A 72089-nucleotide genomic window follows, 5' to 3' on the forward strand; every position below is an offset into this window, starting at 1 on the left:
TGCTGGCAACCCCATGAGATACAAAGCCAGGATTGTGGTGAAGGGGTTCCAGCAGAAGAAGGGCGTGGACTTCGACGAGATATTTGCCCCGGTAGTAAAGATGACCTCCATCCAAACAGTGCTGAGTATAGCGGCAAGCATGGACCTCGAGGTAGAGCAGCTAGACGTGAAGACAACATTCCTTCACGGTGACCTCGAAGAGGAGATCTACATGCAGCAACCGGAAGGATTCGTGGAGAAAGGGAAGGAGCACCTGGTATGCCGGCTGAAGAAGAGCATGTACGGACTAAAGCAGGCTCCCCGTCAATGGTACTGGAAATTCGACTCCTTCATGGCCGATCAAGGGTACCACAAGACGCAGGCCGATCACTGCGTGTTTGTGAAGAAGTTTGAAGGAGGCGACTTCTTGATACTCCTTCTGTACGTGGATGACATGTTGATCGTCGAACGAGACCAAGTCAAAATACGGATGCGGAAGAAGGCCCTCAACCGGACCTTCTCAATGAAAGACTTGGGTCCGGCAAGACAGATGTTGGGGATGCATATTATCCGGAACCGGTCAGTGAAGCAATTATGGCTGTCACAGGAAAAGTACGTGACAAAGGTGCTTCACCAGTTCAACATGTCAGATGCGAAACCGGTCGGATCGACACTTCCGGCAAACTGCAGGCTATCCGGTAAGCAAAGCCCGAAGACGAAAGCAGAGAAGGCGGATATGATGAAGATTCCATATGCCTCTGTCGTCGGGACCTTGATGTACGCAATGGTGTGTACCCGACCGGATATAGGATACGCAATCGGAGTGGTGAGCCGGTTTATGAGCAATCCCGGCAAGGAGCACTGGAACGCGGTCAAATGGATACTCCGGTATTTGAAGGGCACTTCAAATATGTGTCTCCGATTCGGCTCCGGAAAACCTCAACTTGACGGTTTCACCGATTCGGACATGTCGGCTGATGTGGATACCAGCCGGTCTACATCCGGGTATGTAATGACATATGCAGGGGGAGCTGTTTCGTGGTAGTCGAGGCTGCAGAAGACGGTTGCATTGTCAACCACGGAGGCGGAGTACATGGCAGCTGTGGAAGCTGGCAAGGAAATCTTATGGATGAAGGACTTCATCGGAGAGCTCGGTATCTGGCAAGATGAATACCGGCTCTATTGCGATAGTCAAAGTGCCATCCATCTTGCTAAGAATGCGGCCTACCATTCCCGGACAAAGCATCCCGGACAAAGCATATCCAGCGAAGATATCACTGGATCCGGGAAAGAGTAGATGACCAGGAGTTCGCACTGACGAAGATCCACACGGCCGAGAACGGGTCAGATATGCTGACCAAAGTTCTAATACCCGACAAGTTGGATGCATGCCAGAAGAGGATCGGACTAGTAAGACACCCCATGCTGGAGTGAAGGGGGAGTTTGTTGGGAGACAGGTTCCTCCGGATGGGAAGGGAGAAGACTAGTGATGATAAGCAAACCGGATGAGTACCCGGCTACGGAGAGCCGGATGGTGCAGACCCGGTGAGAACCGGATGAGGAGTACCCGGCTACGGAGAGCCGGATGGTTCAGACCCGGTGATAACCGGAGGAGGAGTACCTGGCTACGGAGAGCTGGATGGTGCAGACCCGGTGATAACCAAATGAGGAGTACCCGGCTATGGAGAGCTGGATGGTGCAGACCCGGTGAGAACCGGATGATGAGTGCCCGGCAAGATCCAAATGATGCAGGCCTGGTGAGGAGCGCTCTCAGGATGAAGAGACATATTCGTAAATATGTTTCTGAGAGTCCATCGAGGCTATATTTGTAAATAGCCGAAAAGTCATATTAGTATAAATATGACTTAGGGAAAACTTTTAGACAGAGTTGTTGTCATTCTCGTTGGTGCAAGGAGAGAGAGAGAGTGTGTAACTGTGTACAGAGAGAGAGAGAGAGAGAAAGAGGTCGTTGCCTCGGTTGTAACCGCTCCTGTGGCGAGGATCGTGAGCACGAGGTCGTTGCCTCCATGAACTCACAGTTGTACATTTTAACATAGTGATAGTTTGCAGCATGTGGGCTGCCGTGGTTTTTCCCCTTAGTTTGGGTTTTCCACGTAAACATCCTGCATACTCGTCTCTTCTTCGTGTCGTTCATTATTTCCCGTTTTATGTGTATGATTCTAAGCTCGGTTGTGGCCGAGCGTCGTGTAGAAGGAGCGTTTTAGTTCCCGTCATTTCCGGCCACAATATCAGCATTCTGTCTCAGCCTTCCCTTGCCGGTTTCCGGTGCTACCATGACTCCCCCTGCTTGTGGAGGCTTCGGAACTATTGTCAGCATGTCGATTATGCCTCTTATTCTACTTTTGTCGACCACCATCATTGCATGTAGCAATGGGCCCGGTTCGGTTTCGGTTTGGTTCGGTTTTTTGGCCTTGAAACCAAACCAAACCAACCCAAACCACTTATTAAGAAAAAAAACCCAACCAAACCGTTTGAACATTTTGAAGCCATTTAAACCAAACCATTTTGAACCGAACCGTTTAAACCAAACCATTTAAGAAGTATGAGAAACCAAACCATTTAAGCCAAACCGTTTAGGAACAATTTAGAACCAAACCAAAGCATTTACGAAAAACCAAAACCAAACCAAACCACTTTAAGAAAATGTAACGAAAGACATTGCAACATCTAAACCAAAACCAGAGATTCGTTAGACATAATAAAGAAAGTAGAGGTTAGATAAACATAAAAACAAAACCAAAGAAAAATAATAATAAACAAAACGAATTAGAGAAAGAAAAACAGAAATTTAGACATTTGAAATGTTTTTTGAAGAAGAATACCATAATAAACAGAAATTTTCTGATAATAAAGTTTTGTGGAGAATGTATAGATAATATACAAAAAACTAAAAGTTTTTTGGAATGAAATCCTAGAGCTTATGACCAACAATCGATCATATACAATTCACGTCAGCATTTAAGTTTATATCCACCATTTACAACAAAGTCAAAAAAATATAAGAAAAATGTGAAAAACCTCTACATAAACTAATGTTCCTCTTTTAGTTTCCAATGTTTATTTTCAGCTTGAATTACGGATTCCTGGAAGTATAAAATATGTAAAAGAAGTAATTAGTAATAAAATAATAAAATAAAATAATAAAAACAAATTCGTAAAAGTATGCACTAAGAAATTACAATGTCTTCGAGGATCTCCAATTGCAACTTGCATTTCATGGACTTGTGAAAAAGTATCATGATTCTTGTACCATGTACATATAAAAAACATCAAATAAGTAAAAAACTAGTAATGAAAAATAAACTTAAAGAATGAATAAAAAGGTATGCACACCTTATCTCCCATGATTATCACGTAACATGTAATCTATTACCTCGTCTTCACCAACAAGATCATCTAGATTAAATTTAAGTTCTTCATAAGCCATGTGAAAGTTATCTGTTATTTGAACATCCGATTCTCGCAAAACTTGCATCCATGATCGAATACACATTTCGGCCTTGAATGTGCATGAATGTAGTTTGATCCTATCATCAAAGGTCATTTTTGTTGCTGAATTTGCCTCTTCTGCAAGTACTAATGATGTTGGTATAGCAAGGTAATCACATGCCATCCTATACAATTGTGGCATTGCAGATTTATTATCATGCCACCATTGTAAAGGATCCTTGTCTGTGCTAGCTAAAGGAAGTCTTATGAACTGCTCAATTTCAGATCGTGAATCAGAAACAAGACTTTTATTGTGTACACCCATTAACCTCCAAATTTTACAGTTATTATCAATAGGTTGTATTGTGGTTGAAGGTGGCTCAACACCACTCGAGAATGAGTGGTAATGGGACTCAATCATGCCTTCAACCAGCTTAATATCTAACTCTCTTTCGATATGGTCATTTGGAATAGGCAATCTATAAAGGAATGAAAAATATTATTAAACTCAAATAAAATATTAGAAAGCATGAAGACAATTGTAAAACTTAAAGGAAAGTATTACCTGGGATCAAGAAACATTGCAATGCGCGATGGAATAGACTTTAACGATTCTTGATACTTAATTAAATATTGTAAGCAGTTCTCAAACGCTTTTTGAAGCACCTCTTGTGTGAATCTAGATGATCCCGGAAAGGAAGAATCTAAAAACTGATTACAATGATTAAGTAAACAATTATACACTTGTGATGCTAGTGATAATGTAGGATATCTTGATCCTCCTAGAAAGGTAGAAACCTCTACAGGTGTTTCTAACCATTCCTCCATAGCATGTATGTGACTCCAATCTTCTACGGTCAAGACATAACCATTGAAATCACTTGAGATTGTTAGATCTGAAATTGTAAGATTCAATATACCTCTATCCTTAATAGCTTGCCTAAACATCTCCAAAGTAGAATTCCATCTTGTAACGACATCAAGCCTTGGAGGTTCCTTTTCACGATGTTCAACCATCTTAGCATACTTCCTAAACACTTCCCTTCGAACCTTGCTAGATCTAATAGTTTGGAGCACTGTTCTCAACTTTTCCGTTGAGGGTGAGATAATCTCTAATGTTGACTTGATGCCCAATTGAAAAGTGTGCACCATACACCTTAACATGTGTGAGGGAGCTAAAATTTCCTTACCATGCTCATTTTGTAACAGCATGCTCAATTCCTTTGCAGCCATTGTGCATCACTAGCTCCATCAAAAATTGTAGCTAATAATCGACCTGAAATATTAAAAGATCCAAGTCGACAAAAGAAGGCATGTGCACAACGTTTCCTTGATCCAGCACCTGGAAATACATGCACAAAATCCAATAGCATGGACCTTGATCTTGTTGTCTCATGACATGCCCAATGAAGTGTCACTAAGTAGAAGCCCTTTAGACTACTATTTGACCAACCATCAAAAGTAATAGAAAATCTTGATTGACTTTTTGATAACAAATCTATCACTTGATGGCGCAACACCACATACATTTCTAAGATGGAACGTTTAATCGTGTGCCTTGTCTTCATCTGATATCTAGGTACAAGGTCGTGTACGAACTCTTTAAATGCATCTAATTCCACATGTGCATGGGGCAAAGTTCCCTTGACAATATACCTCGTGACGAAAAATCAATTTTCTTCTCTAAAACACGAGATACTTTAGTAGAATCTATAGAAGATTGAATAATCTTCGAAATACCTAAATTTTGATTTGGTTCGTCTGATAGATGATGTTTTTCCGTTAAATGCTTAGCTATAGTACCTGTGGATGTTTTTGAAGACCAACAAACATGACAATGATGGCATCGTCGTCGAGGTGTGCCATTATCCATATAAGATATGATGTGAGCATTTGTCCATGATGAACATTGCCTTTTTCTTGACATGCTTGTTTGCCCATGGCTAACATTAATTGATGATGAGTCCATCGCTGCATGAGTTTGAGAAGATGATTCCATTTAATATTGTCCCTATAAAACATAAAAAAAGAAAGCATAGTTATGTATATAATACACATATTTTGTCCATAAGATAGTAACTACTATGACTATGACTCATATATGCATGGTTGCATCCTCTTATTAATAACAATAGTAAATAGCATTGTATGTACTGAGCAAATACAATGCAAACAAGTTAAAAAGCTCACAAAAACGAGTGTGCATTCAAATGTTAAAGTTAAGCCTATGAACTCACTCACAAAAACGAGTGTGCGTTCAAATGTCAAATACCTCTAGAGTGGTAATGGGGTTGCTAACCTCTACAAAATTGGCCCAATACTGGAATTGATCTATTAACCTCCAAAATTCCCATCTATGGCTAGTCACGAACCGCTCGCTATCCGATGCCTTGCTTAAATGGTCCCAAAAAATGGATGTAGTTTAACTTCTAGAAGGTCATCTATGGTCTAGAATAAAACCCCTTAAATACCCCAAGAGACACAGAACTCAAGCAGACCAATTCGGCTCTAAAGCCCCATCTATGCCAAGTGTGTGGAATTGGGTTAACTCTAGAAATAAACTGGAATTGGGTTGAAAGATCTTTAAAAAACCATCTATGCCAGGTACACACCTTAAGATTCATTGGCAAAACACGAAATTCAAAATTGCATAAGGGTTGAAATCTTGACAATGTAACATGGTAGGCAAGGTAATCTGATATGTTAGAGTGGGTTCAACTAGAAAACCCCTGTTATAGCAGACGACAAAATTGAGTTGAGCTCTAGTAACCCATCGATGTTATGAATGCCTGAGGAGTCTTCGATCAGTCTAATGTTCCAATGAACGTGATTATCTAGGCAAATGATGCAACTTGATCTGTCTCTGGGACGCAACTGTAACCAAATTTGCCTAAAGGCCAGAGAGGAATGTGTCTATCCTCTTGGCCAAAACTGTGATGCCCTTCAACAACACCTAATCAGCTATAGCAGCCCATTTACACACATAGAACTAGGTAATCCTCTCCATGATGATCCAAATGGATTGTGAATGAATTGATTGCTTGATTAGAATTCACCTCAATTGATGATCCAAAGGATTGTGAATGAATTATTTGCTCAAATGTACTTGGTCTCGATGACAATCTAAAAAGATTGTGAACAAAGTTATTGGCCTCATTTACATTAAATTAATGCAACGAGGTACAGATATGGGACTCCGACTTATTCTAGGATGATGAATTTCTAGAGCTACTAAAAATGTCCTCCAATGGTGTTACACAAGCATCATCATCATTATGTAACACTTTTCGAGACTTACAGCAACTCTAGTTATTGCTGATGGAATGTATTCAATGAATAGTAGAAGAGTTTTGTTTAGATCGTTTAACATAACCAGTCATCATCCAACTGAGTCACTTGTAAGAAAAACATGTAAACCTAAACAGTTTTTGATACAAAGAGGTAAGGTAAACTCCATGACTAAAATCCTTAAGACATTGCCTTTTCTTCATATAAATAAGGACACCAGCACCATTCTAATTGTAGGGCTTTCTGAATGAGCTCAAAGAGTTCCTTGCTTTCGTATCTGTCTAAGAGAAACCTGTACATGAACTTATTTATTGTAGGGTGTTGAATGATGGATTGATCATCAGGCACCCATAAGGAACCCTGAGGACTAAATGCATTAAGTCCATCTAATGGATTAAAAAATCAAGTTCTCCTTGACAAAATTGCCAAATGGTTTGACTACAAGCTTTGGAAATAGAAATAATTATGACAAAACAAAATGAAGTTTTCTTCCATGGAGACTATCGCAGAAAGCATAGGATACTTGCAAGCGAAACATATGAATTATCCCTTAATTAATGACAACCATAGCAGTGGTCACCATTGCTGGATGATGATGGTAGCATCTATTTTCAATGACATTGTAACAAATCATTGGGTAAAATGCAGCAAACAATATGTAACGGAACTAGTTGTTGATCTTGAAAGTGGAAGAGAAGCCAATATATTTTCTACCAGTATCATCCTAGAAATTAAACTAATGATTAGTGCATTATTTAGTAATCATGCAACAAACATGAAATCATGTGATGCTCCTTGATATCATGTGATGTACATACCCATCCACAATGAATGCATGCATTCTGCTATACCAAAAACATTCAAAGGAAAGAGCATAGACATGTTCTGAGATATCATGGGAAGTATAGCAATACATACCTGTGTAACGTGTTATAGTAGATTGTAGACTGTAGTAGGAACTTTGAAGAGGACTAGGGAGTCAGGAGTCAGGAGTTAGGAGTTACGATGAGGACCGAGGTAGCGCAACAGAGAGTATACAGTCTGTGAAGGCGTGCAGAAAAGAGAGTCAAGAGGCAAGAGTCAATACTTAGAATTTAGGATTATTATTTTTAAATCTAAAAACCAAACCTTTAAACCGAAACCGATAAACTGATAAGCCTTTAAACCGCTAAACCGCTAACTCCAAAAACCGAACCAAACCAAAACCGAACCGAATCGTATACTATGAAACCAAGCCAAACTAATTATTTAACTTTAAACCGATAAACCATTAAGCCATGGCTTAGCAGTTCAGTTTCGGTTCAAGCTGAAACCGGGCCCATTGCTAATTGCATGCTGATTCACCTCGTCCTCCACAAGCACAGGGCCGATCCACCTCCGTGTACAACATCTGGCTGTCCAATTGTATGCTCCTTGACACATCCTTGTGGTTCTCTGTGACCAAAAGCATTGATTGCAAGTCGAAAAACGTTGATAGCCGTCTGGAATGGCCGGTACCTCTAAGCTAGACCACCGAGGAAAATCAGTACCATCTCGTCCTGATCCACCGTCAAATTGATGGATCCCGGGGCATCGCAGATCTCTTTGATCTTGGTGATGTAGTCAGTCACCGTCATATCCCTTTGTCAGATATTGTTGAGCTCTTGACAGAGCTGCAACTTCCTGGTCGTGGTATTCGTGGTGAAAATCTTTTTCAAATTTTCCTAGGCCTCCTTGGGCGTCGTTGCATCTCGATTGTAGCCCAACATCTAATCGTGCACATAGGACACAAGGCAATACAAGACTCTACTTGCTCCTAACCAACTTCTCCGTCAAAAGGTCACCACCCATTCCTCTGTCCATTGTCCTCTTGTCTATACTTGTCCGGGGATTAGGGTTTGTCTATGTTGAACGCTTATTGGCAGCAGAGGATTCTCAACCCTCGCGCTTTGATACCATGAAAAGATTAGCGTGCGGAAGCTAAAACAGACACAACCAGCTCAGGCGGATAGTAATAGAAAACATTGAGAAACAATGGAAGAACACACAGTACACGGAAGACACAAAGAGAGCAGAAGACTAAAAACTCAATTCACGAGAGAGACAGAGAGAACTTTTATACAAGTCCTTAAAGGACGGTCAAAAGTACTAACAAGTACATCAATGCTCATAACTGAGCTATTGACACTAACTCCCAAAAATATAACTACCTACTAAACTAGGATCGTAGGCCTCTAACGGCCTACTGGCTCCCTGCGGATCCAACTCTCTGATTTGATCCGGCTCACCGATCGGTCTTCATCCAATCCGGCTCTCGGCTTGTTCAGCCGATCCAGCCCATGTTGAGCTTGCTTCTCAACACCGGCAATCTAGTCGGAGTGGCCGATGCCAACAAAGCTTGTTCCACCCATTAGCATCCTCCCTAGTCCGAGACCCCGGTGGTCTCGCCCAAGCCGATCCGCAAGCTGCGGATTTCTGCAACAACGTGCTTGTGATAAATGATAGGTAAAGACTTCAACACTGGGACGTTTGAAACAGGTAATATGTCGCATTTTGAGAACTGTCCATCAAAAAATGACACAAATTAGGGTGATTCACAAAAAGGGGTGTCGCATGCGTAAAGGATTTTAAAAAATAACCCAAAAATATATTGATTTCTAGCCTGTACGAAAATTTAGGTGTTCAAAAAAATGCCTAAATAATGGACATGCAAAACTTACAAATGAATGTCCAAAATGACTAACACCAATATTTATAGAAATTCATGAACACAAATCTTGATGTACAATACAATATTTACAGTTAACATATCAGGAAAATCGTTTTCCAAGTTTATGCCATCATCTTCATACCCATTAGATGAACTAGTATGAGTTTATGAGGTCTCATCCTCATCATCAATGGCAACTAATGCATTGTCTTCATTCAATTGCAATCCAACCTCATCGAGGTTATGAGTCATGCTTCTTGTTTGTCGTTGTGTTGTGTCTAAAGCCACATTCAAGATCCTCTTTTAGTATCTTCATTGTGGTCTATCGCATATAACTTGTTTTGGTCAAAGATAAGTCATACACTAGTATATAAACATTATCCAATGTAAGAGTAGATGTGCTTGATGCATTCTTTCTTCTTCATTTTTTGGTTATGATATTTAATTATGTACTTTCTATTTACGATATTTGATTATGTGAGAGAAACCTTCTACCAAAATCATTAGAATCTAAAAAATGTTGTAAAGATGTTTTTTCGATTTTCTTAGATTCTCATAGTAAGTCTATGATGTCAAACAGAAATCCGATTCATTCCATTTAGATCTGATGCACTATGTCGAATTTTACTCTATACATCTAGAATTTGATGTAGCGCATCAGATCCCTATTGTAAGTCTTGAATTTTTTTTTTAAATTCCATTAAAAAAATACTCGTGCATTTTCAACTGAGACATAATGCATTGCATCGAATTCTAGCTATATAGACTAAAATATGATAAACTGCATTGGATTTCAGTTGGAAATCCGTTTTCAAAATATCTTTAAAAAATTAAAAAAATAAAAAAATGGATTTTCAACAGAAATCCGATGCACTGCATCGGATTTCAGTTGAAAGTTCACTTTTTTTATTTGCTTCCAGATTTTCTTATTTTTTAAAATTTTTTATTTTTCCAATAAATAAATAAATTAATATTGAAAAAATGGATTTTTAGCTGAAAATCCACTTTTTCTTATTCGTTTCCAAAGTTTTTTATTTTTTGAAATCGCTTTGTATTTTTTTATTTTCCCCATAAATAAATAGATAAAAATTGAAAAAATAGATTTTCAATGGAAATTTGATGTAGTTAAAAGTCCATTTTTTCTTATTTTTTGAATTTGTTTTGTATTTGTTTTGTTTTGTATTTATTCTTCCCATAAATAATTAAATAAAGAATAAAAAATGGATTTTCAATGGAAAACCAATGCATTGCATCGGATTTCAGTTGAAAGTCCAATTTTTCTTTTTTCTTCTGAATTTTCTTATATTTTGAATTTGTTTCGAATTGTATTTGATTTTTATTTTTTTGCATAAATAAATAAATAAAAATTGAAAAAATGGATTTTCAACAAAAATCCGATGCACTGCATCGGATTTCAGTTCAAACCCCACTTTTTCATATTTGTTTCCAAATTTTCTTATTTTTGGAAAAAGTTTTGTATTTCTTTTAAAAAAAAAAATTCCTATAAATAAATAAAAATTGAAAAAATGGATTTTTAATGGAAATCCGATGCAATGCATCGGCTTTTAGTTGAAAATCAACTTTTTCTTATTTGTTTTCAAAAGAAATTATTTTTTTATTTTTTCCATAAAAAATGTTAAAAATAAAACAATCATGGATTTCCAATTGGAATCCGATGCCTGTTCGAAATCGATGATTTCTTTTATTTTCTTATATAATGTTCGTGACTTTGTCCATTAAAAATGATGTAATGTGGATTTTCAATTGGAATTCGATGCAGTGCATCAGATTTCAGTTGGAAATCTATATTTTTTAATATTTTTATTTATTTATCAAAAAAATGAAAAACAATTGAAAAGAAAAAGGATTGTCAGCTAAAATTTGATGCACTACATCAATGTCTAGCTGTATAGACTAAAATCCGATGCAGTGCATCTGATTTCCGTTGAAAACCCATTTTTTATTATTTTTTATATGGAAAAAAAAAATTAAAAAAAGAAAAAAGAAAAAAGGATTTTCAACTTTAATCCAATCCATTGCATTGGATTCTAGCTGTATAGACTAAAATACAATGTAGTGCATCGTATTTTAGCTGAAAATCCATTTTTTTTTTTTTATGGATTTCTTTTTAATAACAAAATTTAAAAAAATCTTGGATTTTAAACTGAAATCCAGTGCATTGCATTGGAATCCCGTTGAAAATCAAACGTTTTTTTTTTCAAATTTTAGCTGAAAATCCATTTTTTATTTTTTATGGAAAAAAAATAAAAAAATGAAAACAAATGTTGGATTTTGAATTGAAATGCAGTGCATTGCATTGGATTCCAGTTGAAAATCCAAGGTTTTTTATTTTTTCAAATTTTAGCTGAAAATCCATTTTTTATTTTATTATGGAAGAAATTTTAAAACTTAAAAAGTTTAAAAAAATCTTGGATATTGAACTGGAATCCAATGCATTGCAATGCATTGGATTCCAATTGAAAATCCAAGGTTTTTTATTTTTTCAAATTTTATCCAGTTGAAAATCTGATATAGTGCATCGGATCCTAAATGTGGATCTAGACACAACTCAAAGACAAACAAGAATCATGACTTAGAACCACGATGCATTGCATCGGATTATACTCTATACATCTAATATCTAATGCAGTGTTGTTGTAAGTGTTGGATTTGCAACAAAAATGCAATGCATTACATCAGATTTAAAAATATACAAAATTTCCCCTAGCTTTCTTAGTTAGACCTCCATTTTCTGTAGTTTTCATGACATTTTTTTGCTAAGAAATACTCATTTTATGGGAACTATTCAATCTTTCCATGTAACCACAAACTCCAAACATAAGTTCAAAATGCAAATTAAAAACCAAATATGTGGACTACTTACGGTCCCTTCTTCCATGGTAATGCATCTTGGTCTGAAACAAAGTTACAATAGGTTGTTTCTGAAATAAAGTTCTTAACATGACAACAAGTTGAGAACAATGGTCTACATTTTGAGACAAATCAATAACAGAGTGGGTTGCATTTAATACTAAGAGACACATTCTATATAAATAGAAATAAATTATGCATTGTAAAATTTGTTCAATGGGGTACCATTTTCATCATTTGTAAAATCGGGGTTAATACAATTAAGCTTACATGGAATTCCATTCCTTATCTCCAAATTGGATAAAAGAACATGATAGATGGAATATGAAAGTATTAACTTTCTTGTCATGAAAATAATTAGTTGAGAATTTTGGTATGTTTTAAGAAACCATGTACGCATGTGTCATACCATCGTAAAATTGTGTTGAAATGAGCCATTTTTTAACATCTCCCAGAAGTAAAAAAGAGAACACGACATATTACTTGTTTCAAATGTCCTAGTGTTCTTCCTCGAAGGTTGCAGATCGCGTGAATTATGCAGTATACACCCATCATGAATCGATCTCGTGAAACATTCAATGCATCCACCTTAATGTTTGTGTCTAACATGCTTGACATAAATGATGATTCCCAGCCTTCTTTGTTTCCTTATTGCTATTGCGGTCTATAATCCCATTGCCTTTTCCATTACAATCAACCTCCTAAATGTAAATCAATAGAAACAATTAAATTTTCACGAACGGGTGGAATGAGGCTAAGTACTAAGAGAGAGCGAAAGCATAAGCAAGATCACAAGATTGTCAAGGAAAAGTAGACGAGGCTCAATATTAAGAGATAGCGGGAGAGAGGAAATACAAACAAACAAGAACTGTATATGCTTTTGTAACTGGTGTTGTTCACCTTGATTGTAATCAAGGTGCACCCCAGTATTTATACAAGAATGTGGAGGTATGCATGAAAGCTAGAAGACTTCTAGAGAGTGCATGGAAACTTCTAGAGAGTGCATGAAGATGCATTCTCTACAAGGTTCTTGAAAGTTCTAGTGATCAATCTATAATGAAATAAGTTGAGTCTTACACAATTATGCAATAATGCATAGATGGATGTAGCTCAATTGGTAAGGTTGCCCAATAAGATCATAAGTTCATGGGTTCAACCCCCACCATTCTATGTGGCATCCTGTCTATGACACTATCTTCCCTCTAAGGCCGCCTCCTTAGACCCGCGGCCGGTTTTTGTGGATAACGTTCATGAAATGCTTGAGATGATGTGTCGGCTCCCATGTTGCTTCGGAGATCAGATACCCTTTCCAGAGGACAAGGTATTGAAGCTGGCGACGGAAGAGTCGAGAATTTGGTCGACCTCATATTCTTCTCCGGTTGAGAGCTGGATTGATGGTGGAGGAGATGGGTGTCGACCGGGGATTTTAGATATATGGCGAGGTTCTAGAAGGGAGACATGGAATACATTATGAATACGAAAGTGGGATCGTAGCTCTAAGCGGACAGCCATGGAACCAATTTTCTCAATGATTCGGAAAGGGCCTGACTTCTTGTAATCAAGCTTTGGACAAGGACGAGTGGTGGCAATATTGCGGTGGAAAAGCCAAACAAAGTCTCCTACCTCGAACTGGGGAGCATCTAAGCGATGACGGTCAGCTTGCTCCTTGTACCTTTCGCCAGCGAGGGTGAGCTCCAAGGAAAGATCACGATGTACATCCTCCAAGAGACGTGCCCAGTCCTCCGCAAAAGGATTGACAGAGCCAGAGGGAAGCGAAATGTTGAAGCGGGGGTGAGACCGTAGTTGGCGAAAAATGGAGTAACTCCCGTAGATGCATGTAGAGAGTTGTTGTAGGCGAACTCAGCAAGTGGGAGAAGGTCAACCCAGTTGTCTTGTTGGTAACTAAGAGAGCACCGCAAGTATTGTTCCAAGATTTGGTTAACCCACTCCGTTTGTCCATCGGTTTGCGGATGATAAGCAGAAGATAGATTCACCGTACAACCGAAGGTTTGCAGAAGGCACCGCTAGAAATTAGAAACAAATTGTGGTCCTCGATCTGAAGTGATATTGTTCGGGAGTCCATGTAGTCGAACCACATTTTTGAAAAACAAATCGGTTGTCTCCTCTCCGGTAATGGTTTTGGCACACGGAGCAAAATGAGCCATCTTGGTGAAGCGATCGACCACGACAAATATTGAGTCATAACCACCAACAAAGGGAAGGTCAATGATGAAATCCATGGAAAGAGAGGCCCAAGGCCATTTGGGGATTGGGAGAGGGCGAAGGAGACCATATGGTCGATGATGAGATGCTTTAGAGTGAGCACAAACGTCGCATGACTTAAGGAACTCTTTGACCAATTTCCATGGTTGTGGCCACTAGTATCCCCGAGATATCAACTCCAAGGTTTTCGCAACGCCAAAAAGACCAACAAGTGGATCATCGTGACACTCGTGAAGCACCCTTGTCCGACAAGGACCTTCTCGGACATTCAAAAGATTATCTCAAAACAAAAGATTATCCTGAATTGTAAAACGAGCTAAATCAGGTCTTTTGGGTTCATGGGAGGGGTTTGTGTTACTTGCCTTGACCTCTGTGGCGAACTTGTCAGTCGTAGTGGCTTCTGCTATTTGCTTGAGCAAAGAGTCATCTTGGAGCAAGCAAGTCGTGAAGTTGTAGAATTGGTTAGGCTTTAACAAACTTTGGGACTATTGAACATAGGCTTCATCCTCTAGAGTGAGCTCGAACTCAGATCGACGGGATAAGACATCGGTCGTCGTGTGTTCAGCGCCGAGTCAAAAGATTATCTCAAAATCATATTCTGCCAAGAAGGTCGACCATCACGCTTGTCTACGATTTAATGTTCATGTGGTAGAAAAGTATATTAGATTTTTGTGATCGGTAATCACTTGGATACGGTGTTGTGCCCCAGCTAAATAGGGTCTCCATTCTTCAAAAGCAGCAATAATAGCGAGAAGCTCCTTGTCGTATATGGGGAAGTTGATTTCTGGGGCAGTGCATTTGCGGGAGTAGTAAGCCACCGGGTGAAGCACACCGACCTCATCTAGTTGGGAGAGGATCGCCCCAATGGTGAAATCGGAAGCATTTGTTTCGACTTGGAAAGGCTTAGTTGGGTCAGGATGTAAAAGGACTGGTGCCATAGTAAAGGCTTGTTTCAGCAAGTCGTACGCCTTTTGGGCAGATGTTGTCCATTCGAAAGTAGCATCCTTGCGGGTAAGAGCAATGAGAGGTTGTGCGATCACTAAGAATCCTTTGATGAAGCGACGATAAAAATTGGCAAAACCAACGAATGATTTCACATCTCGTACCCAAGTTGGGACAACCCACTCTTGGATAGTCTTGACTTTCCATGTGTCCATTGTGATTCCCTGTGTCGAAATGACATACCCAAGAAACTCTACAGAAGTATGATCAAATTCACATTTTTCACTTTTAGCATAGAGTCTGTGTTCACGAAGTTTGGCGAGGACTAACCTGACATGTCGAATATGCTCCTTGATGTTCGAAGAGGAGACCCAAGATATCATCTAGATAGATCACAACAAAGTGATCTAGATATTCTCAGAATATGTCATTCATCATATGTTGCAATACTGCAGGAGCATTAGTGAGGCCGAAAGGCATTACCTTATACTCGAAATGTTTGTAGCGCGTTCTAAAGGCGGTTTTCCATTCATCTCCAGGTTTGATCCGTACCAAATTGTATGTTCTCCATAGGTCAATCTTGGAGAAGATCTTCCCAGTCCGGAGTCGATCCAACAGCTCTAGGATGAGAGGCAGTGGGTAGCGGTTGCGAACAATAATCTTGTTTAGACCCCGATAGTCGACACAAAGGCATAAGGATCTATCTTCCTTTTTCACGAACAAAATAGGAGCTCCTAATGGCGATTTTGAGGGTTGAATAAAACCCTTTTCAAGGCTCTCGTCGAGATAAGTTCAGAGTGCCTGGAGTTCTGGTTCTGACAACCCATAAATTGGGCCAAAGGGAGAACTGGCACCCTCAATTGGACAACCGGGAATTTGTGTTTACGAACGAACCTTTCGTCCATAAAACACGTTGTTTCCCCGGAATCTAGAAGTGGTAAGGATCTAATTGAAATCGAAGGTTCTTGAAAGTTCTAGTCATCAATCTATAATCAAATAATTTGAGTCTTACACAATACAATAATGCATAGATGGATGTAGAATTGGTAAGGTTGCCCAATAAGACCAGAAGGTCATGGGTTCAACCCCCACCATTTCATGTGGCATCTTGTCTATGACATAAACATGGCAACGAGGATATTTGTTTTGATGAGCCTTATGTTATGATTTTTACAAACCTTGAGTTCTTTGCATATTTAACAACCAATTCTTGAAAAGCATAAATTGACCATAACTATATAATATATTTTGCAAAAAAAAACCAAAAATCTATATATAACATACCAAAAAGTTTATTCATATTTCTTCAAGAAGTTATTTTTTTTAGGGAAAATTTTTAAAATGTGATAGACTTATTATTTTACCGCAAACATTTGGGGGTACTTTTAGTCGAAAAGGTGATGTACATTAAATATACCTATTTTTATAGGATGACAAGGCAACTTCAAGCAACCTCCTACCTTGAACACTTTCGCTTTGTGTCCTTCTCAGTTATAGCCTTTCATGCACACCCTCTTAAGTGGGAGATAACAACAAAATAACATGGCACCATAGATTAACACAAATTTTATGGATAGAGAGTCGATAGACAATACAAGTAAATACTTTTCTATATTATATATTATACACAATTATCCCTCATCAAGAAACTCGCCCTTTTTGGGGGGATTTAGTGGCTTCAATTATATTAGTAACGCACAATCATGTGTAGTAGGTATAGTAATATCTCCTTGCAATGCAATGTGTTGTACTGTACTTCTAGAATTATGGTTTATTAAAAAACCCCGCGTAAGTTGTTGGCAATATAATTCCATATTTCCCTTGGTATGTATTCTCTTATCATTAGAATGGGCAAACTCTACTAGCCCCCAATGTAGGACTTGTGAGAGGAGTTCGACCCAGAATTCGTGTTAAACAAAAAGAGAGCAAATCCGCTTGTGGTGCGATTATCTGCGAACGTGCACATATATATACTATATATACACACGATCGTGAAATGTGAGGCTACACACACACACACATATATATGTATATATGTATGTATGTATGTATATGTACGTATAAGGCTAGAGTGATCGGAAAAAGGAGTAGTTGCTAACCACGGAAATGATTACTCAACACAGAAGATTAGTAAAAAAATGTAGTCATCCAATAGTACTACTACTGGCTATATATATGTATATATATATATATATATATATATATATATATATATATATATATGTATCTATGTATCTATGTATCTATGTATCTATGTATGTACATGTATGTATATTTAGTGTTGGGAATATGAGACTGAGTTGGGATGATTTAAACTTCAAACACAATTAACACTTGATGAAACCACAAGACGAAAATGAGAGTACACCAAAAATTTTAACGTGGAAAACCCAAAGTAGGGAAAAACCACAGGAACCGTAGGTTCCAAACAACTTCACTATAATTTTGAGTACAATGGAATATGACCTCACTAGAGGAGTATATCTACCTCAAGGCAATGGCCTTGGTTACAACCTTCACCCAATCAGGTGGATAGAATAACAAAGATTACAAATTGAGTACGACCTCTCTAGGTTTTGACTAGAGGAACATACAAACCTCAAGGCAACAGCCTTGGCTACATAATAGCGAATACAACTGAGTACAAACTCTCTAGGTTTTGACTAGAGAGAATGTACTAGCCTCAAGGCAACAACCTTATCTACAATCTTCACCCGATCGGGTGGATACAACAATGATAAGCACAAGAAATGTGCTAACCTCAAGGCAACAGCCTTGGCTACAATCTTCACCCAATTGGGTGGATACAACAACAATAACCACAAGAAATGTGCTAGCCTCAAGGCAACAGCCTTGGCTACGATCGTCACCCGATTGGGTGGATAAACCAAGCAAATAACCTTACAATTCTTCACCCAACTGGGTGGATGGAAAAACAAGAAAAATAAGAAACAAGAAAACAACACAAAACGAAGGAACCTAAAGCGAGTAGGTAGGAGAGGTGTTGCACAGTCGTTGTTCTCTGTTAGCACGACCAACTCCTCACATGTCTCTGTCTCCTTCACTTCCGTAGAATGCTCTTCCTCTTGTTCTCTTTCGTTTTCTGTTTTCTTCTCTATTTTCTGTTTTTCTGTTTTCGCTCTATGTACGCAGAAAAATCAAGTCCCACTGTCGTGAAGATTTCTGGCTACAGTGAGAAACTCGGGTAGGACAAATAAAATGGGGATGTGCAACATTGCACATGCACTTGTAACTTTGTATAATGAGAAAAAGATAACAAAATGTAAGGGGAAGGGTAATAATCTAAGGTGCTAAAGGTGCACCATGAGGTTCGTAGAGGCATAAAGGTGATGTGCACTTTGTAGACTAGAGGAAAGTACATGAAGAATGGGTGTAGGGAGTAGTGAGCTCTTGTAAAAAGTAAGAGAGAGGAGAGATAAAAAGTAGAGGGGAGACAATCTAAGAATTTATAGACATAGAATTATATATTATATAAGAGAGAGTTAATGGGCTAGTGGATAGTCACATTGACTTTTAGCTAGAGGTGCACGGTTCAAATCTAGTCTTCCAATGCAACGTGATTTAAGGAATTTTATTACTTTTTTGCATTAAAGACGAAATTGGTGACCCCCCTTCCTTTTTTCCTATAAAAGGCGGTCGAGGGGGGCTCATTAGAGAGGACGTTTTAGAAGGAGGAGACTATCGCCATTTTACCTTCAGAGCTCTTCATCATCTTCTTCACCACTTCTCTTCATCTCATACCCCTTCATCCCCATGTGCTCGTCTTCTTTGCGTCAGCACTCGAAGTGCTCGTGAGCCCAAGCTTCGTTGTTTCGACCTTGCTTCGCCCCGTTCATCGTTGCGAGCCTGTGTGCTCGCCGTTCAAGTGGTCGTGGTTCGTTGGATTTTGCATTTTGGTGGTGCTCGTGTGTTCGTCTTCGCCGTGTTCGGATTTGCTCTTGTCTCTAAGGGCATTTAGTATTTATGTTTTGATTGAGCTGGTGGTTAACTAGAAGTTGCCATTGTAATCAAACCCTATTTTATAAAGGGTCCTCTTGCGTTGGAATCGAACACGTATTTATTTCTTTGGCCAATATCATTCGTGTTTCTTTCTTTCTTTCTTTCTTTCTTTCTTTCTTTCTTTCTTTGTTCGTGTCTTCCTTGTACATTCGGTCGTCTTGTGACGAGGGAGTGTTTCGGGCGTGCCCATGCACCTCTCCTCCTCATAAAGACGTACAGGCATTCGTGTTTGTGTTATCATCCCCTTGTGTGTTCATCTTGCGTGCTCATCTTTGCTTGTACCCGTTTGATCACTTGGCTCGTGCGGTGAACTCGAAAGGTCGACGAGTCGTGATCAACGAAAGCCACCGACCTCACAAAACAAAGGGCAATGAGCCCTTGTTCAGGAAGGGTTCGTAGAGTGGGTTCATAGAGAAGATTCGTAGAGTGGGTTCATAGAGAGTATTTGTAGAGTGGGTTTGTAGAGAGGATTTGTACAGAGGGTTCGTAGAGTGGGTTCGTAGAGAGGGTTCATAGAGTGGGTTCATAGAGAGGATTCGTAGAGTGGGTTCATAGAGTGGGTTCATAGAGAGGATTCGTAGAGAGGATTCGTAGAGTGGGTTCGTAGAGTGGGTTCGAAAAATGCTTTATACTTATAAGATTTAAAATAAATAATTATTTATTTATTTATCCCTTGAGTACTCCCTAGTCCAAGACCCCCGTGGTCCTGCCCAAGTAACACGCGCGCGCGAAACTTCGCGACATAAATTGGTGAACCCGACGTGAAAGGGCGGCAAGGGAAGACAAGGATGGAAGCTTCATTGGAGGCATATGGGTACAAGAAACCGGAGGGGAGAAGTCCGCACGAGTTCGATCGATGGGTGGCGTTGGTGAAGGCCCATCGAAGCGTGATGGAAGCATTCAAAGAGTTTGAGCACCGTTTTGCTCAACTCTCGCAGCGGGATCTGAGATCGGTGGAGGCGGACAAAGTCCTCCTATTTTTAAAGATGGTCCATCGAGAGGAAAGGATGGACAATTTATTCGAGCTCGAAGTTGATCATGGAGCACACAGCCTCACCGATGATTGGTCCGAAGTGGAGTGGGTATGTAGACGACACGGTGAGAAGCGGTCAGCCACAACACGGCCCGCAAGCGGCGGAGAAGAGAGGATGGTGAGTGACTACGCACTATCGCCGGAAGAGAGCTCAACGCGTAATGGGTCGGAGGAGTTCAACCTAGAAGCATTGATACGGGAGGCGTACGAGATCGTGAGATCAAAGATCGAAGCCGAAGAGGGGTTTATTATGGACTCTGGTCCGAGAGGATCGGAGGACGTGAAGGAACAACAGGGCCTATGTGGAGACCGAAAGAGTGTGCAACGACGGCGACGTGGGAGAGGGTGCAGAGCAAGTGACCCTCTCGTCTTGCGGAAAGGGGATGGACATGGATGAGACCGGAGACTACGGACCAGGAAGCGCCACTTAAAGAGTGGGCAGAAGTTTCAGGGCACTTTGCCTGAAACATTGAACGGGGAGGAAGCAAGCGTAATCAAGGCTTGCGCGATCAGATACGAGGTAGCCACAGACAACGACGTCAGGGTGGAGGTGGATACGAACATGACATCGATGAGCGATGGTGTCAGGACCTTACCCACACCGGTTCTAGAGACTCCAGCGGCCGGCCCGAGTGACGGACAGTGGCGGAGGCAAGGCGAGTGACCGAAACGAGAACGAGTAAGATCCCTCGACACCAGGGCTGGAGACTTCGGCGGTTGAGTACCAACACAAGACCGGAGAGATGGGTGATGGCCGTGAGGATGCGAGGCCCGAAGCGGGCACGTGCGGAAGGACCAAAAGGGAGGCCGGGAGCAGCAAAGAGGAGAGAATCGGGAACCGACCCGACCGGAAGACGAACCGGTCGGTAATCCAACACGACCGTAAGGTGACGTAGAAGAAGATTGAGGGGAATCCGGTCAACTGGGCCCGAACCGAAGAAGAGCCGGCAAGGCCAGGATTGTTTGGTCGAACCCGTACTGACCGATTACGATCATGGAAGAGAGTTGAGCGAACCGGAACCTGATCGGCCGAGAGCGATCCGGGCAAGGGCAATGCCGGCATGATTGGAGGTCGAGGTACACGAGCCACAACATGCGGTGGGAGCCGGTGAGTGTGAAAAGGAGGCCAAGCGAACGCAATGACTACGGTTCGGTGGAAGACCGGAAACAAAGGAACCCTCCACACCTATTCTAGAGGCGTCGGCGGTTGTGGATCGAAGTAAGACCAGAGAGACGGGGGGTGGCGGCGAGGAGTCGGAAGTCGGAGAGGACGAGGTTACCAGAACGGGTATCCAATACGGAATGAAGGATGAGCGGGGCCAAGATGATAAGCCGGAGTCAGAAGGGGCTACGGCAACGAAGGGAGAAGAGGCCGACGCAGAGGACGGGACTACGGCGGGAGAAGCGTGTAATTCACTATGGTGTGATACGGACCATGCATTACGGTCAACGGAGGGCCAAAGAACAAGCATGCACCTGAAACAGCGGCAACGAGTGACTGGTGATAGCAGTCCGGTCGAGCCTTTTAGAGGCAAGTACAAGACGGAGGATGGAGCAGTGAGGTGTCGGGATCAACGGATGGACGGCGTGAGCGCAAGGATGTGTCTTGGAAACCGAAGGAGGTGCACGGAGAACAAAGGGCTACGTGCCAGGAAGAGGAAGCGCGGCTTTCCGGATGGCATGAAAAGCCAAGCGGGCCAAGAGGGCACGAGTCGAGACGAAACAGTAACGAGATCCGCAAACGACGCCGAAGTGGGGTACACCAACGAGCAAGGGAGAGAGAGCACGACGAGCAAGGGAGAAGCAAGGAGCGTGTAATGGGGTCACATAAGGACCAAAGAACGAGCACGTATTCGGAGGACAACATCGACGCACGGGAAGAGCCTACGGAAGGCAAGCGCGGTGCAGAGAGAGTCAGAACGCTGAGGTGTTTGGGACGCGGAGACGATCGAACTGAAGGAGGGACATACACGGCATGCCACGGGTGGAATTTGGCGTGCGATCGGAGAGATTAAGAGCGCATTCGGAGGACATATGCGGCGGACAAAGGAAGAGTGACCGGATCGGCAATGTTGTTCGGGAGGACCGATCGGGGAAGAAGGTGCGAACATTGGATATGGCGGATCGGATGGAGCCGACGGTTCGAGGACATGCAGCAAACTTGGCGGCTTGAAAGGCTATGGTGGGCCATGTGGAAGGGAAAAGCGTGCTCGAAATGGAGGATAAAGTCGAGCAAGGTCAACGAGGATAGCCGCGGAGGCGAGCTCCCGGAAGGAGGACGGATCGGTTCGGAAGTCGACAGATTGGGGTCAGTAGGAGCCGATAAGGTGGTTGGGTGCCGAGACAGCGGAGGACCTGGTTGATCATTGTCGCTGAAATCTCTCACCTTTTCCCTCTTGGCACATACCGGTGGATGTGCGGTTTGGTGGGGGTAGATGTCGTGAAGATTTCCGGCTACGGTGAGAAACTCAGATAGGAAAAATAAAATGGGGATATGCAATATTGCACATGCACTTGTAAATTTGTATAATGAGAAAAAGATAACAAAATGTAAGGGGAAGGGTAATAATCTAAGGTGTTAAAGGTGCAGCATGAGGTTCGTAGAGGCATAAAGGTGATGTACACTTTGTAGACTAGAGGAAAGTACATGAAGCCACCGACCTCACAAAACAAAGGGCAACGAGCCCTTGCTCGAGAAAGGTTCGTAGAGAGGATTCGTAGAGTGGGTTCGTAGAGTGGGTTCGTAGAGAGGATTCGTAGAGAGGGTTCGTAGAGTGGGTTCGTAGAGTGGGTTCGTAGAGAGGATTCGTACAAAGGGTTCGTAAAGAGGATTCGTAAAGAGAATTCGTAGAGTGGGTTCGAAGAGTGCTTTATATTTATAAGATTTAAAATATTTATTTATTTATTTATCCCTTTAGTACTCCCTAGTCTAAGACCCCCGTGGTCCCTCCCAAGTAACACGCACGCGCGAAACTTCGCGACACCGCTCTGTTTCCTGCTTCTCCTTTTATGTTTTTCTCCTTGTTGTCCAACGTCTATGTACCTATGTTCACACACACACACAAAAGACACACACCAAAAACATACAAAAGAAAAAGGGTATACACATACATATATATATATGTATATATAAATAAAATCATAAATAATTATAACTTTTCTCCTTTTTGGCCCTAAGCTAATTCGGCGATCAACCGATTCCCAATCGGCTGAGCAATGCTCAACCGACTCTCGATCGGCCCTTCAGCTCTCATCCGGCTTCATGTTGTGGGCTCCACTTGAGTGGATTGGCCCAACATTTAGTTGGATCCATTCCATTCCAATCGTGTGTAGTGGTGTATGCAAAACAAGATGGACACGGGTTCCAATAGTCAACACAGACGACGGACGATTGGTAAAAGTTGTAGTCATCTAAAGTACTACTACCGGCATACATACATACAAATGTATGTATATATATATACATATATGTATGGATGGATGGATGGATGGATGTACATGTATATATATTCAGTTGGATCCATTCCATTCCAGTCGTGTACGCAAAACAAGATGGACACCTGTTCCAATAGTCAACACGGATTATTGGTAAAAGTTGTAGTCATCTAAAGTACTACTACCGGCATACATACATACATACATACATACATATATGTATATACATATATGTATGTATGGATGGATGGATGGATGTACATGTATATATATTTAGTTGGATCCATTCCATTCCGGTCGTGTATGCAAAACAAGATGGACACGGGTTCCACTGGGGGGGCTGGGCTTGCGTTTATGGGCATTGTAGCCTCAATTTTCATCCTCACATTTGTTCTTGCCATGTGTGCCCATGGTAATACTAAGAGGCGTGACCGTGGCCGTGGTCGTGGCGATGGCGGTGGTGATGGCGGTGGCGATGGCGGTGGCGGTGGTGATGGTGGTGGTTATGATGGTGGTGGGGGCGGTTATGATGGTGGTGGTGGTGGTGGTGGTGGTGGGGGCGGTTATGATGGTGGTGGTGGTGGTGGTGGTGGCGGGTGCGGTGGCGGTGGCGGTGGTGGTGGCGGTGGCGGGTGCGGTGGCGGTGGTGGTGGCGGTGGCGGTTAAAATTTACACTATATTTATGATATGTGCTTCTAATAATGAATGGACTTTGTATATTCAGTTACCTCCAAAACCATATGCACAAACACATTGGGTTTTTTTTTTTATCCTTGTACTTTAATTCCCATCCACTCACTAAATTATGTGTCGGGCCCTCATTAATTCCAATCCACTCACTAAATTTACGGAATGGAGAACTAATCTCAATGTCCGTCTCATTAATCAGGTGTTTTAAACCTTTGAAATAAGCATCGGGTTTCTATGGCCGCGTAAGATGTCCGTGATTTGTATGGAGTTGACCACCAACAAGGTATTTCATCTTAAGCCACTGATTTGTATGGAGCTGACCACCAACAAGTTATTTCATCTTAAGCCACCACGTCAATGCAAAAACAATGAGCATGGCCAACAATGAATTTGATACTTCATGTATATGTGTATGCTTACATAGATGTGTGTGCATATGTCTATATGTGTGTGTTTGAGTAGAGACTCTTGATGCAATTTCAACGCACACATGTTTATGCATTACCAAATTGGTTATTGGTACCAAGTAAGAGATCATGTCTCTCATGGTCAAGATGTATATAATTCCAAACCTTAGAAAATGCAATTTAAATATGAAATGAAGGTGCAATTATAAGGGGAGGGGAGGCGGATACCAAAATATTGATAGTTTCAGATTGGATCATTTTGCTTTCATGAGGCATCTTGCAACTAAATCTGTGACACAAGAAGTATCACAAGAGAAGTGATACGAAATTCCGGCGACGCACTTTTCAATACTATATTATGCAACATACAGATCTTACGAGCAACCAAACAACATTGGTGTTAGAGTGATGGTTTTACCCTTTCTTTTTTCCTAGAAGATTGTACTTCTTTATATTCTCGATAAACCTTTACATTTTAATCATGTTTATAACGAATACTGCTCTTTAATATTGCAAAGGCGATAGAAAATCATTGCTGTAAATGAAATTCATGACTTTGATAGAGAAGCTTCCTCATTGATGAATTTTAAAATATCATTATATGATTTATTATTCTCACCTTCCTCTAGAGAGTGAAGGAAAATTATTTATGCCTTCTATACATTATTTATTCCCATTGACTATTATAAGGTGCATTCATGCAAGCATTTAAAGAAAGGATACATACCATCAATACATGCTAGTTAAAATATTAAGATTGAACACAGTCACAGTCTGGAAGTTACAATTATCTATTTGATGTCTAATGTTTTAAATAAAGCTGTACACAACAATTTTAAAAGAAATGAGGGCTAACTGTATGGTTATTAGTGCAGAAAAGGATTTGAATGCTTGTGGAAAAAAGCCTATCTTGATGGATAAGTATAGATAATTACTGAAGCCTAGCATTTTATAAATAATGTTGTTCCATCCATTATAATTTATAACACAGCTAAAGGCATGAAAAAATATCAGAACCATATTCCCTAGTGAAGAAAAAACTCCATGAAAATGATTTACAAACATAAACACAACGCCTACGAGCAAAAATATTTTAGTTCATTTTGTTTTCATCAATACAATATGTCATACCTAAACATGAAAATATGCATGTTGGGCATTATATACTTCCCTACAAATAATCCAAAAGAAGCACTCTTGTAAGATCATGCATTATACATTATACAAATTATGCAAGATTAGGGTATACAAAAATATTGCAAAAACAGAAGACTAAAATAAGCATCCACTCACATAAAGATTTCATATTTTAAAGCATTCTTTCAAAATGCATATAACACAAGCTTAAGATTCAATTGCCCAAAACTGCACGAACAATCAACTTTCAAGTCATGTCCTTGCAATTTGAATTTTGCCGATTGGTAGGCAAAAACAAAAATCTAAGTACAACGAGTTAAGATCTACCGTAAATGTTCCCATCTCGTGAGTCATAATATTGTTTTACTTTACTAAAACATTTCCATCTTCAGTTACTTTTAGAGCTTTTAATCCCATCTCTAGTGCCCCATCAAAACTGCGGCTACCGCCAATAAATCCGCTGCTATGAACGAAAATACAATCTTTCACACCAACTACCTCAGATAATGCACTATTCATTAGACCTCTCCATGCTTCTGGAAGAGGTTTTCTACTCTCAAATCTTCCAAACGCAACTGCAACTGCTTGTATTCGCCAGTTCAAGCTTGCATCATCCTAAGAAAACATTATAAATCTTATTACTCAAACAGAAGGCCAGTTCCAGAAAGGATCTTTCATAACAAGACTCTTCCAGTCATACCTGGTATATCACATATTTTATGCTCTGTTCCACTTTAAGCTCCTCTTCGAGCTCATGTATGTGATCTTTCCACTGCCAAATTTATTAAATATATGAATGTTTAAACCATAACTCAACAATATACCATATATGTGTATGTTTGAGTTATGGTATGTTGTATTTCTCATAAGTATGTGATATATATGGTATATGTGTATGGTATAACCCATAAACTATACCTATACAAAAATGCAGCCATATAGTTATATCTTATATGTTATATATGTATTATAGCACAGTTGACATGCCACTTACTGGGCAGTATCTATCTAGCTTTATGATTTGTCCACTAAGGTCAAGCTCTTTTCTCTTGCTGATGCAATTAGAAACAATTGTTCTGGCTGGTAACCATGACTTTGAATAGTACTTCAAGGCCTACACACGTAAGGCCACAGTCAATTTAATTCAAACAAAAATACAATCTAGAGTGTCAACATACATTGAAGTTGAGAAAGTTGTTTAAAAAACTTGGGTTGATTATTTTTCTTACATCTAGGAACTCTCGACCTGCAAGCTCCATAGCACGTAAGAATGCCTTGTTCTCAATTTCGGGTGTATTTGGCTCCAACCAGTCTGGGTTTAGTCTCCCAACTCTTGCAGATAGACGTGTATTACTTATGTACCTAGGCAATTTGTCGGTATCATATTGATTTACTCCATTATCTACAGCATCAAGGGCCTTCAGAATATCAACAAGTTCTGGTTATACGGACTCATCACTAGAGCTTACCATTAACAATTTCCAAAACTTTATAAAGGTCTACTTTGTTTCTTTCTCGTTGATCATACATATTTAATCTATGATAAGGAACCTTTAGCAATCTGTTAATCATACTTTAGAACAACACAGTTTTCCATAAGGATCTCCTTACAAAGTTCCAGTGCACAATGATCATCCCAATCCAGAGAATTTATAGTCCGCAAGAGATCTCGATCATCAGCAAGCTCAGCGTCCTTCTCAAGTTCTTTCTCGCATTAATTTCGTGATCAAGTGTAGTCCCAGATCCCTTTACGGGAAACTGGATGCTTTGCACTATTGCGCACACCTTGAGCTTGTGCTACATGATCCAGCTAACACAAATGGTTATAGGCTTTGATCAGTTTGAACTCATAGATGCTAACCCAATTGAGGCACCTCATGATGCTTCTATGTTGGGAGTATACTGCCCTCCATACACTGGGTCCCACCTCATCGATCACAATCAGTCTCCCATGGACCTTAAAAACATGTCTTTCCATCTGTTATAACATGTCTTTTTCACATATTGGTTCAGGTTAATCTTCTCGATACATATGATCAACTCTGGCTGTTTCTATCAAAATAATGTTTACAGTGACTAGCACCAAACATATCCTTCACCCATAATGTAGCATTACCTCAACAATCCAAAAACTGTTCATCTTGACTTCACTTAAACCCTTTTAACAAGATATGTATATCGATTATTATACATTCATGAATCTCAATCATGTGTGTAGTACCAAACATCACCAGTGGCCCTCTACCAATTGCATTTCTATCCTCAATCTTCTTCTAAACAGGGGTTTAGGGTTTAGGGTTTAAGTATCAATCTTGCTATCAAATTTAAATTGAAATTGAAAATTTTGATCATATGCATACCTCCACAAAATATTTGTATACAGCTTTATACACTCGTTCAACATCTGGATGCGATGCATCTAAACCCAGTTCTTTGGCAACAATTTCAAGCCCAAAATGCTGGAGTAAAATTCCAACAATCACAAACAATACTCCACACAATCGCATCAGAGAGATCTAAAATCTACTCAACAAAAAGGCAAAGCCATAAGCCAAATACCTTATAGACAAGCCCAGCACTGCTCAACTTGGTGACAAATCCGTGACCAAATTTAATATCAAACCCCCTCTGATGGTGATCAAACCGGAACTTCTCAGCATCATAAACACCACCAACATCCAAGACAGCATCTAATGACTCCAATATCTACAGATCAGGTAAGACAAGTAGTCAATGAATAAGGCAGGCTAGAAACAGTCATGGAAGCCGACATACACTGAGAGCAAACAGTCAGAGAGATGGAGAGGGATTACCATTTACTAATAGAATTGCGTGTTTTCAACAAAGAGAGAGAGAGGGGGAGGAACACATGGATATATGTATATGTATGCATAGACGAATGTATGTGTGTATGTATGCATGCATGTATAGACGTATGTATGTATGCATAGACGAATGTATGTGTGTTTGTATGCATGCATGCATAGACGTATGTATGTATGCATGCATGTATAGACGTATGTATGTATGCAAGCATGTATAGACGTATGTATGTGTGTATGCATAGACGTACATATGTTAGACCGTGCGTACGTATGTATGTACGTATATCCATGGATGCATATACGTACGTACTTAATATGTATGGACGTTTGTATACAAGTCGTACGTGCATCGTATGCATAGACTACGTATATATATGAATAGATGCACGTATGTATTAGGTGCGTACGTACAACGTATGAATGCATGCATCGAAGCATGTAAGTATGTATGTATGTATTTATGTATGTATGTACGCATCGACGTACGTACGTACGTACGCATGTATGTATGCATAAACGCGTACGTACATACGTATGTATGTATCTGTCTAGACGTACTGCATACCTAGGATGCATGCATGATGCATCGATCTATGCGTAGACGTACATGTCTATGTATGACTACGCATAATAATATACGTAATGCACTGCGTATACATATGGTATGCGTAGACGTACGTATGTACGTATAGACGTACGTATGTTATGTCTTATTGTACGAACCTGGTTGTCTCGAGTTCTGACGATTTGTGCACCATGGAAGCCAGAGGTGAGCCTGAGGAGGAAGCAACCCAGAGCTTCATCACAGTGGAAGGTCCCATTGTGAGTTCCGATACGCAGTGGCAGCTCTACTTCGGAAGTAAGGTCTCCCATTGCAGCAGGAAGGTAATGATGAGGAAGGAGGTTCCGATACGCAGGGCCTGAGGTAGCAGCAGGGGAAGAGGTTCGAAATCGAGAGATCAGAAGAAGATCATCAGAAGAAGGAGGAGGAGGAGGAGGAGGTGCAGGAACAGAGCAAGTTTATGAGTCTCATCATCAGTGGAGAAGGTAATTAAGCCTTCCTTAAGTGCTAATTAATTAATCAGTAATTAATCAAATTTATTCTCAGCAGATATGGGTGAATGAATCATTTATTTGCTCTAACGTTAATGCTATACATATATCAAGTTAATGCTATATATAATGATTCTTGATCAAGGTCCAAAGACCAATCCATTATCGACAATATCGTGAACACTTTTAGTTGGCACCATCGGCTTAGTCTTTTGAACTAACTCTTCGTTGCATTTCTCGTGTGAGATATTATCGACTTCGAGTGTTGTGTAATACTATTACCATGGCACACCAACAGCTACACACTTGGACCTTCACGATACTTTGAAACATGTTTCTATTAACCTCGGCCTCATAATTTTGTCGGGAACTATATTCGGCACAATTGTGATATACGTAGTTGACATTGAGCATATGGATTGCTACAAACATTGTTGATTCCAAAGAGTTCAATGTTAAGTATCTCTTGTACGTAGCATGACCATGAAGACATTAGCATTGGGAGCTTTAGGCCTAATGCACACCCCAAGTTGGAAGTAGACAATCTTGTTGTTAAAGAACCAAAAAAGTCGTGTTTGTGCCTTAAATTTAGTTCTTCTTCATGGATCTTGAGTTTGTTTCCACTTGTAACTTAAGCTAGAGCTCTCTCTCTCTCTCTCTTAGAAGGGTTTAGGGTTTAGAAGACGTTAATATATCTTTCTGTTGTTATGCAACGTGTTCCAGCGTGGAAATATCACATTTTTATTCAAGCATCGATACGCAAAGCAATTAGTGATGCACACATTTCGAAAAGAAAGGGGGGGACAATAACCCCCTTGTTTGTAGTATGAGACCTCATTCCCATACATATGCTACGAAGTAAACACTTGAACGTGAGGAAAGGGCAACAAGGCTTGCCACAACTTCCCAAGATCAAGTGCTACAATTGACATTACTGTCTCCCCTTTTCAGCAACCTTGTAAGCAAATGTGTGCACCCAATGTATGGAAAACAGTATCTACGATTACATTATAGATATTATGGAAGTATTGTTGTAAAAGACGATATGAGTCCATAATTCCTATTCTCTCAAATATATTGTTGGAATTATGGGGGAGCTTATTGGCAGTTGTGTGGGGGCAATATGACAATATGCCATGCTCTTCGGAGGTTGTTCTGAAGAAAAGGAAAAAATTATTGCAATTATGGAGGAAGTTGCCTCTGTTCAAAGTCTCTTCTAAAGGACCGTTATGGAGATATCAACACCCCTGGTCCTTGCCATGACCATTTCTTTTGTATATATTACTCTCTGATTTTACATTTTTGTAGCCCTCTGGCACTTTTCTTAATATTAATGAAGGAAATCTTTTTGAAAAAATACAAAAATACAAAAAATGCTATAATTGACATGGTCCACACAGATGGTAAGTAAATGCCCTACAAAACATGAATTTTATAATTGTGCTACCAAAGGCCACTATATAACTAGTGAGGAGTTTCCTTATTCTCTAGGCCAACCACACCCACTAACCAACAAGCTCAAGATCTAATCACATTGTTTCAAAGAGAATCCACATGCCCTAGATGTGCCTGGGACCAACCTATCCTTGATTACACTCAAAAGAAAAACAAAGTCAATACCAACTTCTTGTTGGTTGTAAACTTGTAACATTAAAAGTTGGGCCAAATGCAATAAGATGTGCTCAACAAATAGCTAAAATCTAGGCAAACATGGGCAAGGCACTCAACCAACATCTAAGTGGAAGGAAGCCATGAAAATCTAAATCCAACAAAGCATCTAATCGATGCACCACCTCAATATCCACTCATATTTCTGAGAGTGATGAATCTAAGGTGAGATCTTATGATAAACAAGTAGAACATTTGCTTGCTCATATCCGAACTTGATCGAGGAGATGCGATGTGTACCAAAGTACATAAACTTGCTTTGCAAAGAAGAGCAACAACATTACAAAGCCAACAAGCACGACCTAGGTTTTACAAAAACAAAAACGACCTAGGTTTGTCCAACTTTAGGAGTAGGCTTCCCCTAAAGTCAAGGCTAGAGAATTCAATGCCGACAATGAACAACTATCATCCAACATGACACCACAAACGTCATAATATAAGGATGGTGAGGTTAATGTTGTGTTGTTGCAAGACTTCTTTAGGGAAGTCTATCAAGCCGTGGGGAACCTAGGCTTAGAGATTACAAACATTAGCAATATTATAGCTAAAAGTTGAGCTTGCCATTAAAGAGTTGCTAAGATCAAACCTAAGGTGGTCGGGTGCCGAGACGGCGGAGGACCCGGTTGATCATTGTCGCCGAAATCTCTCACCTTTTCCCTCTTGGCACATACCGGTGGATGTGCGGTTTGGTGGGGGTAGATGTCGTGAAGATTTCCGGCTACCGTGAGAAACTCGGATAGGACAAATAAAATGGGGATGTGCAATATTGCACATGCACTTGTAAATTTGTATAATGAGAAAAAGATAACAAAATGTAAGGGGAAGGGTAATAATCTAAGGTGTTAAAGGTGCACCATGAGGTTCGTAGAGGCATAAAGGTGATGTGCACTTTGTAGACTAGAGGAAAGTACATGAAGCCACCGACCTCACAAAACAAAGGGCAACGAGCCCTTGCTCGAGAAAGGTTCGTAGAGAGGATTCGTAGAGTGGGTTCGTAGACAGGGTTCGTAGACAGGGTTCGTAGAGAGGGTTCGTAGAGTGGGTTCGTAGAGAGGATTCGTACAAAGGGTTCGTAAAGAGGATTCGTAAAGAGAATTCGTAGAGTGGGTTCGTAGAGTGGGTTCGTAGAGTGGGTTCGTAGAGAGAATTCGTAGAGTGGGTTCGGAGAGTGCTTTATATTTATAAGATTTAAAATATTTATTTATTTATTTATTTATTTATCCCTTGAGTACTCCCTAGTCTAAGACCCCCGTGGTCCCTCCCAAGTAACACGCGCGCGCGAAACTTCGCGACACCGCTCTATTTCCTGCTTCTCCTTTTATGTTTTTCTCCTTGTTGTCCAACGTCTATGTACCTATGTTCACACACACACACAAAAAACACACACCAAAACATACAAAAGAAAAAGGGTATACACACACACATATATGTATATATATAAATAAAATCATAAATAATTATAACTTTTCTCCTTTTCTGGCCCTAAGCCAATTCGGCAATCAGCCGACTCCCAATCGACTGAGCAATGCTCAACCAACTCTCGATCGGCCCTTCGGCTCTCATCCGGCTTCATGTTGTGGGCTCCACTTGAGTGGATTGGCCCAACATTTAGTTGGATCCATTCCATTCCAATCGTGTGTAGTGGTGGATGGATAGATGGATGTACATGTATATATATTTAGTTGGATCCATTCCATTCCAGTCGTGTATGCAAAACAAGATGGACACGGGTTCCAATAGTCAACACGGAGTATTGGTAAAAGTTGTAGTCATCTAAAGTACTACTACCGGCATACATACATACATACATACATACATATATGTATATGTATATGTATATGTATGTATGGATGGATGGATGTATGTACATGTATATATATTTAGTTGGATCCATTCCATTCCGATCGTGTATGCAAAACAAGATGGACACTGGTTCCACTGGGGGGGCTGGGCTTGCGTTTATGGGCATTGTAGCTTCAATTTTCATCCTCACATTCGTTCTTGCCATGTGTGCCCATGGTAAGCGTAGCAGAAGCCGCGGTGGCGGCGGTGGTGGTGGCGGTGGCGGGTGTGGTGGCGGTGGCGGGGGTTGTTAAAATTTACACTATATTTATGATATGTGATTCTAATAATGAATGGACTTTTTATATTCAATTACCTCCAAAACCATATGCCCATCCACTCACTAAATTATCTGTCGTGCCCTCATTAATTCCAATCCACTCACTAAATTTACGGAATGGAGAACTAATCTCAATGTCCGTCTCATTAATCAGGTGTTTTAAACCTTTGAAATAAGCATCGGGTTTCTATGGCCGCGTAAGATGTCCGTGATTTGTATGGAGTTGACCACCAACAAGGTATTTCATCTTAAGCCACTGATTTGTATGGAGCTGACCACCAACAAGTTATTTCATCTTAAGCCACCACGTCAATGCAAAAACAATGAGCATGGCCAACAATGAATTTGATACTTCATGTATATGTGTATGCTTACATAGATGTGTGTGCATATGTCTATATGTGTGTGTTTGAGTAGAGACTCTTGATCCAATTTCAACGCACACATGTTTATGCATTACCAAATTGGTTATTGGTACCAAGTAAGAGATCATGTCTCTCATGGTCAAGATGTATATAATTCCAAACCTTAGAAAATGCAATTTAAATATGAAATGAAGGTGCAATTATAAGGGGAGGGGAGGCGGATACCAAAATATTGATAGTTTCAGATTGGATCATTTTGCTTTCATGAGGCATCTTGCAACTAAATCTGTGACACGAGAAGTGTCACAAGAGAAGTGATACGAAATTCCGGCGACGCACTTTTCAATACTATATTATGCAACATACAGATCTTACGAGCAACCAAACAACATTGGTGTCAGAGTGATGGTTTTACCCTTTCTTTTTTCCTAGAAGATTGTACTTCTTTGGATCTATGTTGCAATAAAGGTAGCTAGCTCGTCACGAGGTCGATTATTATGCATTTTGCAACAACCATTGCAGCTATTGCTCTAGAGCTGCCATTGAGCAAAATAATTGGAGACCGTGGAAGTGGATCAGCTCAACGATGTCAAATTTGTGTTTTGAGGAGGAAGAAACCACTTTCTTAACTTTCAAACGTCTCGCAAGTACATTCCTTTTAAGAGATTTATTCTAATGTAAGCATATTATAAGGAAATTGATAAGATAATAAAGAGACACAAAGAAAAAGAAGGGTGTCAATCCACTTGACCACCCTTGTGTGAAGGGATAGAAACGTAACCGAGCCTTAAACAACATCCCATACCAGTCGAGTTCGAGAGATCAGAAGAAGAAGAAGAAGATGAAGGAGACCAGTCAAGAGTTTCGTTATTGTTTAGGCCAACCATACCCACTAACCAACAAGCTCAAGATCTAATCACATGCCCTAGATGTGGCTGGGACCAACCTTTCCTTGATTACACTCAAAAGAAAAACAAAGTCAATACCAACTTCTTGTTGGTTGTAAACTTGTATCATCAAAAGTTGGGTCAAATGCAATAAGATGTGCTCCAACAAATAGCTAAAATCTAGGCAAACATGGGCAAGGCATTCAACCAACATCTAAGTGGAAGGAAGCCATGAAAATCTAAATCCAACAAAGCATCTCGTCGGTGCACCACCTCAATATCCACTCATATTTCTGAGAGTGATGAATCTAAGGTGATATCTTATGATAAACAAGTAGAATGATTGCTTACTCATATCCAAACCTGATCGAGGAGATGCGATGTGTACCAAAGTACATAAACTTGCTTTGAAAAGAAGAGCAACAACATTACAAAGCCAACAAGCACGACCTAGGTTTTACAAAAACAAAAACGACCTAGGTTTGTCCAACTTTAGGAGTAGGCTTCCCCTAAAGTCGAGGCTAGAGAATTCAATGCCGACAATGAACAACTATCATCCAACATGACACCACAAACGTCATAGTATAAGGATGGTGAGGTTAATGTTGTGTTGTTGCAAGACTTCTTTAGGGAAGTCTATTGAGCCGTGGGGAACCTAGGCTTAGAGATTACAGACATTAGCAATATTATAGCTAAAAGTTGAGCTTGCCATTAAAGAGTTGCTAAGATCAAACCTAATGTCATGGTAGGGATCGGCAACGGTTCGGTTTAGGCTTAGCCGGTTTGGCTTGATCCAAGCCAAACCGGCTAAGCCTAAACCGTTTACAGGATCTCAAACCTGAGCCGAGCCGAGCCAAGCCGGTTCACAAACCGGTTTATGTTAAACCAGTTTGTGAACCGGTTTGGTAAACGGCTTGTAAACCAGTTTCTAAACCGGCTTGGAAACCGGTTTAGAAACCTCCCTCTCTCTCCCTCTCTCCCTACCTCCCTCTCTCTCAAATGATCCACTATATACTATATACTATATACTATACATTGTACAAGCTCTCCCTCCCATTCTCTCTCACGTCTGTGGTCTCGACTCTCTCTCTCTCTCCCTCTCTCTCCCCTCTATGTAGTTCCTCTCTCTCTCTCTCATGTGTATGGTCTCGACTGTCCCTCCCTCTCTCTCTCTCTCTCCCCTCTATGTAGTTCCTCTCTCTCTCTCTCTCTCTCTGTCACGTCTATGGTCTCGACTCTCCCTCCCTCTCTCTCTCTCTCTCTCCCCTCTATGTAGTTCCTCTCTCTCTCTCTCTCTCTCTCTCTCTCCTCTCTGTGTAGTCTCTCTATCTCTCTCTCTCTCTCCCCTCTATGTAGTTCCTCTCTCTCTCTCTCTCCCCTCTATGTAGTTCCTCTCTCTCTCTCTCTCCCCTCTGTGTAGTCTCTCTCTCCTTATATGTTGTCTCCCTCCCTCTCTCTCTCTCTCTCTCCTTATATGTTGTCTCCCTCCCTCTCTCTCTCTCTCCTCATCTATGTAGTTCTCCCTCCCTCACTCTCTCTCTCTCTCTTTCCCCTTGTCTGTTGTCTCTCTCCCCCTCTCTAAAGTTTATAAACGGCTTAAATGGTTTATCCGGCTTGAGCCGGTTTGGCGAGGCTCAAGCCAAGCCGAGCCGAGCTCAAACCGTTAAGGAAAGTTCAAGCCTAAACCGAGCCGAGCCGCTAAGCCGTTTTCAAGCCGGCTAAGCCAAACGGTTTAGGCTTGAGCCGAGCCGTTGTCGATCCCTATGTCATGGCATGATGTGCTTTGGCATGTTAAGGGCATGTCATGGTACAATCAATCCATAATAATAACAACGCTGAACAACACCAATTTTTTCAATGAATGTTATGAGCATTTGATGCCATCGATTCAAATATATTCTTAGAATGAAAATTGGAGGACAAGCAAGAAGGGATCTCCTTTGCTATTATTGCTTTGAAACCTTCATTTCATATTCATCTCCTTTTTCCCCCCTTACCTATTTGCTTGAACATTCATGCCTCCATCTTTTCCTTTCTCACTAATAGTTATTTGAATCACACCATGTGCGGATGGTCTTTCCTAGAATTTTCCAAAGTAATCCTATATCTATCTTTGCCTTTGTCCATTCCCGTCTCTACAATTTCTCATGTCGAAATGTTCACATCCATGTCCAAATGTTCCTATCCGTCTATATCCATCCTAATGTTCATGTCCACATCAACAACTATGTCCATATGTATGTGTCTATATATATCTTTGCACATTTTTAGTTGGATGTGTCTATTTTAGGCATTTCATCACTTGATTGGATATTCCATTACCTAAACCTGTAAAGGGTCATGGAGGTGGCTTCCTGAAGGACTACAATATACTACCTCATGGAAACCTTCACTAGTCAAAGTGGATGAAGGAAAGCAAAGAAGAATGAAAACACTTGCTTCTTTGTTGCTCTTCAAGGGAGCTGGAGGAGTTCTGACTTTGCTCCTAACCAACACAAATATAACAACACTTATATTACAATCACTTGCACAAGTATTCAAGTAAATGACAAAAGCTTATACCTATTTTTTAGATATACTCATATTATTAGACTAGAGTCACTTAATTTACAATTAGGCCCATACATACAAATATACATGTTATACTTCACAATCACTTGCACAAGCATAGTATGAACCACATGTACCATACGTGCATTCGCATTCGTGAATGTTTCAATCATCCGCGTAAGAAAAACACCCTCAAAGAATGATAAATACCATACTTTTGGATTAACTATTTATTATGAGATAAATCAGCCTTAAAAATGAAAAAAAAAAACAAAAAAAACAAAAAAAACATTAAAAAAATAGGAAAAAAAAACATAAGAATGTTTTAATAACATTCGCATTTGTTTTCCAACGTAGGAAAACGAATGTTAAGCTACACGAACACGAATTTTACGTACTATGTGCACAAGTATTCAAGTAAATGACAAAAGTTTATACCTATTTTTTAGACATACTTATATTAACAATCACATAACTTACAATGTGCAAACACACATTAGCTCACACACATTACTTTTATATATGGGTACACATACATGAGAAGGTGACAAGCTAGTGCCAATTGAGGTTAACATTCCCAAAAAGGGTTGTCACTCACATAAACCCAACCTTCTCAAAAAGGGAAATCCCAACTACTCCCACAAAATTCAAGCAGAATATCACTCATCCATTACCTTACATTAGGAAAGCCATCTTCTTTGGTTCAGGTCTCTAGTGGTTCCACACTCAGCTTTCGCATACATGTGCATTAATTTCGCAACAAATGAGCCATTTAACTAATGTGTGACCAGCCAAAGATTTACCTATTTCAATGAAACCCCTTTAGAATCTGGTTTAAGTGAACATTAGATATGTTTTGAACCCCCAACACAGTATTTCCAACTTATATCCTCTTTTCACTTTCCTCAACTATGTCTTTAGACCCCCATGCCTACCAATAAACATGAAGGTAAAGATAAATGGAAAATCAATGGGTTACATATTCATTTACTTTCAGGACAGAACCCATCCAAAAGGATAAGTTAATGTCATAAGAACATTTTTTAGGTGAGATGGGTGCTCTATCAACTAGCCTATGTGTTCTTAGCTTCCTTTATAGCTTCTTGCACATGAGTTTGCAATGTTGAACCATATTTTTCCATCAACATTAAGTAGCAGCACTAAACAAATTATCCATGAGACTTACAATTAGGATATATGGTAATATTGCAAGAAGTGAAACCTAAAGGGATGCATCACATAAAGATTTCATCTTCTAAAACATTCTTTCGAGAAATATATATCCTTTCGTTGATTGCAAGGACATGACTCAAAAGTTGATGATTCAATCATTCTTTAAAGATTTCACAGCCCAAAAAATAAGTCTAACTACAACTAGTTAAGGTCTGCTGTAAATGCTCCCATTTCATGAATCATAATATTATTTACTTTCCTAAAACATTTCCATCTTCAACTACTTTTAGAGCTTTTAATCCCATCTCTAGTGCCCCATCAAAACTGCGGTTACCGCCAATAAATCCGCTGCTATGAACGAAAATACAATCTTTCACACCAAGTACCTCAGATAATGCACTATCCCTTAGACCTCTCCATGGCTCTGGAAGAGGTTTTCTACTCTCAAATCTTCCAAAAGCAACAGCAACTGCTTGTATTCGCCAGTTCAAGCTTGCATCATCCTAAGAAAACATTATAAATCTTATTACTCAAACAAAAGGCCAGTTCCAGCAAGGATCTTTGATAACAAGACTCTTCCAGTCATACCTGGTATATCACATATTTTATGCTCTGTTCCACTTTAAGCTCCTCTTCGAGCTCATGTATGTGATCTTTCCACTGCCAAATTTATTTGTTAGATGAACGTTTAGAATAACTATGGTATGTGGTATATGTATATGTATAACATTATATGTATATGTATATGTATATGTATATGTATATGTATAACATTATATGTATATGTATATGTATATGTATAACATTATATGTATATGTATATGTATATGTATAACATTATATGTATATGTATATGTATATGTATATGTATATGTATTATGGCAAGCTTGATGAACTTGAAATGTTACTTACTGGACAGTATCTATCTAGCTTTATGATTTGTCCACTGGGGTCGAGCTCCTTTCTCTTGCTGATGCAATTAGAAACAATTGTTCTGGCTGGTAACCATGACTTTGAATAGTACTTCAAGGACTACATACGTAAAGCCATCAACACTTTAATTCGAATAAGCATATATTCGCCATCATTTGGATTTCCGATCTAGAAAGTAAACATATATTGAAGTAAAGAAGGATGTTTGAAAAAACAATCAAAAGATTGAATATTTTTCTTACGTCTAGGAACTCTAGACCTGCAAGCTCCATAGCATGTGAGAATGCCTTGTTCTCAATTTCAGGTGTATTTGGTTCCATCCAATCTGGGTTTAATTTTCCAACTCTCGCAGATAAATGTGTATTATTTATATATCTTGGCAGTTTGTCAGTATCATACTGATTTACTCCATTGTCTACAGCATCAATTGCCTTCAAAATATCAACAAATTCAAGTTGTAAGAACTCATCACTAGACTTTAACAATTTCACGAACTTTATCAAGGTCTACTTTGTTTCTTTCAAGTTGATGATACATATTAAATTTATAATAAGGAACCTTTAGCCATCGTTGATCATATTTTAGGGTGGTGATGTTTTCTGCATGGATCTCCTAACAAAGGCCCACTGCACACTGACCATTGCAATCTGGAGAATTTTTCATCTGTTTGAGTTCTCAATCATCAGCAAGTTCAGTGGCCTACTCAACTGCTTTCTCGCATTGATTTCATGACCACGTATTGTGCCAGATCCCTCCAAGGAAAATCAGATGCTTTGCCCCATTGCTCATACCTTGAGCTTGCGTCAGATGATCCAGCTGGCACAAGTGGTTCTAAGCTTTGATCAGATTCAGTTTATGGATGCTACCTACCCTGTTTGAGGTACTTCATGATACTTCTATGTTGGAGTGTATTTCAGTATCTCCTGTCAGATCTTAGCACAAGATGTCTTTTCACATAATCGGACACTACCACCAACAGTCCAAACCTTCTCATCTCGATTTTACTTAAACATTTTTAACATGATGATGTTTGGAACTATATTCATGAATCACGATGATGTGTCTAGTACCAAACGTCACCAGTGGCCTCTTATCAATTGCATCTCTATCCTCATTCTTCCTTTGAACAAGTATCAATCTTGCTATGAAATTTAAATTGAAAATTTGATCAACTACATACCTCCACAAAATATATGTATACAGCTTTATACACACGTTCAACATCTGGATGCGATGAATCTAAACCCAGCTCTTTGGCGACAATTTCAACCCCAAAATGCTGGAGTAAAAATCCAAGAATCACAACAATATTTCACAGATTTTCGTGGAGAGATCTTAAATCTAATAAAAAAACACAAGGTAAAGGTAAAGTCATTAGCAAAAAACCTTGTAGACAAGTCCAGCACTGCTTAACTTGGTGACAAATCCATGACCAAATTTAATATCAAACCCTCTCTGATGGTGATCAAACCGGAACTTCTCAGCATCATAAACACCACCAACATCCAAGACAGCATCTAATGGCTCCAATATCTACAGATTGGGAAAACAATGATGAATAGTCAATCAAAAAGGTACACTACAAAGAGTCCTGGAAGCCAACATTCATTGAGAACGCATAGCAATTTATATTGCATATAAGAGACCCAATAAACTGTACTCTTAAGTTCACCTTAATCACATCTACTATCTAGATTACATAAATATGTCACACGCAATTGTCATAGCCTTGAATGGTCAACTCAGTAAAGCAACATTTGGACCGCCATAGCATTGAATAACGTCAATCTCACTTCTCATCCTCAAGGATCACTTTGGTTGCATTGATTCTCAAACACATAATAGCTATTCCAACCCACTAGAAGTTTAGACTCTTAGCTTACATTCCACCTATTTGTCAATGGGACGGTAATACCAAGATAGTTGAAACTTTACACAATTTGTGTTGGTTCTCCCTTGTATGTAAAAGTGGGGTAATGTCTTGGTTGCATTGCCTTTATTGCCGCCATTTCTGTTTTGTTTGCATTAACAATTACCCCAGTGATTTGACAGAATGTGTCCAATACAGCAAGTGAGTGAGTGAGTGAGAGAGAGACAGAGAGATCGATGCCTATTGGAGACCGAAATCATGATTACAAATATGGGTGAGTTTAAGATAGCTTCGCTAAACCAAAATTAAAGACCATAGTAGGTTTATTCAAGTTATCTATACTGAAACAAAAAAAAAGCAACAGTGGGTCAGTTCAAGCAATCCATCCTAAAACAAAATATGAAAGAACTTATGATGCCTTCGTAACAACCTTAAATGAAAGGTCTCTCTTTAAGTTAAAGATGGTTAATCAAACCTATGGCATTAGTGTAATAAACACACACATACTCTTCCACTAACACAAACATCATCATAGACATTGTAGGTATGTATGTAAGCGTGAACCTGGTCGTCTCGAGTTCTGACGATTTCTGCACCATGGAAGCGAGATGTAAGTCTGAGGAGGAAGCAACCCAGAGCTTCATCACAGTGGAAGGTCCCATTGTGAGTTCCGATACGCGGTGGCAGCTCTACCTTGGGGCGCTTGGAAGAAAGGTCTGCCATAGAAGAAGAATAGGATGATGATGAAGATGATGATGATGCGCGAGGTAACAGTGGCAGAAAAGGCCTTCGAAATCGAGAGAGAAGCGAAGAAGAAGAAGCAGAAGAGCAGAAGGAGGAGGAGGAAGAACAGAGCAGTACAAGTGAAGAACGTGTGAGCGCCATCATCATCAGAGAAGAAGGTAATTAAGCATTAATCATCTATTAATTGCACTTACCATCATACTAATTACCAATTATTACACTTACTGATTAAGCATTAAGCATTAATCTCTTTTTATATGGGCATCGAGAACATCTTGGGAACATTTTAAAACCCTACGAATACCCCTCTCTATATAATTTGCGTGTACATATGTACATAGACATACATTCTGAAAATCTCCAAAATACAACATTTTCTCCTACCCGCATTTTTTACTTGTATCATCTTGTGAAATGCACATAAGTGAAATCCAAACCAACTTGCTTACCTTCTTACTTATTGTTCAATTTATAGAAGATACAAAGGTACCCATTTTGGGTTGGCCTAGCTACATGAGTGCCCAAAAGGGTGTGCTAAAAAGGAGTGGTGTGCTAAAAGGCATGCACTTGCATGACAAGGACGCCAAATTTCCCCCCTAAGAAAAACAAGGAGTTTTATGACATGGGAAAAGGAGGGGTTCTAGAAGATAGGTTTGGGGTAGCATAGGGCTTGATATGGGCAACATGGGCGGAGGTGAATCGGCTGTTGGAATCACGTCGGAACAAGTAAGTGGATTTGATGGCGCGAACTACGATGAACATGCCGATCCATCGGTGCATGAGGGATTCGTTTCCGCAAATTGCACTCGTTATCGACAACTGGTATCTGAGCAGAATCTTTGTTGTTCGGCGACAACAGACAACAGAAGAAGCTGAAAGAAAAGACCAGGTCAGAAATCTCAAGTTCACAAAAAGAATATGGCTTCAACATCCAAAACAAGAGTTGAAATCAGGAAATTTGACGATAAAAACTTTGCCTTGTGGAAGGAGATGATGCAGGATGTGATGATCATTCAAAGACAGGTCGAAGCCATTTGGCACAGAGAAAAACCTGCTTCAATGACAGCTGAGGAGTGGAGATCAACGGACGAAATCACACGCTCCACCATTAGAATGCATCTGGCCGAAAACGTCTATTTGAGCATGGCGAAAGAGACGACAATGTTCTCATTGTGGGAGAAGCTACAAGCCGTTTATAAAAAGAAGTCCTCATCTTCGAAATTGATTTTGATCAAACAATTGTTCAACATTAAGATGAGAGAGACGGATCCGGCAACCTCCCACATCAACACCTTCAGTCGGGTGTTGTCTGAGGTCACGTCACAAGGGATCAACTTCGAAGAAGAAGTGAAAGCCCTTGCCCTCCTATCGAGCTTGCCGATGAGTTGGGAGGTATTCTGTACGACATACGCCAATAGCCGACCAATCCTAAACTTGGATAAAACAATCAGCCAAGTCCTCACAGAGGATATCAGGCGAAAATCGATGGGACTAACCATCGATGAGTCGGCAAAAGCCCATCACTCGACCGAGTCGTTCGACCGACAGAGTCAAACGAAAGAACAAGCCGACAGAACCTGTTGACGCTACAGTCGATCGAAAACAAGGGGAGACCAACAACGGTCGAAGTCGAAAACGGGCTGATCAAGCGAGTACTGCACACACTGTAGGAAAGTTGGCCACAATGTTTCCGACTGTTGGTCATTAAAAAGAAAAGAGAGTGGTCGGCGATTCGAGCAGAATCGGGGACATTCCGACTCGGATCACTCTCCAGTCGGCAACCAGATCAACGTTGCTGACACCCGATCCGGAGAAATCCTCTCCTTAGAGGACTCAATGATCGGAGACCTCTACAGTGCACAAGTTGCACACACATGGCTACTAGACTCTGGCGCCACATTTCACATGACCCCCAACATTGAATGGTTCTCGAACTATTCAGTCGACGCCAACAACACAGTCCGACTGGGAAACGAGCAGGAGTGCAAGATAGCCGGAACCGGGGAGGTTCCCATCAGATTGCCAAATGGCAACACAATAACCCTACAACGAGTTCTGCATGTACCCGATCTAAAGAGGAGTTTGGTTTCCATCGGCATGTTAGCCAAAGACAAGTATAGAACAACTCTACATGAGTTGACATGGGTGATCAGCCGAGGAAACCTCAAAATTGGTAGTGGGTACAAGTATAATAATCTATACCCATTGATGGCGATCAACCCTGAAGGGGCCATGAACGTAGCCGAGAAAACCGACCCGAACTTATGGCATGGCCGATTCGGCCACATGTCTCAAGGCGGACTTGATCGGTTGATGTTGGTCGACTACATCCCGAAACTCCAGGCAAAGACAAACTTTTGCGAGCATTGTTGATATGGGAAACAGACCCAAAGTCCGCACTCTCTCCACTACGAGACGGTATGACAACCCCTAGAGCTCATGCACACAGACATATGTGGGCCCATGTCAGAGCGATCACTAGGAGGATCCCGGTACTTCATCATATTCATAGATGACTGTACACAGAAAGTTTGGGCATACTCCATCAAGTCCAAAGATGAAGCGCTCAAGGTCTTCACTCGATGGATATCTGAAGTGGAGAACCGGTCGGGATACAGAGTGAAGACACTCTGATCCAACAACGGAGGTGAGTACACCTCCAGAGCCTTCAAACAGTACCTATTCGGAAAAGGGATCCGACACCAAAAGACCATTCCCTACACATCCATGCAAAATGGAGTGGTAGAACGGATCAACAGGACGATCCAGGAGAGGGTGACGGCAATGCTCCAGCAAGCCGGATTGAAGCTGGAATTCTGGGCCGAGGCATTGGATAAATCTAGTGCCGTCAAGAGCAATCAGGCTCGAAGTGCCACAGGCACTATGGTCAGGCAAACAACCGACCCACGATAGGCTCTGTATATTCGGATACGAAGCCTACGCGTTCATCCCCAGGGACAAAAGGACGAAATTGGCACCCCATGCAACAAAGTGCATATTTCTCGGTTATGGAATAGATGGGGACTTTGGCTACCAGCTATGGGACCCTGAGAACCAGAAAGTGATCCGAAACAGTGACGTAGTCTTCAATGAAGACTCCATCTTCTCTTAGTGGAACCAACAGGAAACAATTGGTAAGAAGGTATCCTTCGAAGATGACAACACTATCGTAGAAGGACCGACCCACCGGGCTGAATCGGAGACTCGACAAACAGTCGAACTCCAACAAGCTGACAACTTCCCTGCCGACACCAAATCGGCAACAAGTCCTATCATCAAACTCAAAGACAAAGTCATCAAAGACATAGCCGAATCGACAAGGATCAATAAAGGCAAAGTCACCAAGAGACAAGTCAAAAAAGAGTCGATGACAACCATAGAGGAGGATAACCAGACACCGTCGAAATCCCAATCTGGGGACGGGACACCTAACAAGACTCCTGATACAGATGGTTCAACTAATATCGATTGACCAACAGAGCTGATCAAAGGATCCGAACCAAACATCTTGGCACACATGAGATCTGGACGAGCTCGAAGGCAAACTATAGAGTTCCACCAATCGGGCCTCGACTACGTCAACTACACGGATGTAGGTGAACCAAGCACCTATGAAGAAGCTATGGCCACACCAGACGCCGAAACATGGCTACAAGCCATGAAATCCGAAATGGACTCGATTCATCAGAATCAAACATGGGAGCTGGTCAAACTACCAGCTGGAAGGAAGCCGCTACCTTGCAGATGGGTTTTCCAATACAAGTATGTATACGACTTAGAGAAACCCAAGTACAAAGCTCAGCTTGTCGTGAAAGGATTCAAACAGGAACATGGGGTCGACTATGACGAGATATTCTCACCAATAGTCAAGATGACCACCCTTCGACTCCTACTAGGAGTCATGGTGACAGAAGATCTAGAGCTCGAGCAGATGGACGTAAAGACGACATTCCTACACGGAGATCTGGAAGAAGACATATACATGTGTCAATCGGCAGGCTTCACGGCGACGGGGGAGAACAATCACCTCGTATGTCGACTAAAGAAAAGTCTTTATGACCTAAAACAAGCGCCGAGAATGTGGTACCAAAAGTTTGACTCCTACATACGGCAGCTTAGATACAACAGATCAGACTCCGACCCATGCATGTATGTTCACCAACTGGCTGACGAATCCAGGATCTATCTGATCCTATACGTCGACGACATGTTAATTGCAGGAAGCAATCAAGCAGAGATCGATAAGCTGAAGCGGAACCTTCACACAAAGTTCGTGATGAAGGAACTCGGACAAGCCAGATACATACTGGGCATGAGGATAGAGCGAAATCGGACGACCAAAACTCTCCAACTCTCCCAATCCGAATACATTCACAAGGTGATGAAGCGCTTCAACATGGAGAATGTGAAGCCAACACCGACACCACTTCCGACGTCGATCGGAATATCAGACAGAGACTCTTCTTCGACAGACAAGGAGAGAGAACTTAATGGAAAGATACCTTACGTATCGGCAATAGGAAGTATCATGTACGCAATGGTGGCGACTCGACCTGACCTAGGCTATGCCGTAAGGGTGGTCAGCCGGTACAAGTCAAACCCATGAAAGAAGCATTGGGAGGCCGTCAAGCACATCCTTAGGTATCTAAAAGGAACCCTGGATGCAAGGCTAACTTTCGGACTAACAACCTCAACCGAAGTCAAAGGCTACACCGATTCCGACTATGCTAGAAATGCAGATAATCAGAAATCAACATCAAGCAACATCTTCACCTATGGTGGCAGGGCTATATCATGGAGGTCGAAACTTCAAGAGTGCATGACTCTATCTACCACAAAAGCCGAGTACATAGCAGCATCGGAAGCGATCTAGCTGCACCAACTCACTGCCGACTTCGGAACTGCAAGCCGAAACGAACAATTAGCACCAACCATCTATTGCGACTCACAGAGCGCAATAAACCTCATCAACAATCCCGTCTATCATGTGAAGACGAAGCACATTGAGGTGTGATATCATCATATCCAGGAACTCGTAAACGAAAAGAAACTCGAAGTCCGGAAGATCGACACCGAGGTGAACATCGTCGATTGCCCAACGAAACCACTCCTAGATCTATGCTTTGGAGCACTAAGGACAAAAATGGGGCTACGACAAGCGATCGAGTAAAAGAAAGCCGAACGAGGAGTAGAATGTAAGATCTGATTGAAACAATAACGACACATCCTATACATTTGCCGACTCGGCTGCATGCCGACCGAGTTGTAACATATAAACTTAGATCAATTTTGTAATCTGGGCTTACGGGGTGTTACGAAGGCGCTCCGTCTCTTCTGTGTGCACAGTGGATCGTGATGTGCTAGATCATTTAGTGCTCAAGATAGAAAGGGGAAGGCTAAGGAGACTTACCTCTGTGTAGCAAACCAAAAAGCTTCTTCTATTTCATTACACGCAGAGCTCAACTCGCTCTCGTCAGTTTTCTGTTTTCTGTTCTTACTTCTCTCACTCTTATAACTTCTTCTTCTTACAACTTACTACACTTACTTTTTACTTAAGTATATAAGTGACTTAAATATATGCAGCTAATTAGTTGTCAGTAGCTAAATAGTTGTTTCACCTTTATGTCCACTAGTAGCTAATTAGCTAATAGCTAATATAGCTTATTTCTCAATAAGCATCACATACCTTTGTTGAGCTTGCTTCTCAACACAGGGGAGATAACCCCAAATACTTGTATATGCAAGAAAGAGTAGTCCTTTTACGGGGGAGTTTGTTGACATAAAAGGCCGACTCCTTCCAAGTTGTATCTGTCCGAGTGTGAACTCGTCAATAAGTTAGGGCTTAGTATATAAGAGAATACCTAACATTGTATAGAGTGACGAGGGACAAAGAAACGAACTATGTGTGCATTGTATCTCAGAGAACGAAGCGATAAAACTTTCCATTAGAGCTTGCACTGTGTAAGCCACGCTGTCGTGCCTTTCGGCTCCGGATCGTTGCGTGAGTCGGGTGGGAACCACAGAGGTCTTGGACTAGGAGAAAGAAGTTCGTGAGATAGAGATTAATTATGAATAAATAGCGAAGAGAAAGATAAGAAACTCGTGAATCACACGAGTATACTATATTAATTGGTACTTAGGGTGTTAAGAGAGAAGTAGATGTATAAATCGTGAATCCCACGAATAATTTTTGTATTGATTAATACTTAATCCAAATAATCAACAACCCTTTATATATTTCTCTCCTCCTTATATAAGGAAGGAAGAGCTAAGCATGGCTTCATGCTTTTTTTTTACAAAAAGTGTTCATGTCCACTAAATGTGCATGTGATGCTTTTTTATTTCCTAAGTATAGGGCTCATGCACGCTAGATGTGCATGAGTTATTTTTAGTGTCTCGTGTTTTTCTTTTTTTCTTTTTCATATATTAAAAAAATACACGATTTACCTTTTAATAAAGGTATGCATAAATAAAGGTCTTATACGTATTAAATCTATATTTAAAACACTTAAGATAAGTTAATGTAATGGTAAGGTTGGGGTTTGTCAACGTGGAGGTGCAGAGTTTGAATCACGCCCTGCGTAGTAGTGAGTATTTCCCTTTTTTTTTGACATTTATGTCTCTTTATCCGGCTCTTCCTTGCCGGTATGCCGTTTTCCTCCTTGCCGGTTCTCACCGAGCACTCCATTCTCTATCCGGAGGGACAAAAATATAATTTCCACATAGTGTGCAACCTACACTACGACACTCGCCCCCTCCAAACCCGCACATCCTCCGGTATGTGCCGAAGTTCTTGATTCTTCGTATCCGTCTTCATCCGAAGCTTCCTCCGATTCTCCCCTTATGTCGACTATGAGTTGTAATCCACTTTCTTCGCTTCCCGCATCATTGTGGTCTTCGTCCGATTGCTCCTCGTTGTCGGCCTCGACTTGGATCACATAAGGTTTGTCGTCGGTCCGCTTCTTGAAAATCTTCACCCGCTTCCCGGCTATAGGCACTCGTAGTATTGTTCCATCCAACTCGGACAGTCGATACGTCCCGTTGTCGAAGACCTTCTGAACCTCGTACGGCCCGAACCACCTTTTTGCGAATTTCCGCATCGTTGTATGTTGATGGTCCAAGCTACTATCATAGACGATCACCCAATCTCCTTCTTCAATCCTCCTCGGTCGTAGTCGGTGCTTTGTGTCGAACCGGCTTTTGTTCCGGAACCGTGCTTCTTGTTGTCGGCGTGACGCTTCCGCTACATCTTTCGGTCTTCCCTCCAGTTGTCGTATCCGGACCGCTAGTAGTTCTTCCCGGCTCATCTCTTCCTTCCACGGTCTTGTATTTCGTACTTACCATTGCTTCTTCTTTGCGGAGCGCATCCGGCCCCATTTTCGCAACGATCTCGTACATCTCGACCGATTCCACCGGGACTACCCGGTTCCCTTGGCTTTTATCTTCCGCAAGCTCTTCAAGCCGTTGTAGTGTATTCCCATAGAACACTTCCTCGATCACTCCCACGATTTCTTCGTCTTCTTTTATTATTGATGCCGACCGTAACTTATCCTCCACTTGTCGGTATTGTTTCTTCATTCCTCCGGTTACGGCCGTGTACGTAGATGCCCCATCCGGGCCGATTCGTACTTGTTTTGCTCCGAGAGTTTTCTTCTTGTGTGGGGTATCAGGGCTTCTCGGACTATCACTTCCCCACTTTGCAACAGTCCGCTTTAAAAATCCATTCTCACTTGGGACAAGAGTTCCCTCTTGTTCCTTTCGTGATTTGCCGGCACCGTTAGGAATTGGACGGATTTCCCTCCGTTTTGGCTCCGAATTCGCGCAAAAGCCGCACCACTATCGAGCACCTTCGTCTCCATCCGTGAAGCCGTGATAAAGGGTTGGCCGAGGATGACAGAATGTGAAACCTCATCCTGCACAAAGAAATTTTGGTCAATTTCGACATCCCCGATCTTTACCGTCACATCCGGACAAGCCGCAAATAGGTCTTCTGTCGTTTTCGTGGCTGCCCGAATCTTCCATCCATGGTTGGTGTTTATAGGCCACTTCCCCTTTCGGTAGAACTCCTTGGATATCAAGTTGATCTCCGATCCGTGATCAATCAATGCTAGCACGGGTTCTTTGATGTTGCCGATTCGGACCGGAGTCTCCGTAGTCGCACGTGCCCAGTGTGGCCTTGTATAGTGGGAGTTCGGAATTTCGCCTTCCACTTCGGTGTCGTTCATTGAAACGGTATTTGCATTCACCCTTGGAGCATTTTCCTCCATACTTTGTCTCTTCCTTTTCACGAGATCCACGAGAAGATCGTGAAACTCCTTCTTCGCTATTCCGAGTAGTTCCCGCAGCGAAAAATCTACCCGGCTATCCAAGATTCTTTCCTCGAACACTCTTTTCAAGTCGGTTTGTTGTTCTATGTCCGAGGCGAGCTTGAATGCCGGAGTCGCCTTTTCTTTTCCCTTACCTCCGGAGTTCCAGCTTTCCGGTATCTTCGATGGTCTGGCCGCATCCTCCGTGCGCCGTCGTTTCTCGTCCACATACACCTCATGTAATTGACACAGGGCGTATATGCTATTCTTGTCGACAGGGCACTCCCATCCCGTAGCTTCCCGGACGCCTTCCGCGGTGTTTCGGATATCGTTGGAGTCGGTTTTCTCGGTGTTTCCTAGCACCTCCGGCCAGAAAGACGCCTTCGCCCCCGTTGACTCCCCGACACATATTCCCGCGGTTGTCGCATAGTTGCTTCTTGCCGCTAACTCCTCCTCGAGCACCTTCTTCATGCCGCCTTTCCGGAAGTTCGGTCGGAGTGGCTTCCGAGAGTCCATCGAATGAATCCGGTTTCCCTCGTAGTAGATGAGATCCCGTCGTAGCGCCTCCTTATGGTCGTCGCAATCCCTCCGATCGTGTTCGGCGCTATCGCACCATATGCACCGTCGATCCGTATATTTGGAGCTTGTGGGGCGGTCATCCGACTTCTTCACCATCGCGATCTTTAGATTCTCCATCTCCTTCAGCAGCTGCTCCACCGTAGACGCGTCGACTCCCTTCTCGACCGTAATCTCCCGAGCCCTCGGTTGATGGTCTTCCAGTCCCGTTCTCGGTTTCGGAATCGGTTCCGAAACCCTCTTTTCTTCGTTGGCAAGCCATTGCCCCCTCTTCGTGTACCGCGCGACGATATCCCGCACGCTTTCCCATGTTTCGGTGAGGCCGCTTTCGGTGGTCGTGTCCTCAAGAAGCACTCCGAGATCTTTCCGGTCCCGGACGTCCACAGCTCGCAAAAACATGATGACTTTGTCCGGTGCAAGAATAGTTTGATCTCTCGCGGACAACCTCCCGAATCGACTTTCGAATGTCGAAAACACTTCGAGGACCTTCAGCCCCTTACCTGACGTTTCCACCCAATCCTCGAATCCCCTCCGCGTTGCCTTGGAGGAGTCCTCGATGGCAAACGTGGTCTTTAACGCCTCTTCGAATGCTTCCCACGTCGGATTTTGTTGTTGCAACCCGTGGATACTCCCTTGAAGCCCGTCGGTCGCCACCCGGTTAAAGGATGTCACTTGCAGTCCTTCTGAAGCCAGGCACCGGAGCATCTCCACCTTGTAGTCCTGCAAATATCGCGACACATCCTTACCATTAAATTGCCCGTTGCGTTGCACGAGCCGCTCTACTGATGCTGAAATCTCCGACATCGTGCGTTGTTCTTGAAGCATCCGTTCGAACATCGCCATCATATTGTTAGCTTGTTGAGCCTCCATCTCCTTGCCACCCGTCTTCACGTCGGGTTCACCAACTGTGTCGTGCCTTTCGGCTCCGGATCGTTGCGTGAGTCGAGTGGGAACCACATAGGTCTTGGACTAGGAGAAAGAAGTTCGTGAGATAGAGATTAATTATGAATAAATAGCGAAGAGAAAGATAAGAAACTCGTGAATCACACGAGTATACTATATTAATTGGTACTTAGGGTGTTAAGAGAGAAGTAGATGTATAAATCGTGAATCCCACGAATAATTTTTGTATTGATTAATACTTAATCCAAATAATCAACAACCCTTTATATATTTCTCTCCTCCTTATATAAGGAAGGAAGAGCTAAGCATGGCTTCATGCTTTTTTTTTACAAAAAGTGTTCATGTCCACTAAATGTGCATGTGATGCTTTTTTATTTCCTAAGTATAGGGCTCATGCACGCTAGATGTGCATGAGTTATTTTTAGTGTCTCGTGTTTTTCTTTTTTTCTTTTTCATATATTAAAAAAATACACGATTTACCTTTTAATAAAGGTATGCATAAATAAAGGTCTTATACGTATTAAATCTATATTTAAAACACTTAAGATAAGTTAATGTAATGGTAAGGTTGGGATTTGTCAACGTGGAGGTGCAGAGTTTGAATCACGCCCTGCGCAGTAGTGAGTATTTCCCTTTTTTTTTTACATTTATGTCTCTTTATCCGGCTCTTCCTTGCCGGTATGCCGTTTTCCTCCTTGCCGGTTCTCACCGAGCACTCCATTCTCTATCCGGAGGGACAAAAATATAATTTCCACATAGTGTGCAACCTACACTACGACAACGCGTACTCTATTTTCTGTCTGCGTTGTTTGTTGTACAAAACCGACAACAGATCCATACATGTTTCTGCAAATCGCACTTGTTACTGACAAAGCCGAGAAAATGGAGGCTGGTGCTTTCCAATCGACACTTCTTCCATTGGAGTTGCAAGCTATGCTTAGTTATGCATGCGAGGACTTCAACGAGAGTTTGTAGATGGTCCTCCCAAGTGGCCATGTGGATAAGGATGTCATCGTGATAAACGAGGAGGACAACTTTGATGATAAGGGCAGTGAAGATGGAGTTTGCCATGCATTGGAATGTGTAGTCAGCATCAGATAGGCCGAACGACATGCGGGTGAACTGGAACAGCCCGCGGTGTGTGCAGAATGTGGTCTTGTGGGCATCAGAAGCTTTTAGGGGGATTTGCCAATATCCTGAGGCTAAATCAAGGGAGGTGAAGTAACCGGAGCCACTGAGTTGATCCAAGAGGTCGTCCAAGCAAGGGAATGGGTAGAGATCATGGATAGTCACTTTGTTGGCGGAAGGTGCCATCATCCTTCTTGACAAGGTGGGGTTCTGAAACCCAATCGATGGTAGAAGGAATGATAATACCTTTGGCAAGCATGTCCATGACGGCAACATGCGATCGCGGTCGAGGGGGGAACGTCGGTGGGTAGTCATGCGGATTGGAGTGGCTTCCACGGTACGAATGACATGTTGTACAGGGAAAGAAACAATAGGAGCATGCGTGGGTTGGAGGGTTAGTGACAGAAAACAAGCTAATAATTGGTGGATGGAGACCAATCGCTCCTGTGGACTGAGGGCCACTTGAACTTGGCTATGGTGGGGGACAAGGGAGCTATCGTGTAGGAGGGGGATAGGGGGAGCATGTGGGACAATAAGTTTGTGGGCATCGAAATCAATCACAACGCGGCGATTGAGGAACCAATCATAACCTAAGGTGAGGGGGAAGAGTTGGTGGGGCAAGACATAAAAGTGGTGTGAGAAGGTGAGAGCGCCTAAGGTGAAGACGCAGTGGGCTTGTGTGTGAGAGTGGTATAGATGTTGGTGATCACCAAAAAGGACTTGGATGGAAGGAGTGGTGGATGTGGGGAGGCCTAATTAGTGAACTAAGGCGGTGCTAATGGAAGAGATACTACTACTAGAGTCTAACAAGATGGTGTGGGTGGAGTGACTGATGGTGGCGAGAGCGGTGCATACCTGCGAACTGGAAGAGGTTGACGCTTGGATGTGGGGTCGACACATCCCTCAGAGTTATGTGGCCTTGAATATATGGTCTTAATGTTGTTATAAGATTTTTCGAAGTCTCGATGGCGACTTTAAAAGATTCAGGACCACATGAAACTTTAACAAGTCGATCTTCAGACAATAGTTAGTTTAACCGTAGTTAGGTTAGATCCTAGATTTATACGGCGTTAAAACCGTGGTTAAAATAACTATAGTTAGTTTAACCGTAGTTAGGTTAGATCCTAGTTAGTTTCCCTAGGTTAGTTAGTTGTTAGTATTCTTTGGTTAGTTAAAAGTTAGTGAGTTAGGTACTCTAGGGTAATTATAGTTAAGAGTTAGAGTTAAATATGTGATAAGCAATTATTGGTTATAGTAGTTACATTGTAGTTGTATTTATTGCATGTAATCATAACTCAACAATAATTGGACACTATTGATTGCATCAGTTCATAATAGTTTTATAATGATTACCAAAAAATGATTATGAACTTATGATTGAAGTGAAATAAATAAAGATAATAATTAATATAAGTTCCTCTTTTTCACATGGGGAATAACACTTTTATTCACACGTGGGGAATGACACTTATAAATGTTTGTGATCTTTATTAATGAACAAATGATTGAGATTAGACTTACATATTTATGACTCTCTAATGATTTTGAATATAGATTATATGTTACCACCACTAACATGAGTTAACTAAAAGAACATAGTTTAATTAAAGCAAGAATTACACAAACTCTATAAGTATTACTAAGTCCCAAATTTGGGGTCTGCCCCTCTAGGAAAATAGGCTTCTATTAATAGGAATCATTGGGATGTCAAACGTTCACTGATTGAATCGTTTGCACTTCCAAGGTTCTTTATTTATAACAATTTCTATATTTTAGGTATATACTTAACAGATGTAACACTCTCCTGCTAGGGGTGAGAGTTTCGACCCCGAAACTAATGTATGGTGGCAACATTTAGGCCCCCATTTTAACTATGGTTTAGTAGCTCCATTAACCACTCAAAACCTACTTGCCGTAGTGCCTCCTCAGTAACCCACAAAGCTTCTACCAATGCTCGCCCTTGCTACTTGATCAAGTAGTGTTTTCTCCCTCTACGAACTTGTGCCTTTTATATGGCCTCTAGTTCGCAAGGCATGTTATTGGTTGCATCACGACCCCATGTTTCATCTGTATGAAAACACTTTAGTAGACTGACATGAAAAACATCGTGGATTTTGGAGGTTGACGGTAATTGTAATTTGTAGGAGACGTTGTTGATTTGTTTTGTTATCTTGTATGGGCCGTAGTATTTGTGATTGAACTTCAATGTGAGACCTTGAGGTAACGGCCAATTAGCCGCACTGACTAATACTAAGTCTCCTGGGAAAAACTCCACATGTTCATGTTGTCGTGCCTTTCGGCACCAGATCGTTTGCGTGAGTCGGGTGGAAACTGCTAGGGTTTTGGATTAGGAGAAAGAAGAATATGAGATAATGTTAGTTAGGAAGAGATTGCAAGAAGAAGATATGAAACTCGTGAATCCCACGAGTATAGTGTATTCATTGATACTTAGATTGTAAGAGAGAAATAGATGGCAAAATCGTGAATCCCACGATTATTTTATATTATTCCAACCTTATAAAAATCAACAACACCTATACATCTCTCTCTCTTCCTTATATAGTGTTGGAAGGGTCTAAGTTTATCACATGCAAGCATCATGCTTTTCCTAACTTTAGTTGTCATGCACACTGTATGTGCATGATTAGCTTTCTATCCATCTTTTCTTTTAACTCGAGTGTGTATGCATAAATAACTTTTTGTACCATGCATATCTAGAATATTTACATGGGATAAAGTTTAGTGTAACTTTAAAATTTATAATATGCTAGTATAGTGGTAAGGTTTAAAAATTGTTAACATGGAGGTATTGGGTTTGAATCCTGCCCTATGCATGTAATAATCTTTTCTTCTATTTACAAATTCTTCATCCGGTGAGAGACTCTCACCGGCCTTCTTTATCCGGCTCTTGCCGGTTCTGCTTGATCCGGTTCTCACCGGTTCCTCCTTACCGGTTCCTCCTTGCTGGTTCCATCCTTCATCCGATTATCACCAGTTCCTCCTTGCTAGTTCCATCCGAAGGGACAAAAATGCAATTTTCACGTAGTGTGTGAATTACACTACGACAACGTTTCTTGTTGACCCGATTTATCATCTGACACTTTGTCTTAGTCAAATGCACTTGTGTTGCTTGCATTCTCTCTTTCCATTCTTCTAAAAACTTGGCTACATCTAGCTCTTATGCCCGTGTTTTGTTTGTTGTATGTAATAAGGCAATCGGGTTTCTCTCCATTTGAGCGTACATACTCAATAATTTCCTTCTCCATTTTAGACCATACGAAGTACTTTTTTGCGACCTTTAATGTTCGTTTTTTGTCCTCGATGCCCAACCATGTGGCAATCGTGTACTTCATGCAGTATTTTGGCCTTTAGTTGTATATTATTAGGAATTACTACCTTATCTTCACTCCATAATAACTTGTATAATCCGTGAGCCGTCTGTCCACTTTCCACTTTGTCTTTTAATTGTCTTACTACAACATCATTTTCTTGAGCTTGTCGAATCTCTCTGATCCATCCTTGCATCATGATGACGGACATGTAATGAATCCGTGGCATCCTACTCAATGCATCTGGTAGTGTGTGCAGCTTCCCCTTCTTATGCACAATTTTTATATCAAACTCCACCAACATGTCTTGCCACCGTTGTCGTAGTGTATTTTGTACACTACGTGAAAAACGTATATAGTATTAGATTCAATAAAAAATGAAGAAATAGAAGAAAATAGCAAAATAAATGGAACATGCATAGGGCAAGATTCGAACCTTGCACCTCCATGTTAATAATGTAATGTCTTACCATTACACTAGCATTTCATTAGTGTTAAAGCATAGATGTCCCACATAGAAAGGTAAATTCACGCTAGGATAAACATTAGAAAAACGCATAACAAAAGAAAAAGCTACACATACACATCTAGCGTGCATGATAAAAAACGCACAAGTTAGAAAAAAGCATGATCACTTTAGATAAAGCATATAGTCTATCTATAGGAAAAGCATGGGGTCTATAGTTAGAGAAAAAGCATGGATTACTAAGACTTCCTCATCACTACATAAGGATGGGGAGCACAATGTAATTGTGTGTGAAAAATATTTGGAAACTGGATATGTTTCTAAAAAACACCAATTAATAAACTATACTCGTGGGATTCACGAGAATTCTATATCATTCTCTTTCAACCGAAGTTTATATTCTTATATTCATATTGATTAATCTAATACAATACACTCGTGGGATTCACGAGTTTGCTATAACTCTTTCTTACAACATATTTATATTCTTATTAGCCTTAAACTCTCCTCTTCCTAGTCCAAAACCCCAGTGGTTCCCACCCGACTCACGCAAACGATCCGGAGCCGAAAGGCACGACACAGTTGGTGAACCCGATGTGAAGGCGGGTGGCAAGGAGATGGAGAATCAACAAGAGGCGATGAACATGATGATGATGATGTTCGAACGGATGCTACAAGAACAACGAGCGATGTCGGAGATCACGGGGGCAGTAAAGCGGCTCGTACAACGAAACGGACAATTCAACGGAAACGATGTGTCACGCTATCTACATGACTACAAGGCGGAGATGATACGATGTGGGATACCGGAAGGATTGCAAGTGATATCCTTTAGTCGGGTGGCCTCGGACGAACTACAAGAGAGAATCCACAAGATACAACAACAAAACTCGACATGGGAGTCCTTTGAAGAAGCTTTACGGGAGGCATATGACTATGAGAGATGGACGGGACGAGATCGACGAGAATTCGACGAATGGGTGGCGTCGGAGAAGACTCACCGAAGTGCAACGCAAGCGTTCCTAGAGTTCGAGCATCATTTTGCTCGACTCTCGGAGCAGGAACGAAGATTGGTGGGAGGAGATAAAGTCTTAATGTTCGTAAGATCGATCGATCGGAAAGAAAGGATGGACATTGGGATCGAACTCGAAGATGATGACGGTGCGAACGGCCTTACCGAGGATTGGGCTAAAGTCGAAAGGGTATGCCGAAGACATGATGAAAGGAAGCTGAGAATCTCGTCAACAACGACATGGCCCATGAAGGATGGTCGATTGAGGAAAAACGATGAAGCCAATATGAAGGCCGAAATACAACATGATGGTACCACGGGAGAAAGAGTGGAACAAGACACCCACTCGTCTTGTGAAAGAACGATGGCGAAGGATAAGGCCGATAATTCAAGTGTAGAAGGAAATTTCGGGATACAAGTGCCCGAGACATCGGGTCAAAAAGGGGTAAGCATAATAGATGTTTGCATAATTGATGCAGATAAAGAGTGTGAAGCGGATGTGATTAAGGAGGTAGCCACAAAAGACGAAATCGAATCGGAGGTGGCTATGGACGAATCAATGGCGGATTGCCATATCGAGACTTCCCCACCACTGATTCCAGAGACTCCGGCGGTTGCGATCGAAAGGCAACGTGAGACCGAAGAGACGGAAGGTGGCGGAGAGAAAACGAATGTCGAAGCCGACGAATACGATGAAGAGATAGCCGAGAAGAATGCTAAGGGTGAAACTACGAAAGAAGGTAATACCGAGGATTCATGCCAACAATATCTAGAGACTTCGGCGGTTGTGTCCGAGAACCAACGTGAGACCGGAGAGACGGGAGATGGCGGCGAGGAAGGTAAAGTCGGAAGTCGGTTCGGATGGAAAATGATCCATCCGAAATTCCAATCTAAAAGAAAGTGCGACAATGCGGAGGTCGGGTCTACGACGGGAGAAGCGCGTAATACAGAGCACGCTCTACGGCGAATAAAGAAACGCGTGTTATGGAGAATAAAGAAGCACGCGCTACGGCGAGAAAAGAAGCATGCATTACAACCACACGAGGACCGAACAACGAGCACATATCGGAGGACCTACGTAGCGAACAACGGAAAGAAGTGCCGAAAGTTGAACCGGACAAGGCAGGTGAAAACGAAGAAAAGAAAGCAAATCCGGACGAAAAGAAAAGAAAAGAAACCGACCCGAAAGAGCACTGAATCGGTAAAAACTGATCAACCGAGTCCGGATCGACCGAATACAAATCGGAAAGGAAGCCGAACTAAACGAAAGACGATCCGACGAGACCGAATCGGAAGTAAGCTAATCCGACTAAACCGAAAATCCGAAAAGAAGTCGAGATTGATGAAGAAAAGAAAGAGGGCAAGAAAAGATACTACCGCGGATGACAAGGACCAAGCGGGCCATGCAAAAAGCGAACATAGAATATGGTGGATCGGATGGCGACAATGGTTCGGGTGGAAAGAATGGGTCTACTCCAAATGGAGAGACAAAGTCAACATAACAAGAGAAGTCGAGGGTACTACGAGCCGGCAACGAAACCAATCGGGTAGAGACCGGACGGAGGAGACTAACAAACACCAACAACTTCGGCACATACCGGAGGATGTGCGGGTTTGGAGGGGGTGAGTGTCGTAGTGTATTTTGTACACTACGTGAAAAACGTATATAGTATTAGATTCAATAAAAAATGAAGAAATAGAAGAAAATAGCAAAATAAATGGAACATGCATAGGGCAAGATTCGAACCTTGCACCTCCATGTTAATAATGTAATGTCTTACCATTACACTAGCATTTCATTAGTGTTAAAGCATAGATGTCCCACATAGAAAGGTAAATTCACGCTAGGATAAACATTAGAAAAACGCATAACAAAAGAAAAAGCTACACATACACATCTAGCGTGCATGATAAAAAACGCACAAGTTAGAAAAAAGCATGATCACTTTAGATAAAGCATATAGTCTATCTATAGGAAAAGCATGGGGTCTATAGTTAGAGAAAAAGCATGGATTACTAAGACTTCCTCATCACTACATAAGGATGGGGAGCACAATGTAATTGTGTGTGAAAAATATTTGGAAACTGGATATGTTTCTAAAAAACACCAATTAATAAACTATACTCGTGGGATTCACGAGAATTCTATATCATTCTCTTTCAACCGAAGTTTATATTCTTATATTCATATTGATTAATCTAATACAATACACTCGTGGGATTCACGAGTTTGCTATAACTCTTTCTTACAACATATTTATATTCTTATTAGCCTTAAAACTCTCCTCTTCCTAGTCCAAAACCCCAGTGGTTCCCACCCGACTCACGCAAACGATCCGGAGCCGAAAGGCACGACACCGTATCTGTTTTGTTGATAGTCTTGGTTGTGATTGAAAGTATTGCAATGATATAGTATCAATCACTACCTTTGTGAATTTAACTTGCACATAATGCCTCCACTTCCGTAGTGCATATACTACAGTGAGCATTTCTTTCTTGTGGGTAGGCCATCTACTTTCTATTTCTGAAAACGTTTTTGACTCGTATGCAATTGGATGACCATCCTGCATTAGGACTGCCTGCCCCATACGCATAATCTGATGCATCAATATGAATTTCAAAAGGCCTAGTGAAATTCGGTAGTTTCAACACTGGATGAGAACACACTGCCTCCTTCAACTAGTCAAAAGCATGTTGTTCTATTTCGGACCACTTAAATGCTTGCGAGCCTTTGATAAGATTTGTGAGTGGAGCAGCAATTGCACTAAAATTCTTAATAAACTTCCTGACATATTGTACAAAACCAATGAATTGTTGTACCTCAATTACTTTGGTGGGTCGTGGCCATTTCTAAACCGCATCCACCTTAGCGGGATCCATCTTTAGTCCGTCTCTTCCTACTCGGAACTTGAGAAACTCTAGCTCCCTTGTGGCAAATTCTCATTTCTCGGGTTTGGCGTAAAATTGATGCTCCCGTAATCTCTATAGAACTTGGGTGACATGTTGTTTATGCTCTTCCAACAACTTGCTAAAAATCAACAGATCATCAATATAAATATTAACAAATTTATCCAAATAATCTCGAAATATTTCATTCCCAAGTCTACAAAAGGTTCATGGTGCTCTGGTTAGGCCAAAACTCATCACAAGCCATTCAAAACTTCCATATCTCATTCTGAAGGTTGTTTTCTCAATATCTTCTGTGGCTATTCAGATCTGGTGATATCTGGATCGTAAATCAATGCGAGAGAAATATTGGGCTCCTTGTAATTGATCCAATAGGTTAGGTATTAAAGGTAATGGATACTTACTTTTTATTGTAATCTTATTGAGTGATCTGTAATCCATACACATGCGTAGTGTGCCATCTTTCTTAGCCACGAAAATTACTGGTGCATTGTAGGGTGAGTTGCTTGGTCGGATAAATCCACATGCTTCCAGCTCTTGCAATTGTCATTTAAGCTCTTCTAATTGAGCAACACTCATGCGATATGGTGCTTTGGCAGGTGGTATGCTTCCTGGTACGATCTGAATTTTGTGGTGGCAGCGCTTTAGGTAATTCCCCTGTTAGCGTGTCATCGAACTGTTCGATTATTATTTTTAAACTTTTGTCACCCAGTTGGATCTTACTTGTTGTTGATTGTGGCTTTGTGATCAGGGCCGTACAGAGAAAAAGTTGGCCGCCCTTCCTCAAAGCTCTACTTGCCACCTTTGTTGTACATAGACTTGCTACTATGGATGTTGCATTTGCCTTTGTGTTGTGGTTTGTATCCCCTTTGTGCGTTCTGTGCATGCTCACAATCACCCCTCCTTTTCCATCCTCATTATCCAACAAAAGTTTATCCACTTTTTTGCCAAATTGGTTAATGAAAAATTTATCAATCCATTCCAGGCCCAAAATTGCCTCAAAGCCATCCATGTCAACTACCAAAAAGGGTGTTCAACTCGTCCATTCATCTGCTTCTATCAAGACATCAACTACTAATGCACATGTATTTGTGAACCCCTGCACAAAGTTGATGGACAGATTGGTTAATGGTTGTAGTTCCAATCCCCATCTCTTGGCACATGCGGGCGTGATAAAGTTGTGGGTCGCCCCATTGTCCACCATGGCTTCGCAGCTGTACCCGTTAATTTTTACGTTAAGGAATAAATTGCTTGTATTGTTGAGTTTGATTGTGAGACGTGTCGGCTATATTGCGATAGCACTTGCGCGCACTATGGCTTCTTCTTCATCGTCCTCGTATTGTGCGACATCCATATCTAGCTCTACCCCCTCCTCTGTTTCTGAAAGGTTGAGTTGGGAAGTGACTGCTCTTATTGGCAATTGTTTCTTCTTAGGGCATTCGGACACCAACTGTGGTCCTCCACACTCGAAACAACCCCTTCTCACCATTGGGGTATGTGGTGATGTTGTTGTTGTATTGCTTGTCGATGATGCTCTGTGTCCTATATTACTTGTCCAGCTTGTTCAGCTTGTCCGTGATGGCTCCCCACGAGCGATTCCTCTTCCATTTGAGCTAGTGGTTCCTACCCAATTCCGATTGCTAAACATACCTCCTTGATTGTTGTAGAATAATCGAGAGCTTCCTTCAATGTCACCTATCCTCTCTGCGATCCTCATGGCTTCTTCCCACGTCTGCGGGTTCATCTTTTCTACCTCCATCCTAATGTGAGGCCTTAATCTAGATAGGAACCCATGACGCTTGGTAATTTGATGGAGATGTGGTAGTTGCAATGTCACTTGTTTGTACTTCTCTGCATATAAGGTAAGTTTCCCATCCCCTGCTTTAGCATCTTCCACTCATCCATTATGCGGAGGTGTTCATTTTGTGGGATGAAGTAATCGCACAACTCCCATTTAAATTCTGTCCAAGGTGTGAATTCGAACACGCTTTCTCTGGACATATACCAGTGTTGTGATGACCCATCCAAAAAACTTGTCAAGACCATTACCCATAGATCGGGTTCTAACTGGCTTTGGACAAGAAACAGTTCGGTTTCTCTAATCCACCTTGTGAGTATTATCGAATTCCTCTCCCCTGAATACATTCGAGGCTTGAGAGGCTTGAATGACCCCCAATTATTGCGACGGTCACCCATGTTGCACGATTCCAACCTCTATACCAACTCCTCCAATTTCCCCGGTCCGCCTTCTACGTGCCTCCTTGTGTCTCCCTCATTTACAAAACCAATCCTTCTTCTTCTCTTGGCAATCTATAATCTTCTAAGTGCATCCTCCCATTCTCCGCTTCCCTGCCATCTTGCTCACCTTTGTCTTGTGCGGTCTCCCCCAATAGGGATCCCCCTCCATCCCAAAGCTTCTCCAAATTGAATCCTTTTCTTCGCCTTCTCTCTGCCATCAATTATGATTATAGTAAAAAAAGAAAGAAAAAGATTCTTGTCTTTGTGATTACCTTGACCTTCTCATAGCAATTGTATTGGTTTGTTTTTAACGCTTTGCCCTTAGATCTTTCTACCCTTTGATACCAAGTGTTACCACCACCAACATGAGTTAACTAAAAGAACATGGTTTAATTATGTTTCCGGCCGGCAAGGAGTCCAAAATACGGAGTGAAGGAATTAATTAAGTATGGTTGTAAATAAGCATAGTGTGGACGGACGGACTGGAAACGGTATGCCGTTCCAGATCCGGACGGATCCCGAATAGGTGCGATAGGCACCATTTTGTACTACGGGCCGGAAACCTATTTAAAGGCCCGGACCCCATTGTAATCGCAGCGGATAATTAATAGAGCGTATGGTGTTTATACTTCTGTGTTGATTTCCGTTCTGTAATTACTGTTATATCTTACGCGTGTAATTAACAAAAGCGCTCTAATCGTGTAACCTACTTAAGTCGGTGTAATCGTTGAGTCATAATCCTATGCCGTAATCACCCTTTGGTGAAGTGTCTCCGTGACACCTTGTGTTAGGCCTTGTCCGGTCAGAGAACAACACAGTTTTGGCGACCACGATTCCTGCTTTCTCGCAGCGAACGACGGCTTAATGGATGACTAGACCAACGCACGACTTGGTTACAGACCGAGCTCGACGCCTCACCGAACAGCAAAGACGGCGTGAGACTTTCCAGCAAGCAGCGCACGAAATTCGCTCGGATCGTTCGTTCTCCAACGAGATCCGGAGAGTCGCGGAGGAATCTCTTCGGTTACAGCAAACTCGCGACCAGGACGACGGAAGCGGTCTAAGTAGTCTCCGGGAAACCGAACGCCTCCTCGAGGCGCTGGCAAGCGGAGAAAACGAGGCAGAAGCCTTTTCAGCCTACGAATCGGATTCCGAAGGGGGATACAGCGTGCACACGAACTACCGGAGCAGCAACGATACCCCCGGCGGCCCGGAGGATGACGGGTCGGATACCGTGCCGATTCCAGAACCGGAACCGTTCGACCAGGGCTATCCGGAACCGCAAACGGAAGCCGTCAACCCACCAACACCGGAAGTGGAAGAAGCAAAGCCACCGACACCAACGAAAGAGCCGGTGAAGGAACCGGAAAAAGAACCGGAAAAAGAACCGGAAAAAGAACCGGAAGTGGAACAGGAGAGAAAACCGGAAAGATATCGACAAACGCCACTAAACCGCGGCCTAATACTGGACGACGACATGCCGTTCCAATACTCAAAATATCGCGATGATCCGGACGCGGAAGCGCATGTTCATGCCTTCGAGCAGACATGGGAAGCAAATCACGCGTCCCAGCGATTGACACCGGAGGAAGAAGAACGCTCGAAGATAGCGGAATTCGGGGTCACGTTGGAAGGACCAGCGGCACGATGGCGGCGGACGCAGGACCCGGCAACCATCACAACCTTTGCAGAATTAAAAGCAAAATTCTTGCATTTTTTCCACAAGGAGGTCGACCAGACGACGATGGTGGGCCTGTTTTATACGATCCGACAGGAGGCAGGGGAAAGCATTCCCCAATTCGTCATCCGTTTCCAACGAATACATAGCCAGCTTACCCGTGCACCCCCGAAGGAGGAATTACGGACGATATTTTTAAACGCACTCCGGGAACCGTTACGCACGGTGTGTACGGTGATCGACTTTCGAGGAAGCACCATTGACCAGGTCATTGACCGGGTCAGAGAAATGGAAAAGTCAAGCTCATGGCTTACACTGGGAGCACTGCAACGGGCGTTACCCACAGATGAAGATCTCCGGTTCCGGCAGGCAATTCAATGCACAATCTGCTTGAATGCCGGACACTCGACAGTGGAGTGCACCATGCGAACCCAGTGTGTGATTTGTCAATCCAAGAGTCATACAACGGACCGGTGCGAGTATAACCTGCTAAACCGACAAGCACCACCCGTTCGACGGATCGAGCCAAGAAGCAGCCGAGACGAAGATGAAGATCGTTGGCAAAGAATGAACCGGTACCAACCGGCACAGGATGTCCGGTACGGAGACAGACAAGAGAATGATGGCCGGTACGGGGATCGGCATGATAACTACGACCGGTATGAGCGATCGGACCGTTATCGGGAGTCCAACAGACGACACGAGCAATACGATAGAGACCATTCCCCTGGTTACCGAAGGCACCAGGAGGACTACGGCCGATTTTACGATCCACCACGACAGGACTACCGAAATAAAAATAAGAATAATAAGAAACGTAATTTCAAGAAAGGTGGTCACACTAGGGACCCGGAACATGGAACCCCAAGGAGCCAACCGGCACAGAACGCACCACTCACTACGGGACCGACTCCGGCTACTAGCAATGCTGAATCCAGCAATACCCGTAAAGAGTACTGCTACTACTGCAGGCAGGAAGGCCACTACAGTAACCAGTGCCCGGCAAAGAGCTACGATAAACGACCAGCAGTTAATATGGTGGTTCCGGAAGTGGCGGATGTACAGCAAGTAACCACACGGTCGAAAGGCATGGCCAAAGAGTGGGAAACACAAGAGGCCATACGAAAACAGGCGACGGAATGGGTGAAGGAAGCCAATGAAAGGAACGTCGCGGACGCGGAACGGCAAAAGGCGAATACCATAGGGAGTGCCGGCGGTAGCCACGCAGAAAACGAGACATGGCAAGTACTGCAAGAATGTCAGATCACGTTGCCATTAGGAAGACTCTTGCAGCTCGTGCCGCGATTTACGGAAGGACTAAAAACGGTCATGACAGACGGTATAGCCCCACCGGCACCAGTCCTCTTCTCGAATCCGGAGGAGGGACCGACGGTGGTGGACACTAGTAGTCCGGTGATTACAGCTATTGTCAAAGGGCACGAACTTCCCGGCACAGTAATCGATGGAGGTTTCGGGGTGAACGTAATAAGCCTCCGCACGTGTGATGCCTTGGGTATACATGAATGGGAGCCATGTCCGTTCTGGCTACGGATGGCGGATACGAGCTCTGTACGGCCGACGGGCTTAATACGGAAATTGGAAGTCACCATAGGAGGTCACACATTTCACATCTCGGCTGTAGTGCTGCAGCTACAGGCGCAAGGCGCGTACCCACTGTTGCTGGGCAGACCATGGTTGAAAACAACACACATCAAGCAAAATTGGCGGAAAAATATGATTACCTTCCGGCGCGGAAAAGCCAAGGTCCGGGTACCGACACAACCACGGACGAGCAACGGTAAGGAATGCACACTGCTGTATGCGGAATGCGTGAACATGCTTGAAGGGTTGGCAGACGACGAAGAAGCCCAGTACTTGGAGGAACACCCGAAGATCGTACCACTTTTCGAGATTGACGTGGCTGAAGCCGTAGCGCCATACTTGCCGCAGCGGGACGAAACCGAAGCCGAACCAGACAAAGATTCGATTCGGGAATTACGGCAAGCACAGGAAGCGTTGGAACGGGAAATGGCCATTTCCCAACGGGTAAAAACATCCCAGCTCGACAAAGTGAACCTAGGAAGCAAGGACGAATCAAAGCCGGTACACATCGCCAAAGAAATGAAGCCGGAAGATAAAGCGGCAATGATCAAACTTCTCATGGAGTTTCGCGACGTATTCGCCTGGTCATACGAAGACATGCGAGGGCTGGACCCTCAATTATATCAGCATCAGATCCACTTAGGCAAGGACGCGAAACCAGTGGCGCAAAGACGTTACCGAATGAACCCCAACTACGCCGCCAAAGTGAAGGAGGAAATCGACAAACTCCTAAGAGTGGGCTTCATCCGGCCGGTAAAGAAAGCGACGTGGCTGAGCCCCATCGTCGTCGTCCCAAAGAAGAACGGTAAAATCCGCGTGTGTGTAGATTACAGGAAACTCAATGCAGCCACAATTACGGATGCATTCCCTCTTCCGTTCACGGATGGAGTACTGGATGCCGTCGCCGGCCATGAAGTTTATAGCTTTTTAGACGGGTTCAGCGGATACAATCAAATCCGGATGCACCCTGACGACCAGGAGAAGACAGCGTTCGTCACCGAATGGGGGGTGTTTGTGGCCGTAGTAATGATGTTCGGACTAAAAACGGCACCAGCAACTTTCCAGCGAATCATCATGGAGATCTTCGGCGAATACATTCCAGCCTTCATGCAGGTTTTCCTGGATGACTTTGCAGTCTATAGCCGGGAAAAAGACCATTTGCAGCACCTACGGTTATGCCTTGAAAAGTGTAGGTTATACCGGCTAAGCTTAAACCCAGCAAAATGCATCTTTGGGGTTTCAAGTGGAATCTTACTGGGACACATTGTAAGTAAGGAGGGCATTGCGGTCGACCCGGACAAAGTAAACGCGATACTAGGGGCACCGGCGCCGAAAACGGCCAAAGCACTAAGCCGATTCTTAGGACAGATCCGGTGGCACAGCCGGATGCTCCGTCACTTGGCTGACTTGGCTACACCATTACACACCGCGGTACATCGGACACCGTTCCAATGGACGGATACGGAGGATAAGGCATACAATGCCCTGAAGGTACTTTTGTCGCAAGCACCCGTCGTACAGCCTCCGGATTGGAGCAAGGAATTTCATGTGTTCGTGGACGCTTCCGACATCGCTATCGGCAGCGCCTTAATGCAACTTACGGAGCCTAAATGGTACCGGCCGGTATATTACGCCAGCCGGAAGCTGTCCCAAGCGGAGAAGAACTATTCGACTACGGAACGGGAGGCCCTGGGCATGATCTACAGTGTAACAAAGTTTCGTCATTACCTATTGGGAAGGAAGTTCTCCTTTCATGTGGATCACTCGGCGCTCCTGTACTTAGTGTCCAAGGCGTCCTTGACCGGTAAGTTGGCCCGTTGGACCTTGCTGTTGCAGGAGTTCGAATTCGAGATCTTCCACCGGCCCGGTATCCAGCATGCCGTAGCAGACTACCTGAGCCGGTTAGAGTCCGGAGAATCAGGCGACGGAGTATCGGATGAATTCCCGGACGCAGAGTTATTCCGTATCACTCCGGAAACGGCAGCGGACGACACGGTGGCATCAGAAGATAGGTGGCTGACAAACATGCACCAGTTCCTAAGCACGGGCCTGCCACCGGAGGAAATGAACCGGGACGAGAGGAAACGACTGGCGGTGCAGAGCCGCAATTTCTGTCTGTTACGGGACACTCTCTACCACAAGGGAGCAGATGGAATATGGAGACGGGCAGTCCGTAGTGACGAGAAACAAGTAATCTTACGGGAAGCACACTGTGGGGTTGCCGGAGGACACTATGCCGGGGAAGCGACGGCAAGGAAAGTATGGCAGAGCGGCTTATGGTGGCCCACGACGTTAAAAGACGCCGTCAAGTATGCTAAGGAATGTGACCTATGCCAACGAATGGGCCAGCCTACGGAGCAAGCACGTATGCCACACCAACCGGTACTTCCACTAGAGCCATTCCAGAAGTGGGGGTTGGATTTTGTCGGACCGTTCAAGCCACCGGCAATGAGAACAGGTAATCGTTATGTCATCGTGGCAACAGATTATTGCACTAAATGGGTGGAGGCTAAGGCCTTGAGAGACAACACCGCGTCATCCACAGCAAAATTCCTGTACGAAAACATTTGGTGCCGATATGGATGTCCGATTGAATTAATCAGCGACCAAGGAGGGCACTTCCTCGGCCAGGTAGTTGAAAGCTTAACAACGTTCTATGCCATGGTCCATAAACGGAGCACACCGTACTACCCACAAGCAAACGGGTTAGCAGAGTCAACCAACAAAACGCTCCAGAACATTCTCCGCAAAATCGTCAATGAAAACCGGACGGACTGGGACACAAAGCTCCATAGCGCGCTATGGGCGTACCGAACGGCATACAAAACAAGTATCCGGACAACGTCGTTCCGGTTAGCGTTCGGCTTAGAGGCAGTCATGCCGGTGGAATTTCAGGTACCAAGCTTACGGATCCAACTACGGGAACGGCTGAATGAAAAGGAGTCGGAGGAAATGCGGCTAGCAGCACTATGCGAACTGGAGGAGCAACGGCTGGCCAGCATCCTACACATGGAACTGGAGCAACGACGACGGAAAGCGTTCGTTGACCGTCACCGGAAAGGTAATGAGAAGATGTTCGAAATCGGAAAGCCGGTGCTAGTATTCCAAACGAGGATGGGCAAGATGCCGGGTAAACTCCGGTTTAGATGGACAGGCCCGTATTGGCTGACACGGGAATACAACGGGTCCTATCAGTTAGGGACACTTGCCGGTGAAGTGCTAGGCAAGTGGGTCAACGGATTTAGACTAAAGCCCTATAAAGGACCGATGCCAAGTAACCCGTTTATGCAGCCCACCGGCACTATACCGGGAACCTGTCCGGGAACGGTACGGATGGAAGAAAAAGACGACGGGGAACCCGTAGCAGAGGCGAAGGAAGACACGGCAACCCGTAAGGAAAACGGTAAGGGTCCGAAGGGACCTACGGATGTGTAAGATCACATACCGTCATTAAAAGAAAAAAAAAGAAAAAAAAGAAAAAAGAAAAAAAGAAATCATTAAAAATCGAGGTATGAACGGACGTGAAAGCAAGGAGCGAAAAGGTACGTAGTGGGCATTTAAGAGCCGCCACGTTACTTAATACTAAATTGGTACACGACGTGCGCATGCTCGGAAAAGGCGCCAAGACGCACAGAGAAAAAGCAGAACGCATGGAGACCTTTTCATTTCGCGAGCCAAGAAGCACAGAAGCACCAAGGCAATGGAAGCTTATCAGACGCGAACCTGCACTCAGAGAACCCCCACGTTCGGAACTCTCTCTCTCTCGCTCTCACTCTCATCACCACTCTACCTCGCCGTCTTTCCTCGACCTCGAAGCAGACATGGACCCACAAACGCTGTCGGAAGCGGCCAGGAAATGGCTCAGGCAACACGGACTGGATGGGTTCCTGACCATCATGGAGGCACCACCGCACAAAGAAGCCGACCGGGTCATCAAGGAGCTCGACACAGAAGTCATCACCGAGGAAGCGATCCGTGCGCTAACAGGCCTTCCGGAGGGAGGTATTTTTCAGATCGATAACCCAACCTCGGAGCAACTCATCCAATATTTCGGTGAGTACTCTCTAGCCGGCAAAGGCTATCGAACGCAGGGCGGCGAAGATCCGCTATTCAGGGAGATAGCTCGAGTGCTCCATGAGTACGGCCACGTGTACCCCCGACCCCCTGTCATGCCAAAAAATCGGGTAGGGATGATCATAGCCACCTATGAAGGGATCAAGGTGGACTGGCCGGTGTTGATTGCAGACGGTTTGTGCGCGGCAATCGACATGGTACGAGGAAAGGACGGCAAGGAGGGCCGGAAGCTGTGGCATGCCGTAGCTCAGTGGATAACATTGCTCGAGCCGCCGGTCGAGACCGTTCAGCCAAAGAAGCGGCCAAGATTATCGGAAGGAAGCACCTCGAAGCCCGCGTCCAAACGACAGCAACTGCTGGCGTCGAAGGCGACGAAAGGGAAGAAACGGCTCCCAGAACCGGAGGAGGTGTCACCGGTCCTACCTGTTAAGATAACCATACGGGGATCGGGACAGAAGGAACCGGAACCCTTGACGGCACAGATACATGCCGTTACCCAGGAAGAGGAAACGGAGGAGCCAGTAGAGCACCTCCAACGACGGTCAAGAAGTAGGACCGTCGGGACAGCGGGGGAGCGTTCGGACCCGCAAAAGGAAGAAACGCCCCCAACTCAACCTGAGCAAACCGCAAGGGAGGAACCGGAACCAGTGCGTATAGAACCAGCCTTGTCGACTTCTATACAAGAAGTCATTCCAACGGCTCCGGAGACGGCGAGAACCGAAACTCAACAGCCGGCGAGCCCAGGCAGCGCACACAGCGGCCAAGGAGTAGAACCAGAACGGCAGATACAGGCACTCAGGCCAGACAATTTCACAGTGAACGAGCCGACCCGACCAGTACAGCAGCAAGGCACCAGTAGCATGTGGCTACGGTGGGTAGGCGAGCAGATCGCCGGAGCGGTCGAGTACATAGAGGCGGAGGAGAGAGCGCACCACGAACGGTTGCTCGTCACAACCGTAGATCTAGAGACGGCCCGGTCCAGAATCCGGAGCCTTGAACAAGACTTGGACAGGGTCACAAGGGAAATGGCTCAATTGGCTTTGACAACACAAGTCCAAGCACCGGTGACTTCGGGCAATGTACAGAATAAAGCGTCAGATCAACCTGTACATAGCAATCAGACCCCGGCAACGGAAACCGTTCCGGAGAGAAATGCGGCACAAGCCCAAGAGCTTGCGGACTTAAAGGATGAGCTAGCTGCCCAAGAAGCGCTGAGGAGCCGCGAAAGAGAGTTGAAGACGGTAGCGGAGGCAGAACTTAAAAAGACTGCTGAGAATCTACGTCGGGCCGAGGAGAGCTTACGAAAAGGCCACCAAGCGTACGACCGGCTCAAGGAGGAGAGGGAGAAAATGCTGCAAGAGAAGGACAGGTTCCGGAGAAACGCCGAAACAGAAGTAGAGCGCCTGAAAGAGGAACTTCGGCAGCTAAAGGACCGGGAGGACCGGAACCATCGCCAGATCAACGGCAAGCTCAAACAAAAAACGGAGGAATTTGAGCACTTGCACCAGGAGTATAA

General features: G+C 42.7%; 2 protein-coding genes across 2 annotated transcripts; both read right to left on the bottom strand.

Moving 5' to 3' along the window:
• Window positions 1–26316: 26316 nt before the first annotated feature.
• LOC147850533 (uncharacterized) lies at window positions 26317–29877 on the bottom strand. The gene is made up of 7 exons (XM_087336652.1): window positions 29713–29877; window positions 28724–28870; window positions 28525–28623; window positions 27394–27582; window positions 27159–27278; window positions 26865–26936; window positions 26317–26779 (listed from the first exon to the last, which is right to left on the bottom strand). The coding sequence occupies exons 1-7, from the start codon at window positions 29860–29862 to the stop codon at window positions 26528–26530; spliced, it is 1029 nt and encodes a 342-aa protein (XP_087192778.1). The 5' UTR covers window positions 29863–29877; the 3' UTR covers window positions 26317–26527.
• A 9062-nt stretch (window positions 29878–38939) lies between these two features.
• Window positions 38940–42515, bottom strand: LOC147850534 (uncharacterized). Its single transcript, XM_087336651.1, has 7 exons — window positions 42175–42515; window positions 41127–41273; window positions 40921–41019; window positions 39983–40171; window positions 39720–39839; window positions 39396–39467; window positions 38940–39310 (listed from the first exon to the last, which is right to left on the bottom strand). Exons 1-7 carry the CDS (start codon window positions 42499–42501, stop codon window positions 39059–39061), a joined length of 1206 nt encoding a protein of 401 aa, XP_087192777.1. The 5' UTR covers window positions 42502–42515; the 3' UTR covers window positions 38940–39058.
• Between the last annotated feature and the right edge of the window lie 29574 nt (window positions 42516–72089).

This window comes from Azolla caroliniana, unplaced genomic scaffold (assembly GCF_043228905.1).
Source record: "Azolla caroliniana isolate FFs.n. ecotype wild unplaced genomic scaffold, voAzoCaro1.0.p SCAF_21, whole genome shotgun sequence".
NCBI lineage: Eukaryota > Viridiplantae > Streptophyta > Polypodiopsida > Salviniales > Salviniaceae > Azolla > Azolla caroliniana.

Coding starts and splice junctions, on each gene's coding strand:
- LOC147850533 (XM_087336652.1), bottom strand. CDS start 29,862: ATGGGAGACCTTACTTCCGAAGTAGAGCTGCCACTGCGTATCGGAACT. Junction 27,583..28,524: donor TATACAAATATTTTGTGGAG/GTATGCATATGA, acceptor GATATTCTGAAG/GCCCTTGATGCTGTAGATAA. Junction 26,780..26,864: donor TAAAATATGTGATATACCAG/GTATGACTGGAA, acceptor ATGTTTTCTTAG/GATGATGCAAGCTTGAACTG.
- LOC147850534 (XM_087336651.1), bottom strand. CDS start 42,501: ATGATGATGGCGCTCACACGTTCTTCACTTGTACTGCTCTGTTCTTCC. Junction 41,020..41,126: donor GTGCTGGACTTGTCTACAAG/GTTTTTTGCTAA, acceptor TTTTTACTCCAG/CATTTTGGGGTTGAAATTGT. Junction 39,468..39,719: donor AGCTAGATAGATACTGTCCA/GTAAGTAACATT, acceptor TAAATTTGGCAG/TGGAAAGATCACATACATGA.